General features: G+C 43.2%; 1 protein-coding gene across 1 annotated transcript; it reads right to left on the bottom strand.

Moving 5' to 3' along the window:
- Positions 1 to 14,870: 14,870 nt before the first annotated feature.
- Positions 14,871 to 70,769, bottom strand: KCNK1 (potassium two pore domain channel subfamily K member 1). Its single transcript, XM_066382240.1, has 3 exons — positions 70,321 to 70,769; positions 22,002 to 22,397; positions 14,871 to 16,070 (listed from the first exon to the last, which is right to left on the bottom strand). Exons 1-3 carry the CDS (start codon positions 70,673 to 70,675, stop codon positions 15,811 to 15,813), a joined length of 1,011 nt encoding a protein of 336 aa, XP_066238337.1. The 5' UTR covers positions 70,676 to 70,769; the 3' UTR covers positions 14,871 to 15,810.
- Positions 70,770 to 72,089: the final 1,320 nt, after the last annotated feature.

Raw genomic sequence — 72,089 nt, 5'->3', positions numbered from 1 at the left:
ATCCCGAAGTTATGGAACTCTGAGCTTATATAGGTGGCTACCATTTTCCTCTTTGGGCAGCATGGGTAAGAGTAGGTGGGGGCAGAGACAGAGATAAAGACAGAGACAGGGAGAAATAGAGAGAAGGAGAGAGAGAGAGAGAAAGAGAAAAAGAGAGAGAGAGAGAGAGAAATCTTTGGTCTGGAATGTAAACTAATATTCTCTCGGGACAGGAAGGAAAGGTCTCTACTTTTTTTATTACCCTTTTTAATGTATGCAAATGGCTCCAGAAACTTTAAAGCCCTCTGGAGCAATACATGACCTCTCACCTCCAAATCATCCTTTGCCCATGTTGCCAGTAATCTGACTGCATGAATATGAAAATGTTCATGAAGAGTTATTTTCCAACACACAAAATTGATGTGTCTTAATAGTGTAATAAATCGTATTGATTCCTTGTGATCACACCTAATTTCCAAATACCTTCATTTCTAATGTGTTAAACAACCCTGCCTTTCTACCCTTTATTTTCTTTGCTCTCTGCCCACACCATGGTTCTCTACCTATTCTGAGAGCTCAAATGCTTCTGCAGATGTGCCTCAGAAAAGTCCTGTGGAAGCTGAGATGTATAGTGAATAAAGGGTCCTCTGTCTGAACCCTAGCCTATTTCCATATCCAAATAGCTGTCGCTCTCCTGTGACCTGCTCTGTTTATGTGGTGCTTCCACGTTTTCTCCTAGGTTTTGTATGAAGAAGGGGACTCCTCTTAGCAACTGCTAATAGAACAAATTTTTAATTTTAATGAAATCCAATTCATCCATTTTTCCTCTCATAAAGCATGATTTTGACATCAATTTTAAGAATTTTTTGACTAGCCCTAGATCACAAATATTTTTTTCTAAGTGTCTCATAGTTTTATGTTTTACACTTAAGTCTGTGATTCATTTTGAGTTAGTCTTTGTATATAATATGTAAAACTTAGATCAAGATTAAGGTTCTTTTCTTTTTCCTGTGTGAGTCAATTGCTCTACTATTTGTATATGTTAAAAAGGTTATATTTTCTCCACTTTTGTCAAAACTTAGTCATATTTGTGTGGCTGTATTTCTGGTTTCTCTACTCTGTTCCATTAATTATTGTGTCTAGCCCTTGACAAGCTATAAAATAAATTTTAAATAATCAGGTCAATCGATTCTCTCTACTTTATTATTTTTCAAAATTGATTTAGCTATTCTTGCTCCTTTGCATTTCCATATACCTTTTACAATAATTTTATCTATATCTACAAAATATCACGCTTGATTTTTTATAGCAATTTGCATTAAACTTGAGTATCATTTTGAAGATAACTGACATTTTTACTGTGTTGGTTTTCCAATCCATGAACATGGTATGTCTTTTCACTTATTTGTATTGTCTTTAATTTCTTTCATCAGCTTTTGTAGTTTTTAACATATAAATCTGGTACATTATTTGTTAGATTTACATCTAAATACTTTATTTTTATTTTGAGTCAGTTATAAATGATAGAGTATTTTAAATTTTACTATCTATGTGCTTATTGTTAGTATATAGAAATACAATTGATTTTTGTATGTTTATCTTGTATCATGACTTTGCTGAACTTATTCATTAGCTTTAGAAGGTTTTTGTTATTGTGGCAAAATATGCATAACATGAAATTTACCATTTCAATCATATTTAAGTATGTGCTCAGTAGCATTAAGTACATTCTCCTTGTTTTGCAACCACCATCCTTATCCACCTCTGGAACTTTTTTGTCATCCTTAAGTGAAACTTAAGGTACCTGTTAAACAAAAACTTCCATGCTTCTCCTTCTCCCTCAGGCCCTGGTAACCACTTTCTGTCTCTATAAATTTGACCATTCCAGGTACTTAATATACATGTAATCATATAGTATTTGTCCTTTTGTATGTAGCTTATATCATTTAGAAATTATCTTTAAGCTTCATCGATGTCGTAACATGGGATGAAGAAGTTCCCTCCTATTAAAGACTGAATACTATTCTGTTGTATATGTACACCACATTTTGTTTATCCATTCTTCCATTGATAAACATTTGAATTGTTTCTGTCTTTGACTGCTGTAAAGAATGGTGTTATGAACATGGAGTACAAATACCTCTTTGAGTCCCTGGTTTCAATTCTTCTGGTATAAATCCAGAAGTGAAATTACTGGATCATTTAGAAATTCTGTTTAATTTTTTGAGGAGCTATCATACTGTTTACTACAATGACTATACCATTTTATGTTCCCACCTATAGTTCACAGGGCTACAATTTCTGCACATTTTCATCAACTCTGTTCTTTACTGCAAGGATTTTTTTGTTTGTTTTTCATAGCCATCCTAATGAGTGTGAAATAGTACATCATTGCAGTTTTATTTGCATTTCCCTAATGGTTAGTAAGTATCTATTTGTGTTTTTATTAACTGTTTGTAAATATTTTTAGGAAAATGCCTATTCAAATTCTTTACCCATTTTTTGATTGGGTGGCTGGTTTATATTGTTGAGTTGCAGTTCTTTAGGTATTCCTTATAAAATATATCACATGCAAATATTTTCTCCCATTCTCTATGTTGCCTATCCACTCTCTTTGGAGTATCCTTTGATGCACAGAAATTTTTCAGTTTGAAGTCCAATTTACCTATTTTTTCTTTTGTTGTCTGTATGTTTTGTTTTGTTTTATTTATTTTTTATTTATTTTAGAGAAGGGGGGAGAGAGGGAGGGGAGGAGCAGGAAGCTTCAACTCCCATATGTGCCTTGACTGGGAAAGCCCAGGGTTTCGAACCGGTGACCTCAGTGTTCCAGGTAGACGCTTTATCCACTGCGCCACCACAGGTCAGGCCTGTTTTGTTTTGTTTTTAAGTGAGAGGAAGGAAGATAGTGAGACAGACAGACTCCCACATGCACCCTGACTGGGACCCACTTGGCAATCTCTGTCTGGGGCTGATGCTCAAATTAACCAAGCTATCCTCAGTACTTGGTGCTGATGCTTGAACCAATTGAGTCACTGGCTATGAGAGCAGAAGAGGGAGAGAAGGGGGAGAGGGAAGGGAAGAGAAAGAGATGGTCGCTTCTTATATCTGCCCTGACCAGGGATCAACCAAGGCTCCAGGCACTAAGCCAACTGGCCAGGAATGTATGTGCTTTTGCTGTCGTATACAAGAAATAATTGTAAAATCCTATGTCATGAAGCGTTTCCTCTATTTTTTTTCTAAGAGTTTATAGTTTTGAATCTTACATTTAGGTTTTTGGTCCATTTTGAGTTAATTTTAGTATACGATGTTAAGATAAGGGTCCAACATTTTCTTTGCTTGTGGGCTCTAAAAAGTTGTTTTGTTTTTTGTTTTATTTTTATTTTTTGTAGATTCCTTAGGATTTTTATATTGACCATCATGTCATCAGGTCATCTTTAAATAGGGACAGTTTTATTTTTTCCTTTGGATATTTATTCATTCTATTTCCTTTTCTTGCTTTATTGTACCAGCTATAATGCCCAGAACTATGACTAATAAAATGGTGAAAGCAGACATTTTAACCTTGTTTCCAATTTCAGGAGGAAAGCCTTGTGTCATCATTAAGTGTACTGTTAACTGTAGGTCTTTTGTATATGTTTTTACCACAAAGTCCCTCTCTTGTGAGACCTTCTATTTTTTTTCATTTGGTTCAAGCATATTCATAATTGCATTTTATGATGACTGTTTTAATATCTTTGTCAGATCATTCTAACTCACATTTGTGTGATGTGGTGTTGCCAATTGTTTTTTTTTTAGCAAGAGAGAGAGGCAGATAGACAGAAGGGAGAGAGATGAGAAGCATCAACTAGTAGTTGTGGCACCTTAGTTGTTCACTGATTGCTTTCTCATATGTGTCTTGATTGGTGGGGGGGATAGGTCCAACTGAGCCAGTGACCCCTTGCTCAAGCCAGCGAACTTGGGCTTCAAGTCAGCAACCATGGCGTCATGTCTATGATCCCATGCTCACACCAGTGAGCCCATGCTCAAGCTGACAACCTCGGGGTTTCAAACCTGGACCCCCAGTATTTCAGGCTACACCACCACCTGGTCAGGCCTGTTGATCTTTTTCATTCAGTTTGAGGTCTTCCAGGTTGTTTGTATGAGTGTTTTCTTCAATTAAAACCCAAATAGTTTCACTTTATGTAATGAGACTACATCCTTAAACTTTCTGCTTCAGTGGGCTTTCTCCAACACAGCTTTGGTGTGGGCAGGTGAAGGGCACCGCCTGTTACTAAGAGGAGAAGTCCAGGTTTGCCATTTGTCCTCATGAGAGAAGAGGTTCACTGTTATTTCCAGAAGGGGATGGGAATTGTGACTCCTGTGGGTTTTCACTGACACCAGTGTGTAGGCAGTCTATTACAATTTGGTGGTGAGTGAAGTCCTGAGTGTCTGACAGGCTTCCTCTGACCCCAGCTAGAGAGGATGGAGTGCCTCATTGTCACCTGTGGGATGGGAGTCAGGCTCGACTGACAGCATGTGTGTGTGCGTATGTGTGTGTGTGTGTGTGTGTGTGTGTGTGTGTGTGTAGGGGGTGAGCAGGTGGGAGTGCAGCCTCCTTACTGCCCAGTGAGGAGTCCCCAGCTTCTGCTTGGCTTTGTCTGAAACCACCAATTAGGGGTATTAGGGTGCCTCGTTCTAGTCTGGTTAGAGAAGTCTATGCTTTCCACTCTGCCTGTGCTGAGGCATTTTTATACACGAACAATGAACTGTCAGAAAGAGAAATTAAGGAAACAATCCCCTTCACTATTGCAACAAAAAAATAAAGTACCTAGGAGTAGATCTAACCAAGGAGGTTAAAGACTTGTACTTAGAAAATTATAAATCATTGATAAAAGAAATCAAGGAAGACACAAACAAGTGGAAACATATACCGTGCTTATGGTTAGAAAGAATAAACATAATTAACATGTCTCTATTACCCAAAGCAATTTATAAATTCAATGCAATACCAATTAAAATACCAATGACATACTTCAAAGATATAGAACAAATATTCCAAAAATTTATATGGAACCAAAAAAGAATACAATAGCCTCAGTAATCTTGAAAAAGAAGAATAAAGTGGGTGGTATCACACTTCCTGATATCCAGTTATACTACAAGGCCACTGTACTGAAAACAGCCTGGTACTGGCATAAGAGCAGGCATATAGATCAATGGAACAGAACAGAGAACCTAAAAATAAACCCACACCTTTATGAACAATTGATATTTGACAAAGGAGGTAAGAGCATACAGTGGAGTAAAGACAGTCTCTTTAACAAATGATGTTGTGAAAACTGGACAGCTACCTGCAAAAAAATGAAACTAGACCACCAACTTACACCATTCACAAACTCAAAATGGATAAAAGGACTTAAATGTAAATCGTGAAACCATAAGTATCCTAGAAGAAAACTTAGGCAGTTAGCTCACTGACATCTATTGCAGCAATATCTTTGCTGAATTATTTCCACAGGCAAATGAAATAAAATACAGGATAAACAAATGGGACTATATCAAACTAAAAAGCTTTTGCACAGCTAAAGACAATATGAACAGAATAAAAAGACAAACTACACAATGGGAGAACATATTCGACAATACATCCGATAAGGGGTTAATAACCAAAATTTATAAAGAACTTGTAAAACTCAATACCAGGAAGACAAACAATCCAATCAAAAAATGGGCAAAAGAAATGAATAGACACTTCTCCAAAGAAGACATACAGATGGCCAATAGATAAATAAAAAAATGTTCAACATCACTAATTATTAGAGAAATGCAAATTAAAACCACAATGAGATACCACCTCACACCAGTCAGAATGGTGCTCATCAACAAAACAACACATGATATTTGTTGGTGAGGATGTGGAGAAAGGGGAACCCTCCTGCACTGCTGGTGGGAATGCAAACTTGTGTAGCCACTGTGGAAAACAGTATGGAGATTCCTCAAAAAATTAGAAATGGAACTGCCCTTTGACCCAGCCATCCCACTTACAGGAATATATCCCAAGGACACCATATCACTGAATGAAAAAAAGAAATGTACCCCCATGTTTATGGCAGCATTGTTCACAATAGCAAAGATCTGGAAACAGCCCAAGTGTCCGTCAGAGGACGAGTGGATTAAAAAGCAGTGGTACATATATACAGTGATACCTCGGTTCTCGAACGCCTTGACTTTCGACCAAATCGGTATTCGACCAGGAAATTCGAGAAAATTTTGTCTTGGAATCCGAACAAATATTTGGAACTCGAACGTCTGAGATTAGCCGAGTTGAGCCGAATGGCGTTCATTCGGCCGAGTGCGCCTTGCCTGCGTCATCAGTGTGAGTCACGCTTTGTCACGCTTTGTGGAGAGAGAGAATCACGTTTTTGTGGAGAGAGTCACGCTTTGTGGTGAGAGTCACGCTTTGTGGTGAGACTCACGCTTTGTGGAGAGACTCACGCTTTGTGCACGCTTTGTACACTGAATTTAACCCTTAGACATGGGTCCAAAGAAAGCCAGAAGTGGTAATGCAGACAAAGGTAAGCGGAAAGCTGTGAGAACAACGATTGAGCTGAAAAAAGAAATCATTGCCAAATATGAACAGGGCACACGTGTTTCAGATCTGTCTGCTGAGTATGGCATGCCAAGATCTACTATCTCAACTTTCCTTAAGAATAAAGCTGTTATAAAGGCTGCCAATGTTGCCAAAGGTGTTACATTGTTAACAAAGCAAAGGCCTCAGATAATGGAGGAAATGGAGAAGCTGCTTCTTATTTTCATTAAAGAAAAAGAGTTAGCAGGTGACAGCATCAATGAAGTCGTTATTTGTGAGAAAGCACCAGTAAATAGGCATATTTTTGGGGCTTGGAACAAATTAATCCAGTTTCCATTATTTCCTATGGGTTTCATTGTTTCGGTTCTCGAACAATTTGGTTCTCGACCGTTCTCCCGGAACGAATTATGTTCGAGAACCGAGGTATCACTGTACAATGAAATACTATGCGGCTATGAAAAAGAAGGTATTATTATCTTTTGCCACAATATGGAGGGACCTGGAAACTATTATGTTGAGTGAAATAAGCCAGGCAGAGAAAGAAAAATATCATATGACTTCATTCATTTGATGAATCCAAGGAATAATGAGAACTAAGGAACGGAATTGATACAAAGGAGGGATCAAAGGGACCAGAGGAAAAGAGAACAGAAGGAAAGGGGATGATAGGATGGGATAAACCTGAAGGGAAGGGGGGAGGGTGCTGTAGGGAGGGGGGGCAAGGGAGATGTTGAAGGGAATAGGGGGGAGGGGAGATGCATTTGGTGTGACCCTAGAATCTATGTAAACACAATACATTAAATAAAAAAAAATTTTTTTAAAGAAATGAGAAGGGAAAGCAAAGCTGGGGGGTGAGGAAAGTGACCCATCACCCAAGGCCCCTGGGAGCCTGTGGCAAAGCCTGCAAGGGATTTATTGTCTTGGGATTAACCTCATTTTAAGTCACCCTTGTCATTTTGAAAGAGTCAGAACTTTCCAGCAGGTGGTAAGATAGTCTAAATTCCATGAAAAAGACACACCATCCCAGGTTTTGAGGGAGCAAGCTCCTAAGTGGGTTTCATCCATGTTTAGGAGTCAGACTTATGGTTAATGCACTGTTTGGTCAGCAGCCAACCTGAGGGAGGCGCTGTGGGCACATCTTGAGGGAGTGCTCCAGCGGCATGAAGGACTCCCCAGCTTTTAGCATCTCCCTCCGATTAGCTTTGCACTCCCTCATAGTCACAGCACCACCTCCTCTCTTATCCAGGCATCATCTGCACCTTGTTCTTGAAAGTCCTCTCCAGGTCTTGATAATTTTGAAGAGATTCCCTCCCCACCACAGGAGGCCCCCTTTGGTTGCATCAGGAGCAGTTAAATGAAGTGGGTCTGATGGTCTTGTCCTTGCATCTCTGGGCTTCAGGAATAATCTGAAGTGACCAGAGGGTTTGGGGCGGGGACCCCTCTGTTAGCCAACAAAGTAAGGTCACAGCTTCCAGGGCCCCAGATTTGTGAGCTCCTGAAGAGTTGAGGTTACAGGATCACCTTATCTGACAGCGTGGGCAGATGCCACAGCCCTTCCAAGTCCTGCTTAAGAATGATGTGGTTCCCAGTGCTGATAGGTGGAAACTTAAACCTTCCTTTGTTACATCTGAAGGTTTTTTTTCTGGAATAAAAAAGTGATGTTTAATGTTCTTTGAATGCCTCACAGAACAGTGTCTCAGCATTCTTTTTTTTTTTTTTTGTATTTTTCTGAAGCTGGAAACGGGAAAAGACAGTCAGACAGACTCCCGCATGCGCCCGACCGGGATCCACCCGGCACGCCCACCAGGGGCAATGCTCTGCCCACCAGGGGGCGATACTCTGCCCCTCCGGGGCATCACTCTGCCGCGACCAGAGCCACTCTAGCGCCTGGGGCAGAGGCCAAGGAGCCATCCCCAGTGCCCGGGCCATCCTTGCTCCGCCATCCTTGCTCCAATGGAGCCTCGGCTGAGGGAGGGGAAGAGAGAGACAGAGAGGAAGGAGGGGGGTGGGGGGTGGAGAAGCAAATGGGCGCTTCTCCTATGTGCCCTGGCTGGGAATCGAACCCGGGTCCCCCGCACGCCAGGCCGACGCTCTACCGCTGAGCCAACTGGCCAGGGCCTAGTGTCTCAGCATTCTGAGGGAGAGGGAAGGGGAACTGTGAGGGGAAGAGATCCCTTTCCAGCAGGTGTCAGACTCTCATCAAAGCTGATAGGCTCAGAAGGCAAACATTCTCTTTGTCACACCGCAGCCTCTCATTTTTATACCTAATGTAATATTTTGAGATCTAGTTACACCAAAATAGGTATGAGTTTTTCGCCTTTATCAAAGAAAGGCTTACACTTAAATAGGTTGGTAAACTTACCCTAAGGGTATTCAATGATATTTTTCTTGTTTATTTTCCTGGGAAGACTTATTGTAAAGAGAAATATGAATGGTCCAGGGGTCATAGAGCTGCTCAGAGAAAATGAATGATGCCTGAGGTGAAGAGAACATTTGAAGGTACTTTTCATTCAGTTTCCAGGAGGTAGTTAGGTGGGAAGATTTAATAAGTCAAATTCTGTTTCTTCCGTCTTGAGATGGCCCATGTCATGGTGCTTGTAAAAGGCAGTGGCTCTTGGGCAAAATGTTCATACTCTAAACCCACCTGCTTCTGTGTGAGGATAATGATATTTCTAGACCAAGAAAGGGAAGCGTTTCCAGCCCTTCGCCTTCACAAATACAAAGTCAGATCCACTTGTCTCTGGAAACGGCTCCGACAGTACATCCAATGCGGACATAGCCAACCTGTCTCCTCCCTGGAGCTGGGCCTCCCAGTGGGGCTCTCTGCTGTCAGTGAGATCCTACATATTACAGGATGTTTGGGGAGTATCCCCAACAACTCTGGAGCCAGCCACATGCTCATCTCTAGAGTTGTTTCTTACACAACTTTTCCAGCTCAAAGTGATCTAACAGGTCCTGAATCTTCCCAGGTCCCCTCAACTCCCAATAACTGCCTTCTCCAGTATTTACCCATGCCAGTGGAGATGCTTAGTCAGGCTGACAAGCCAGAGCGCCGTCCTGGAGAGGAGGATGACTTGAAGCTCCAGGCACAGAGGCTGCCACGGGCTTTGCAGTGGCTCAACCTAGGGCGACAGGTACACAGGCCACAAGCTCCTTGCTCCTGAGGGCAGGGCCTCTCAGGGACTGTGTCAAGTGCCCATTCCTTATAGTAGTCTCCCTTTATCCAAGCTTTCAATTATCCCTGGTCACCTCTGACCAGAAAATATGAATGGGAAATTCCAGAAATAAACATTGCATAAGTTTCATTTATTTATTTTTAAATTTTATTTATTCATTTAGTGAGGAGAGAGAGAGGGAGAGAGAGAGAGAGAGAAGGTAGGGAGTAGCAGAAAGCATTAAGTCCCCTACGTGCTTTGACCAGGCAAGCCCAGGGTTTTGAACCAGCGACCTTAGCATTCCAGGTCAAAGCTTCATCCACTGCACTACCACAGGTCAGGCAACAATGTGTAAGTTTTAAATTGCACAAGTACTGTTCTAAGTAGCACAATCCTGAATCTCTCTCAGCCTGCCCAGAGGTAAGTTGTCTCTCATCTCAGCGCTGCACACCTTTATTAAGGTAGTAGCCATCTGGGTGACCAGATGGCTGTCTTGGTGTCTCGGTGCCTGTGTTCAAGTCATTTATTTCAGTCAATTGTGGCCCCAAAGTGCAAGAGTAGTTAGGATGGCAATTCAGACCCACCACAGAGAGATGAGAAAGTGCTTTGCAAAGTGAAAAGGTGAGCACAGCACAATAGATATTTTAAAAGAAAGACAAAGACCACATTTACATAACATTTATTATAGAATATTATTATAATTGTTCCATTTTATGATTGTTGTTGCCAATCTCTTACTGTGCCTAATTTATAAGTTAAGCTTTATCACATATATTTATGTACAGGAAAAAAACAACATCGAGAGGGTTTGGTACTATCTGTGGCTTCAGTCATCCACTGAGGGGCTTGGAACTTATCCTCCATAGATGAGGAACTACTTTACTGACACATAAAATTCACCAAAATGAAGTTGTTGTGTTGGCCCCTGACTGATGATAGTGGTGCTCTGGGTCAGGGATGCAGAGGCCCTCAGGGCATCAGCTGCATCCCTGCCTGGGGCAATGCCGGGTTGGATGCCCCTTGAGGTTCTTACTGTGATTGTAGAAAACTAGCAGGGGTCTTTGAGGATCAAGTTACTACTCACAGGTCCTGGAGGATTCACAGCAACCCAGGGCCACACAGCAAGGTCACAGGTAGAGAGTATGAACTTGTGGCTCTGCCTTTATTAGGGCCCAAGGGGGTGGTGTTTAGGATTAAAGGGGTTCCTCCTTTATTGCCTAACTTAGAGCATATGAGTGGGTATCAGGGCTTAGGAGGGAGCAGTGGGGTCACTCAAGTGGTCAGCTAGGTAGGTTACCAAGGGCTTTCTAAAAGAGGGAAATTAGAGGTGGCCTAATTTCTTCCAGTTGTACTCCAACTCACTGATTTGATCCTCAGCTCTATCCATCCTGTTTTTAATTCCTTCCATTGTGGTCTTCATTTCTGATATTGTATTTGTCATCTCCGATTGATTCTTTTTAAATATTTCAATATCCTTTTTTATACTTGCTATTTATTTAGGTGTTTGTAATGACTATCCATTGTTGTTCTAAGATCCCTAAGCATCCTTACAATCATTATTTTGAACTCTGCATCCGGAAGTTTGGTTATTTCCTTATCACTCAGTTCATTTCCTGGAGGTTTCTCTTGTGGTTTCATTTGGATTGCACTTCTCTGTCTTCTCATTATGTCTGTTTGGGTGTTTTCTTTGTAGAGCTGATTGAGTCTATGCTTGGTGTTGTCTGCTTTCAGTTTTCAATTGTGTTATTTCTAGGTCTTCTTGGGTTGGCATCAGCTATTATTTGTAATCCACTTTTGGATTTGGGCTGCTTTGAAGTCTTGATTTGTTTGTTTTCTTAACAGGTGATTGTCTTGTTTGCTGATCTCAGCAGGGGGCTTATTTGAAACTGTATCCAGAAATGCGTGGGTGTAACCTGAGACTCTGAAGTCCTCTTCTGCCAGTTAATCTCTCTGGGGGCGGGTTGCTTTCTCAGCTTCAGTAGGGGGTGTATCTCAGATCTCCATGGAGACCTGAGTTACTGCCCCTCCTCCCCACTTCTTGTTTTCAGCTGTGCCTTGTTGCGCTGATTGGAGCTGGAGAGATGTCTAGAGATCTGTGCCCTGGAAGCACTTTGACTTTTGTATTGTGGAAGGATCAGCCCCTCCCCCAGTTATGGCCACCTCCAGCACTGGATAAGTCAGCTTCTCAGGTCATCCCCTGCATTCCTCTGCCCCTCACTGTCAGTCTCTCTCTCTCCCCTTTCTTTTTGGAGGACAAGCCAGCCCTTTCAACCCACCTCATTCCCTGGTTGCCAGGCAAGTGGCTGTGAGCAGTATTTTCTGCTCTTTTCCTTGGAGTGAGATCCCTCTGGGCTCTCAGCCTCACCTCCCCCCACCCCCGTTCCTATAAGCAGGGGAGATTCAGGCGTTCCCTACCAGGTTTGTTGTGGCTTCTTCTTTGCTCCTTGGTTTTTGAGAGCTGTTCTTGTAGTCCAGATTTGGTTTTTCATGCTGATTGTTCATAAATTAGTTTATAACCCAGTTTGGTGGTGAGAGCTGGGAGTCTGTGCGTCTGCCTACTCTGCTGCCATCTTCAGGTCCTCGAGGTGGCCTAATTTCTTATCTGGCTGTTTTGCTAGTAGTTGTGTTAATTTTTTTTACTTGTGCCAAAAGAATTATTGTAAGTGTGCAGCACAGATGGGGAGCCCTGAGGCAGCAGCACGCCCTTCACTTTTGTAGGGTGGTGAACCAAGGCTGCGGTTCTTGCAGAACTGTGTGCACAGCCTGTGAGTCCTGAGTGAGGCCAGGGGGGCTTACTTCATCCTGTGTGCTTTATGGCCATGCTGTGACAAATACTTAAAAGCATATATAGTCACTTCTGGGTTATTTGCTGTATGTTAGAAAGCTGCTGCCCAATAGTGCATAATAGATACATGAGATTTTTAGAAAACTGTCTTTAGCAAATAATTTCATGTTTTGACTCACACAAAAAGCTTAGACATACCAAATTTTCATAAAGTGAAACTCTTGAAAAATAATACATCACTTTAGGGAAAACTTTAAATGTACTAAAGACACAAATTGAAAGTTTTACTGGGCATAGTCAAAGCAAAGGACTATTATTTCAATTTCAGCTTTCTAAGGAAGTTTTGTTTCTAAATTTGCCAAGAAATGATCCGTTTGACCATGAAACTGTCCCCAAAAGCACTACCTGCTCTCCTGACTTGAGATTATCTGTATTGATCACAGATCTCCTCAGCACCAAGGCTCTGACTGTGAATAAGAAAATAAATGTTTCATATCAGCCAGGAAGCCCTGCTCACCGATTTCTGAATAAGGGACATTTCTACAATTATCTTCCAATGCACGCTTATGCCAATTTAAAATGAACTCTTATTTAAAGCAAATATTAGCTGCTTTAGCAAGAAGCCAGTGTGCTATAACTTTAAAGGATTGAAAAGGCTTTGTGTTGACTTTATGTTATCCTAAGATCTGTTCGCACATTTGTAAATATGTCCTCATTCATTTCCCTGAAAAGCACTTTGTCGAAAGTATGGGTGTGACCATTTTCCAGTCAAGAAAGTGACACCATGTCTAAGTAATCTAATCATTACCAAAGAATTTTTTGGCTGGTCACCATATTGATCTGTTCAGAAAACTTCCCATTAGTCATCTTCTTCAACTTTTAAAAAAACAATAAAACCCCGTTTAAATCTCTTGGGGCATGATGATTGAGAAAAACCAGCCTCATAATGGAGTCATCTGGATCATTCTGTTCTGTGATTTCCTTCATCAGTTTCATGCCCTGGTCTACAGTCCTCTGACTTCTGAGAGGTTGAAAACTCTTCCCGAGATGCTGTTCTCTCCTCACCTGAGTGTATCTGTTGCTCCAGAATCTGCACACCTACCGGACATGTGGAACTTTAAACTCACACGCAGCAGCACTCCCCCTGAATGAGTATAGTTTCTGCTTCTTCTCTTGGGTTTTGAAGAACTCTGCCTAGAACATTCCTGTCCAACAGTAGCTCCTTCAGCTTATATTCTACCCATCACTCAGAACCCTTCTATAGTTTATGTTTACAGCTTTGCTGTCTCACCTCCAACCAGAGGGCCCAGAGTCTGTCCTGCTTGACACTCTTCCCTTGGGACCACAGGCAGCATCTATCCATTGGCTGATGACAGAGCCCAGGGATGATGCTCCTTCATATTAAAATGTGACAGGGTAGGAAGCAACTCTTGCTCTGATTTCTGGACCTCACCCTTCCCATTAAAAACAAGAGACCATCTGAAGGGCACTAAGGTTTAGTGGAGCCTCTACAGATTCAGAAAAGCTTTAAAGAATAATTATACCACCTTATTACTATGACATCCTGACTCACAGCGTTTCCTCAAAGTTTGTGCTTAGTTTCTAGTTCTGCGCTCCCCTCTCCTGGTAGAGATAAGCAGTGCTGGCGCACCAGTCATTTCTCCTGCAATGAGTAAAATACCACGGCATCCTCTGCAGTAACCCACTGCAGCTGTTTCCTTCCGGGCTCTGCACCATTCCATGCCTGGTGATCAACGACTTTCCAGACCCAGTCATGTCTGCCATGCACATCCTTATTCTTGAAGGTATCTCTTCCACTCCTTTACTAATTACTTGCCCTGCTGAGAGTTGTCTTTCACTGTGGGATGAGGAGAGAATGGTGCTTACTGGCAGCAGAACCCAGATTGGGAGAAACCAAAGAATATGTCTGGCATTAAACATGGAAAGGATCTGTTGACAGCTCACCATCCAGGAGCTATGGAGTGGCATGGGGGCTTTGGAGTCCAGCTAAGTCCTTCTCATGGCTCTGTTGCTGAGACAAGATGGTATTTCCTACAATAAAGAAGGGCTCTGCTGTAAGTCAGGGTGGCACGTACCAGATGCAGTGCAGGTTTCTGAGTGAGCTCCTCAAGGTACAGACCGGCTGCCTGCTTGGCTCATCTACAGGGCTTGGGTTCAAGCACCACCTCTGGGCAGCTCCGATGGGAGACGAGGCTCAGTCAGGGGGTCACTGGGCTTTAGTTATCACACAGGGTCTTTCTAACTTTCTGTCCTTAATCATCTGTCCTGTGTCCATCATTTAAATGTTGCCTTTATGATTTCTGTGAAGGAGTTCATACATGTAATCCACATGGAAGAAAACTTTTCTTGAGATATTAAAGCATAAGATTGTAACCAACTATGATGTTTATTGATTTCAGTTTATAAATTTAAAAATGCTCAGATTTGAAAGAATATCTTCATTTGGGGCATCTATGGTCATTTTCTGTGCTTTAGTACTAGGTGACTGCAAATCACAACACACTTTCATAACAAATATCTTAACCTATTTTACAAATCACAATCTACATGACTTTCAACTACCTCCAGAGAAACACACACAAACATCTCACATAGCTGATATCACAGTTATTTTAAGAGGGCAGAAATGTTTATTGCAGCAGAATACTACAGGTTTACTCTTCAGGATACCAGTCCTCTTATTTTATTGCAGCAATTCTCCATTCTTTAGTATAAAGAGAAATCAAAAGAAAATATTATCTACAATTTTGGGTTAAGAAGTTTGCTGAGATCTGGTGATCTGAACCATATGTACAGGATATAAACATATTTATATTCTATATGTACACAGTTAATGGTTACCTATTCATTATAAATAATAGGTTTAACTTAGGTTCTACAAAAATAATCATTTTGGATGGGCGCATGCAAATTTACTTATGAAAAAAAGCTCTATGCCTTTTATTTGCTTTTAAATATAGATGTTGCTATTTAGCCATCAGCTAAATGATTCAATGCAAATCCCAAAGCCCCCAATTAAAAGTATAAAATCTCCTCCTACCCACAGCAGCACACTGCTTCAACTATTCCCCTAATCGTGAAATCTAGATAATTGTTGCCTATGAATTACAGGTACCTATCCTGTTTCCTTAGACATTAGATTGTCCTCCAGAGTAAAAGCTTCCTTTGTGCCATGTTTTGTTTTTAAAATTACAAACAGTAGATATTTGGTAAAATATCATTTTGGCTTTTACATTCTCATAGAAATGAACAAAGCGAAGCATTCCCTGACTGCCAGACTCAGGGCTCAAGGATGGTCCTACTCAGTGGTCAGCGGCACCGTCGGTGTGGGCAGATGGCTGAGGGTCCATGAAGGGCTCATGCTGCTTCTGGTCCTCCTTCACACTGGCTGCCTGGTCTGTGATGGAGGAGAAGGACAACTGGTCATGCTCGATGATGTGCACCTGGTCCTCATCTTTGTCCTTTTTCACGTAGAACATTTTTCTGAACTTTTTTAGCTCGTGGAGTTCACAGAAGGTTTCCAGAATGACCAGCATGGCAATGAGGCCAAGCAGCAGGTAACCTGTGAGGAAAACAAGTATCTCAGTGGGAGGTTGTCACAGATAAACCAAGTCACAACACAAAATATCTGCTGATGAATAAGTTCATTGCCACTTCTCTAATTTTAGGAACACTTTGAATTCCACAGCTCAAAGAGGGATGACCCAGAGAAAAATGAAAAATGACTTCGACAAAATTGGATTACTCAGAATCACAAGGTATAATTTTTGAGGGAAAAAACATAGGGACGATGTGGCAGTTAGAGAGAGACGATATATTGTACCCATCCAAGATGACCTTCAAGGGGAGGCTCTCCACCACCCATTTATCATCAGTGGCTCTCAAAGAGTCAGTGACATTGTAGAAGAGCTTTGATTTATCATGAGTTCTGACAACAAAGCTGGATGCCTGAAGCACGGATGCTTCATTGTGCTGCCACAGGAGAGGACATCCAGCAGCAAAGCTGGATGAGAATTCCTTTAAGAACTGACATAGGCCCTGGTCAGTTTGCTCAGTGGTAGAGCATTGACCTGGTGTATGGAAGTCCCATATTTGATTCACAGTCAGGGCACACAGGAGAGGCGACCATCTGCTTCTACCCTCATCCCCCTTCTCTCTCTCTCTCCCTTCTCCTTCTGCATCCATGGCTCGATTGATTCAAGCACATCAGCCCTGGGCACTGAGGATGGCCCAATGGAGCCTCCACGTCAGGTGCTAAAAATAGCTCGGTTGCGAGCATGGGTCATAAATGGGCAGAGCATCAGCCCTACATGGTGTTTGCCGGGTGGATCCCCATCAGGGCAAATGTGGGAATCTGTCACTCTATCTCCACTTACTTAAAAAAAAAAAAAAAGAATTAACATAGACATTTAAAAGTAGTTCTGGGTGTGGCCAGTTACCCTTCCACTACAATCCTGCAACAAACTAAGCTTTTCATTATATGACAGTCTTATTTATTTATTTATTTATTTATTTTGAATAACTCTATTAACTTCTTACTCCAAAATAAAAGACAGCCTATTATTTCAGGTAAAGTGCTATTCTTTGGAATGTGTGATGGAAAACAAGTCATTTTAAGTCAGTTTCAACATGTTTAAAATCAGTTTTCAGAAAAAACATTTCATTCTTGAACAAAAAATGGAAACGAAAACTCTAAAGAAGAAGAAAATTCCCAATTTTATGTCTCAGTGGTAAAGTGCTGAAGGAAGACTTTCTGAAAATAAATGAACTAAGAAAGCGAGCACGGGCAGCACACCAGCAATAAGGAGGCTGTTATGCAAAGACTGTGAAGTCACACAGCCCTGGAACCTTTAAGAGTTGGCTACCAGGTGATCATTAGTACATTTAAGAAATAGCAAAGAAATTGTTAATCAAACTAATTAGCAAGTCCCTTCCTTTTCCTTTATCCGTTATTTATTCAAACTCTTGACTGCTGACAAAAATACTCATGAGGTTTCAGGCAAAGCTGTGGATTTTATCCCATCCCAGATAAGATACCTTAAGAACACTGGTTCGCTTCACCCAGCACACACACTGTACAGATTGCCTAAAAACCCTGATTCAATTGCAACAGTCTTACAATATTCTGCAAAAATTTAGTATTTTACGAGAAATTAAGGAGGTTAAACTGTTGGGCAAAGAGTATAAGACAGGGGTCCCCAAACTTTTTACACAGGGGGCCAGTTCACTGTCCCTCAGACTGTTGGAGGGCCGTACTATAAAAAAAACTATGAACAAATCCCTATGCACACTGCACATATCTTATTTTAAAGTAAAAAAACAAAACGGGAACAAATACAATATTTAAAATAAAGAACAAGTAAATTTAAATCAACAAACTGACCAGTATTTCAATGGGAACTATGCTCCTTTCACTGACCACCAATGAAAGAGGTGCCCCTTCCAGAAGTGCAGCGGGGGCCGTATAAATGACCTCAGGGGGCCGCATGTGGCCCACGGGCCGTAGTTTGGGGACCCCTGGTATAAGACAACACAAGAGAGAAATAGAGCTAACATACACAGCTTTCCTAAGTCACGAAAAAATTAAGATAAGGAGGTAACAATTTACTTAACATATGAAAAGAAAGTTGACATGCTATTTTTCTGTGCTATGAAATATACATCAAAGCACCTATGATGTCACCGTGCCCACACCATGCAGCACAAATATTGTCACATGCACCAATTCTGGTGTTGTGTGAACTTGTGAGGTCATTTGGAAAGCACTGTTTCATTATGTTCAGTGAGTCACAAAAGGCACATTCACTTCTTGGAAATACCACTTCTTCGAAAAATATAGAAGTTGAAGAGTTGTAAACACACAGAACTATTTATCATAGTTATTCATAATGCCTCCAAATTGGAAGCAATTTAAATATTTGACAATAGAGGCATGGTTAGATTATGATATAGCCATCTGGTAAAATATTGTGTGGACATTAAAATAATTATGCTCACTGGTAGAATTATGAATTCAACATTTTAACTACTTTGTAAATGTTTATTGAACTTGTATGATAGCCGGACACTTTTCAAAGCACTTAGGGTTTATGAGTGAAATGTTTGTCCTTAGGTGAGCTTGTGGTTTAATGGAAAAGCTAAAATACACGTGGTTTTGTCAGGTTCAGATGACAAGCCATGGCCCAGACAGAGCATCTGATACTGGAACATTTTAGTTGTTCATTGATTGCCTCTGTGATTTCCTGGAAGATGTAACCTGAGCTGGAGCCTTGCAAAAGTCTCATTGAGGCAGAAATAAAAACTGTATGAACATTATGATACAATTCTATACATCCTGAGAAGAGAGGAAAGGGACATGCAAAAACAGTCTCTTGAAACTGGGTTTCTAGGTTTTCCATGATACCATATTGAATTTTTTTAATTGTTTAAAAATTATAGCTTATTGGCCATCTGAAATTTAATGGCTATCTTCGACATATAAAATTCTGAAAATATTTAATATATTCTAACTTTCAAAAAAGAACCAGATGGACAATAAGATGAGCAGCTGTTTTAAGATTTTTCTGGGCCCTGGCCAGTGGCTGAGTGGATAGAGTGTTGGCCCGGCATATGGATGTCCCAGGTTTGATTCTTGGTCAGGGAACACAGGAGAAGCAACCATCTGCCTATCTCCTCCTCCCTCTCCCCCTTCTCACTCTCTTCCGCTCTGCAGCCAGTGGCTTGACTGGTTCAAGCGTCAGCCCCTGGTGCTGAAGATAGCTTGGTTGATTCAAGCATCTGCCTGAGATGGGGCTTGCTGGGTGGATCCCAGTTGGGGCACATGTGGGGGTCTATCTCCCTTCCTCTCACTTAAAAATAATATTTTTTTCTAGTAAATTAAAGAATGTGCTTGATTGTAATAGACTGCAATCCTAGTACTCGTTTTTTTTCTTTTGTGATAGAGAGAAAGAGAGGGATAGGGAGAGAGATGAGAAGCATCAACTTGTAGCTGCATCATTTTAGTTGTTCATTAATTGCTTCTCATACATGTATTGACCTGGAGGCTCCAGCCAAGCCAATGACGCCTTGCTGAAGCCAGCAACCTTGGGCTTCAATCCTGTGACCATAGTATCATGTTGATGATCCCATGCTCAAACTAGTGACCCTATGCTCAAGCTGGTGAACCTGCGCTCAAGCCAGTGACCTCAGGATTTTGAACTTGGGGCCTCAGCCTCCCAGGCTGGCACTCTATCCACTCTTACCACTGGTCAGGCCTAGTACTTTTTATCTTGAGTTTAAAATATTTAATAAGGTAGAGCACTGTTTTTAAAATTAAGAGTTGGTTTTCAAGTAAATTTTGTGTGGCACATTTTTACACTATAATTTATAATGTCTATTATGAGCAAGAAATTGATCAGTCCTTTTAAGGTGCCTGGGTAAATAACTCTCAGTAATAAGATTTTTGCATAAAGAGTTCTGAAGGGAATCACAACAAAATGAAATAGTAATGGGAAGGTGAAAAAAATGAAAATTTAATCAATGAAAAGGCAACATAGAGCCCTTCCCAGTTATGGAAGAATATCAGCCCGGTGTGTAGATGTCCTGGGTTTGTGTCGGGAGCCGATCAACAACTGCTGGCTGACAAGGTCACAGCAGGAGAAGACCCACAACTGCTGGCTGACAAGGTCACAGCAGGAGAAGACCCACAACTGCTGGCTGACAAGGTCACAGCAGAAGAAGATCAAAAACTGCTGATTGACAAAGTCACAGCAGAGAAGACCAATGGCTGCGGGGTGACAAAGTCACTGCAGTGAAGACCAATGGCTGTGGGGTGACAAAGTCACCGCAAAGGAAAGGCACAACGATACTTCCCCCTTTGACTTTTTGAATTAATCTGGCCTTATATCCCCCCTTTTCTGGGTGTGTGCTATTAATTATGGCACAGGGATAATAGTACCGTGCTTTCCCTGTAGATTCGTAGTGATTTCTTTGGAAACGAGACAGAGGGTGTGAGTTCCACAGAAAAGCCTGTAAGCCCCTTGAACTGGGCTCATAGACATAAGAGGCTGGCTATGATATCCCTCGTAAAGGGTTAAGTTTGTAGGAGAATTCCTTCTTAATCATGTTAGAAAGAATAGATTGTGACTTGTGAATGGGTAGGAGGCAGTGGCTGTGCACAGAGCACCCTTCGGCCTTCACTTAACATTTTTCCTCCCTAGCCTTTTCATGTTATAAAGTAGAGAAACATTCCTTTCTTCTTGCTTATTTGATCTGCAAATAGTGGTATATTCTGAGAAGAATAGAGTCAGAACTTAACTAGTGTTTAAATATAATAAATAAGTAATATTTGATTAGACAATAGTATCTTAGGTAAGGTATAGTAGAATGGCCCATTGTGTGGCCTAGGATGAGAGCGCAGTCGGCAAGAAAAGAATGTTTTACTAAGAGAATTGTCTTTTGACTAAAGGCAATTGCTAGGCTTTCTCAATGAGATGTTCTCATGAGATTTAAAAATGTAGGGAAATCCATGGAATGTCTTGTGTTGCTGCTGGGCTATCTTGCAAGTGCACTCTGCATATCTTTGGATGAAAGCTATTCTTAATGTTATGTTAATTTCTTTAGAGGCAAGCCTTTTAGAATCTTGTGAGAAAAAGTAGGACACTGCATAAACTCAAGGCCATTTACCTGAGCAAGCGGTGGTCCATTGTTAGTCATCTGCTAAATCTCTCTCTGCTCCTTAACTCACAACAGCAGTAAAGTTAGTTAACTATTAGTACTAATATTCTAAAAGCTTTTACTGATGTTGTTATCGCTATTCAAGTTATTTTGTATTTTGAATGATTTGCTACCTGACTTGTGACTCATAGATGTAAATTAACTGTTATCTGGAAACATGCAAACATAGTGAAACAAAAATAATAATTAACACCATGTGATTGTAACTTGGTGTGCGTGTATAAAAAGGGAGCTATACTAGCATTTGGTAGAGATGCCTGGCAGTAAATGCTAACCAGAGAATAAAGAGAAAGAAAAGAATTCGGCTCTCTCACTCCATTTTCGCTGACGCCGTCTCCTCCTGTGGGACCCCTGGATCCCCCCCGGGGCTAGACCCCGGCAGGTTTGATTCCCGGCCAGGGCACACAGGAAAAGTGCCCATCTGCTTCTCCACCCTTCCCCATCTCCTTCCTCTCTATCTTTCTCTTCCCCTTCCACAGCCAAGGCTCCATTGGAGCAAAGTTGGCCTGGGCACTGAGGATGGTCCATGGCCTCCGCCTCAGGTGCTAGAATAGCTCTGGTTGCAACGGAGCAATGCCCCAGATGGGCAGAGCATTGCCCCCTGGTGGGTATGCCAGGTGGATCCCAGTCAGGCACACGCAGGAGTGTTTCTCTGCCTCCCTGCTTCTCACTTCAGGAAAAAAAAAAGCAACAGAGGATTCTACAAATGACTATCCATTCATAGACAAGATGGAGAGCTCGGATTGCCCAACAGAGATGGAGGGCACAGAGTACTCACATGTGATTCCGATCTTATAGAGCTCTCTGAACTTCTGATTGTAGCCTTCTCCAGGAACATAATCACCCAGGCCGATGGTGCTCAGGGAAATAAAACAAAAATAAAAGGATTCCAGGAAGTTCCAGTCGTCCTCCAGGATGGAGAACACGGCCGCTGGGATAAAAAAGAAGCAGGACACGGTGACAAACCCGAGGAGCACGGCATGGACAATAGCCACCACTTGCTTGGAGAAGCCCCAACGGATGTGGAAGTAGAGGACAGGCCTGCGGGTAATGTGGATGGTGACACGCTGGACCACTGCCGTCAGGAACAGGAGGGTGAACGGAATGCCAATAACGGAGTAGACGATGCAGAAGGCCTTACCGCCATCTGACAAGGGCACTGTGTGGCCATAACCTATGAGGAGAGGGAGTAGAAAACACAGTTTAAATAACATATGCCCACTGTTCCCCTCCACTTAGAAGAGCCAGACTTCAGGTCTGATAGCTCAAAGGCTCAGTGTAACTGTTACTGAAGTAAATGCCATATGGTTAAGAAGCTGCCACTTTGAAATCTCACCAGTTCTTTCCAAAACATCATGTCTGGCTTCAAGCTCATTGTCAGGCAGAAGCAGCCGTTCTGCTGCCACGCTAAGGCCCCACAACAGAAAACTCATCATGGGACACCAACTCCTCCAGGCAGACGTACCCCTCCCATGTTGCCCCACAAGGATCCTTGTTAGAGTCCAAATGCCAGCCTACACTTATATCCAGAACAGACTACTGAGAGCATGTTTCAACAGAACAGTGTGGGACCAGGACCCAGCTGATCAGGAGACAGTGGGAGGATGAAATAGACTCAGAGAAGATGCAGCCATCAAACAAGAGGAAGAAAAATAAACCAACTCACAGTAATCAGCAATTCTTTTAAAATTTTGCTCAATTATCTGGTTAAATGGCAGATATTATAACATTTTTTTCCTTTTAGTCATTTCTGTAGATTCTAAGATTCCATCAATTCCACAAGATGAACTAAAAACACACACAATAGGGTCAGTGGTTAAAGTGTGTTTTACTTCCCACTAGATCTAGGTCACTCTCAATTCATGCCAGTCTAACAAATACCAGCCAGAGAGAACCCTGCAGGGCATAAGGCTCAACACACTGTTTAAAAAAATCTCACTAGCACTCCACCCTGAAAGGACTAACGTGTCTGAACAAGTCAGTTCAGGAAAAAGCCAACTAAATGAATCTTTTTGTAAATTGGGTTCTGCAAAAAACCCTCACATCCGTGATTACAATTAAAAAATAGTTTCAAAATATGGTTTCTAAAATACATCTGCTTAAAAAGAAATGATGGCTCAGTGAATAGAGCATTGGCCTGGTATATGGACATCCCGGGTTAGATTTCTGGTCACAGCTCACAGGAGAAGCAGCCATCTGCTTCTCCCCTATTCCCCCTTCTCTCCCTCTTCCTCTCCCATAGCCAGTGGTTCAATTGGTTCAGTGTGGCCTGGGCACTGAGGATAGCTCTAGTGGAGCACACCAGCCTCAGGCACTAAAAATAGCTTGATACTCAAACATTGGCCCCAGATAGGGTTGCCAGGTGGATTCCGGTAGGGGTGCATGTGGGAGTATGCCTCACTATCTCCCTTCCTCTCACCAAAAAAAAAAAAAAAAAAAAGAAAAAGAAAAGAAATTACTCTGTCTGAAGAACCTTTAGCTTCAGATCCCCAAATTCTCTGCTTTATCTCAATTCTTGGGGTGAGTCCAGGTCATTAAACATCTTCCTTGGTCAACATGGCAGTCAGAAGGCATGCAGGTTACAAACTAGCTACAAGGAGCCTAGGAACCTGTGGAAATCATATGCAATTTGTATATCTAACACATGTGTATTTTTCTGTGAAGAGAGAGAATACAGTGCTCAGATTATCAGAAGAGTTGAGAGCCATGGCTCTGAGCATCAGTTCCTGAATCCTTTTGGTCTTTGCAACAATCAACTGCTCCTGGAATGCTGCATGAGGTCAAGGCTGGTTCACGAGGGCAGTAGGAGTGGTGGAGGACCCAGAGAACAACAGGAGGCGTCCTCAAAGCATGCCAGATAATGTTCGCCCAAAAAAAAGCAGCAGGAGAAAGTTCAATGGCGACATTTGAGGAAAGATGTGAAAGAGGAATGAGACTGGTCAGTAAAGCAGCTACCATCACCAAAGATGGCTAATCGAAGTTGTGATTTACTCCAGCCATTAAGGAAGGGCATTCTCATGGTCAGACATATGTGGAAACAGAAGCTGAAGTGGAAGTTTATTTAACCATAACAAAGGCAGCTGGGAAGTGATTCCCAAGTTTGGTCATGAGCTGTGACTAAAGTCCCTGCAACAACAGTGCTCAGGTGGAGGCTGTGGGACAGGCTCAGCTTCAGCAGGAATTTCGTGGAAGAAACAGAAGTTTAGCTGAATCAGTGTGACTGGGTAAAAAGCCTCTAAATCCATAATTTCATAATGTTTGCTTTATAGCACTTTTAAAAATGATCTTTCCTAAGAGTGTCACACACTTATTTTTACCTAGCCCACCTCTTCTTTATGTGTTCCAATAAATTATATGACTTTGGCTCTAGTAGGAAATAAAGTAAATAAATTTCTAGTTTTAAAATATCTTAGGACATAATTTTTGCTCTCAAATGATGATAGCTCTTTTTATTAGCATGTTAATTAAACCTCCACTTACTGCAATGGTTCCTCCAAGCAACAGAGATGATCATCACAAGACTCTAGATCTCTGTCTGTAGTAATGCGTTTTTATGCCACTATTGTGTTCCCGCCAGGAGATTAAAAACCACCAATGTGTAGACAGTTTACTGAAAGCCATTTCTTCTCCTGATGTCTACACGGCTTTGTTAATAGAAAGTAAATGTAACATTTACATCTCATTTGATTTCTAGACACCTTCAGTGCTGTCACACAGAGTATCAGCATCTGTACCAGGCACAACCATTCTCTTATAGAGACGACAGCCAGGCCGCAGAGAAAACCTCAATCCTACTGAATTTTAATGAAGGGTGAATAATTTACCCAAGTTTGGTCAATTGAACCTCCAGATAAATCATAAATCAAAGCTTAAATTTTAAAATATTATAATCATATTAAAATCCATGACAATGTGTGAAGAATTTAGCAAAGTGTTAATAACACTTACTTACATATGAATTTTTCATATTCATATAATTTGGGTGCCCAAAAGACTGAGCACAACAAAGTCTACTGAAAACACAGACTCAAAAACATAGTGTCCTGAGATGACACTCCAGGTGCAAATGCTTCCAAGACCACAGTTGCTGGGTTTCCTGTGATGAAAGGTTGTGTCCTGATACTCTGCCAGTTGAGACCCAGTTTGTGTCTTTGTCGGTTTGGTTGGTCTGTACATCCCCTTGGATAAAGGAAGACACCTGTGTGGGCTTCTCTTCATCCATCAGAGGAAGTCACTAATGTGTGGCGTCTCCATATCCCTGATGCCTTCTGAGAGGTGCAGCTGCCCCTGCTGTGGCCCTGCACATATGACAGATATTCTCATTTACATCATCTAATATGATATGGTAGGTACAGCATATATATTTTCAATTAAGTTAGCTTGATACATGGTGAAAAAAAAGCTACATAAGAATGTCAACCTCTGAAATCAACCCCAGCAGAGATACTGAAATAAACTGCAATGTTTCTCTTCTGCAAACACTTTCCTTTGTAATCTGCACTTTAGCTTCCAGCTGTCTATTTCCCACTGGACTGTTAGCCCTCTGAGGGAGTGATCACACCCTTCTCTCTGACGACTTCCTGCTCAAGGCGACTGCCCTCCAACTCACAGACAGTGATAACACTTGGGCAGTATGTGACTTCAAATTCAGGACAACCAGAAACTCAGTGTGCAACAATGAATCAGCTTCAGGTCTAGTTGATTTCTTCTGCCACTTTAATGTTGAAATAAGATTCACTCTGCACCCACAATTCAATAATCAGTTAACTTCCAGACACAGTGCATACAACGGTCTTCTTATTCTCTTTTTTCAAAGACCCACACATAGATAAACTCTGCCTACTCCACCCATCCACATCCATGATAAGCAATGTACAGCTTCTGTTTGTTTACCAGAGAGAAGACCCTAGGGAGGTTTCAACTAGACCATGCAGAAATATCAGCAAAGGTTGAAATACAAGTAACAATGAGTGCATGTGACAGAGGAGGCACAGACAGCTGGAGGTACTGGAGAGAAGTTACAGGACATACAAGGGGTGTCTGCTTCTCTCAGCATCACCTTTTACTGTTCTGTTCATATATGTTCTAGACCAGGGGTCGGGAACCTTTTTGGCTGAGAAAGCCATGAACGCCACATATTTTAAAATGTAATTCCGTGAGAGCCATACAATATGTTTAACACTAAATACAAGTAAATGTGTGCATTTTATGTAAGACCAACACTTTTAAAGTACAATAAGTCTCTGAATTCTTTTTAATAACATTGTTACGCTGTTGCTAACCAATGATGAATAAAGTACTTCTTACCATTAAAATGACTTCTGGTGCTGCATGGTTTTGCTGATGGCTTTGTAGTTTGGTTGATATGTGGTGAGGTTAAGCTTCATGCAGGCGTTGAGACTTCCATCCGTTAAATGTGATCGTAGGTTGGTCTTAATGTTCTTTAGATGTGAGAAAGACTGCTCACATGCATACATAGAGCCAAACATTGTCAGTACAGAAATACTCATACGATGCAGTGTGTGGTATGTGACGGGAAGCACATTCCAAGTTTAGACAATCAACTGGTCCGTGGGTTGAAGTTTTTCATTTCTCCCCACTTGTGTTTGTCTCGCCAACTCTGCTTACTGTCGTGCAAGTCTTTCCAAATCTTCATTCAGTGACTTGAACTTATTCACCCACATGTCTGAGGCCTTCAGGTCAGCAGCTTATAGCTCAAAATCTCTGATGGAGACACTGTGGATGTAACTCTAACTCAGGTTGGCGCTGTCCACTGCACTCTCGGGTGGATGGGCGATGAACTTAAAAAGATGAGTGCGCTCATGAAATTCTCCAAAGCGTGCTTTGAATGACTGTAGGAGATTAGATGTAAAGCCCGGTAGCTGCTGGAGATCAAGATGTTGAGCAGGGTCACTTGCTGTGCATGCATCTTTAAACTCTTCCAATTTTTCAAAGTGTAGTAAATGACCTGTTTCAGTGTCAAAGATGAAGAGTTCCAGCTTGTTTTCAAATATAAACACTGCTTATTGAAGGGATAAAACAGTATTTCCAGCGCCTTGTATTTTCACATTGAGCTGGTTCAGATGTTCAGTTACGTCCACGAGATAGTAGAACTTCAGGAGCCACTCAGTGTTAGCCAACTCAGGATGCTTGACATTTTTCATTTTAAGAAAGGTCCGATTCCTCTCAGACAAGCTGCAAAACAGCTGAGCACCTTCTTCCCTCTTGACAACCAACGCACATTGTTGTGCATTAGCAGACCAGGATGATTATTACCAACTTCATCCAGCAGTGTTTTAAACTGGTGATCATTTAAAGCTTGGGCAACAATCAAGTTGACTACCTGAATGACCAGAGACATCACCTCACCAAGCTGCTTGCCACACATCTGAGCACAAAGCACCTCCTGATGTTGGATGCAGTGAAAACTTAGGATGGGTCTCTTTTCATGTTCACGAAGAAGCGCTACGAATCCTCTGTTTTTCCCCCACCATGTATGGAGTACCATCAGTACACACCAAAATAAGTTTATCCATCAGTAGATTTTCTTCTTTAGCGAACTCAGTGAAAGACTTGAATAAATCCTCCCCTCTTGATGTCTCTTTCATAGGCAAAACAGCAAGACTTTCCTCACGTAGTGTGTCACCAACAGCATACCTTGCAAACATGCTGAACTGGGATAAATGGCTTATGTCTGTTGACTCATCCAAAGCAAGAGAAAAGAATGGTGCTGCATTTATGTCCTTCACTTGTGTTGCCTCAATTTGATTTGCTATCATGATGGTATGATCTTGAACAGTCCTTGCCGACAGAGGCATGTCTTTTATTCATCTGATTATCTTGTCTTTATCAGAAAAGTCGTCAAAAAGTTCATTGGCAACATCAATCATGTATGTTCTGGTATACTCCCCATCTGTGAATGGCTTTCCATTTCTCACAATTGCTAAAGCACCAGCAAAGCTAGTCGAATTCCAGCCACCTTTTTGGGTCTAAACACAGAGTTGCTTCTGACTAGCTTGTACTCTGCACAGTAGCTCTTGACATGCTTTCTTCCTGCTGTCCCCCACTGAAATTTTGATGCAAATGTAGTATGGTGTGTGTTGAAGTGCCGCTTTATATTTGACCGTTTCATCGACGCAATTTTATCATTGCATATTAGACACACTGCAGAACGTCCTCTCTCCACAAAGGCAAATTCCTCTGTTCATTTCCACTGAAATGTACAATACTCCTCATCTTTTTTTTTCTTTTAGCCGTCTTCTTTGTCAAAAGGGTTTCTGCAATTAGCTAGCTGACTACTTGATTAAAAGGAGGGAAGTTTACTTCCTGAGCTCACAATGACCCGTGTGCCTAACGCATTATCCAATAAAAATTTGGTGTTGTCCTGGAGGACAGCTGTGACTGGCTCCAGCCACCTGCAACCACGAACATGAGCGGTAGGAAATGAATGGATTGTAATACATGAGAATGTTTTATATTTTTAAAGTTATTATATTTTTTTATTAAAGATTTGTCTGCAAGCCTGATGTAGTCATCAAAAGAGCCACATCTGGCTCACAAGCCATAGGTTCCGACCCCTGGTCGAGACACTTCCTGCTGCTTTACTCAGTCAGGGACAGTTTATTGTTAACCTCCAGAGAGGCAATGATCTTCTTAGTCAGTACACAGATGGATTCTTCACCTTGGAGGCCATTCTGAGACATGGGCCAATTAACACACTGCACTTAAAAACTAGAGGGCCCCAGCAAATGGCTTGAATGTCATGGATGGGCCTGGCCAGTTGGCTCAGTTTTAGAGCCTGGTATATGGATGTCCTGGGTTTGATACCCAGTCAGGGCACACAGAAGCAACCATCTGCTTCTCCACCCTTCTCCCTTTCCCTTCTCTCTCTTTCTTTCTCTTTTCCCCTCCTATAGCCATGGCTCAGTTGGAGCAAGTTGGACCTGGGTGCTGAGGATGACTCCAGGGCCTCACCTCAAGCGCTAAAATAGCTTGGTTGCTGAGTAACAGAGCAACTGTCCAGATGGGCAGAGCATTGCCCAGTAGGGAGCTTGCCAGATGGATCCCGGTTGGAGCACATGTAGGAGTCTATCTCTGCCTCCTCACTTCTCACTTAAGAAGAATAAAAAAAATTAAACATTAAAAATTAAATTTTTTTTAAATTAAACAAAGGAATGTCATAGATGAAGCACCCTACATTTTCTGCACTGGGAGTTTCAACTGAAATGGCAGCATGGGGAATGAACAATTAGAAGTGACAACTTACGTAAGAGGCACCTGCCATGCAGCCATTAGTCTGAGGAGACTGAGGTTGTAGAGAAGGTGCACCCAGAAGAAACAGCTTCCGCTTTTTGCTTACTGTCTGTATGTTTGAGTGTTCATTGGATTGTGAATCTTCATAACAAGGTTCAGATCCTAGAATTATTATTTCTACTTTACAAATGAAAGCACCGAGTTTCTGAGAGCATGGACAACTTGCTCAAAGTCATAAAAATAATGAGAGTCCATAATCTTTCCACTGTGCTGCCCAGATGTGTGATGTGATGCAAGGGCCAATGATGATGCAGAAGTCAGCTCAGGTCCCAGCATCGCTTCCCAGGAGTTTGTGGGGAGAAGGTGACAGTGTTGGTGATCACCAAGAGTTCCTGTGGCTCCATAGGGCTGAGTGTGAGATAAGGGGACTTGGGAGGACTGAGAAGGAGAGGGGAGGGGAGAAGAGAGGAGGAGAGGGACATCGGGCTGTGCTACTTGGTGAACACAGGTGACAGGTGAATGCAGAGCTGGGGTCATTGGACAGGTGTGAGTGAGGACAGGGGTCAGCACAAAGTCTATCAAGGGCCAGGGAATGGGCACTGGCCAGGTGAGCTCCACATCCCTGAAAGCCAGTTTGGCAGTCATGTAAATGGCAGAGTCATCAGTGAAGATGAGGCTATAGTACTGTCCTTAGTTATGACAGGAAAACATGAACTCATAGCAGATTACTGGTGATCACGGGAAAAAGGCATTCTGTGGCAATAACTACTATCAGTGACATAAGTACAGAATAAAGTGCAATAAAATTATTGTCTTCCTGTTCAACTGACTTAAATGTTGACCACTCCATGTGAAATACTGTCAGTAAACATACAATCACAGAGGCACTGGGCGAGCAAGGTCAGATAGCTGGTGGGCAGAGGACTGGTTAGATTTCAAAAAAATTATAGAAACATCAGGTCAAAATCTAAATAAATTTGTTCAATGTAAAAATTATCAATTATTCAATACATAAATACATTTTCACTGTAAAACTTCCAAACAATACTGATGAAGTTTCTCTCTGCCCACCCAACTCCTCTCCAATTCTGTCCAGAGCTCATTTATGAGTCTGCAACCAAAAGGTCCTTAAATTTTTCTAAGCATTTATATATATTACTAGAAAAACAATGGTTTGTTTTTTTATCATAAATAGTATATACTATATTATACTATTATTCTCCAACTGTTAAGTGTTCTTTGAACAATATATCTTGAGATACATAGAAATTTCTTAAATGCAGTGTTCTGTGCTCAGTAAGCACCTTTACTCATTTAACAGTCCCCCCATTGATGGACATTTAGGGACTTTCCAATTTCTCACTGGGAATAACAAGAGGTCAAAGGCAGCCCTGTTAGGTCATCGAGAACCTGGTAAGACTACGACAATGGATCACATGATTCCAGGCATTCACTTCCCACTTTGTGTGCTACACACAGTTCTACTCAAAAGAGCTTATCCCAGGAACTAAGGGTGACTCCTCTGAGGCTGGACCACCTCACACTCAGTTCCCGCAGGTGTCTGCTCAGATGGCACCCAGTCTGGCAGAAGTGACAGCGCTGTGACTTCCGAGTGAGCACTGGCCCTTCGCCCTGATCACAGGTTTTTGGGTCTTCCTGGGCGTACTTTCCTCCAGCCTCCTCACTTAAAACTGTAATAAAATACCTAAAGTTGTGTGTGTACAGTGTCTGTTTATTTAACAAAGGGTGTGCTGGCAACACAACTACTTTTTCCTCTGGCTCTCTGCACCTCAGCATATAACCCCTGACATGCCCTCAATTCCTTTTGTGTAACGATGATTCTGATTCAATGTGCAGTTTTTCACTGTTTCTTACCTGCTTATCGGGCATCTGTCATAAATTATTCCATTAAAAATATTTAATTTTCTAATTTTAATTTTAAAGGAGCAATTTGGCCAATGTAGAAATTTCTACTACAAATGTTTTCTTTCTAAGATTGGCAATTTTCAAGGTTCATTTCCTGTGAGTATAAAAAGTGCTTATTCATTTTACCTCTCAAACTAGTAATACTAATAATACTTAACTCTAACCAACCCGTGGTTTCATTTCCACACATTTCTTTTTCCCTGGAACTGTTTATTATTTAATTTTTAAAAGTCTTGAATGATCTTTTTAAGCTCTAGTTCATATGATAATGATCCTTGCTTTTATACATTTATTTTTCATATTCTTTGGACTGTTTCTCAGTCCATTCTTAAGGCGTGTGTCCCCTAGAACAAGGTCTTCTCACACCAGCCTCTGTGTAGCTTCACAAGCCAAGATCACCTATTCCACAAACTTAAATTCTGAAATAACACTGTTGAACAATTTTTTTCAAACAATCCACTGTCCTTTCTGCCATTCCTTTGAGCTGGCCAGTCCTAGGCTGACAGCCGGCTTCAGGTCCCCCTGCAGGAACTTGACTTTGTCAAGGTGCCAACAGGGCCACTCCTATTGTTCAGTTATAAATGAGTACCATTTGCGGGAAGATATTATAGTATATAGTACATAGTATAGTACAGTATATAGTACAGAAAACAGCCAAGGGCATGTTTGCTAATGGTCACAGTTATATGTACATGCTCCTATGAAAAGAACCTGGTAATGATCTTTCCCCAACTCCAAGAGCAGCTGTGATCCCTTTTGAGCGCTCATTCAATGCCCGTTAGGTTGTCAGTGGCACATAACTGTAGCACATGACCCACTACCCAATATGAGATTATAACCAAATTGCTTCACATTTTAGTACAGTTTTTCCAGAATTCCAAGTAGCCGCATTTATTGTGGTTTCCACAAGGAAGACAGTCAAAGCAAACAGGCTGATGACTGGCTAACCCGAGTAATTTCAGTGGGCTCTGGGACACAAGGGTTGTCTGGCTCCTGGCCCTGACACCCTAGGGCAGTAGGACAGTAGCTCAGATAGTGAGAGTCTGAGAAAAGCAGAGGTTGGGGCTCTGGGCTCCAAACTGGTCAGTTTATATATGAAAGGAACCCTCACAGGTGAGCCTTTTATCATCCAGGATTGACTAACCCAGGAAGGGAGTCCTTTAGGATCAGCAGGAAATCAGAAGCATCAGGATAAACAGATACACTTAATACAGACAGACAGAGAGATAGCAGAAGCCCAGCTCTGGGAAGGCACGTCAATGGGACCAAGTCTAGGGCGGTTCCAGTACCCAAACACAGAAGAACCAGGGTACTGGGTGCAGGAATGGGAGATGAGCTTGAGAGCATTTAAGAAAGCTCAGGGTGTTATAAAGTACCCAATCCACAATTCCGTGGGTTTTTGTAGAGGCACGTAGTCCAAATAAGTTTTTGAAAAGTTTTATTAAAAGAAGAAATTTATTAAATATGCCGGCAGCATATATCTTACACGGGGCAGTTCCAAAGTCCCAAAACGTGTGTCTTCTTAATATTCTAGGGCCGTGATGGCGAACCTTTTTATAAAAAGCACCCATATTTGCAGTGCCAGTCAACCTGGTCCCTCCTGCCCACTAGTGGGCATTCCAGCTTTCATGGTGGGTGGTAGCGGAGCAACCAAATGGCGCCACGATTGGCCCACCATGAAAGCTGGAACACCCACTAGTGGGCAGGAGGGACCAGGTTGACTGGCACTGCAAAAGTGGGTGGTTTTTATAAAAAGGTTCGCCATCACAGTTCTAGGGGTTGATTATATACTGTTAATTATACATGAGCAGGGAAATAACCTGACATCACGGTGTAAGCCTATACCTTTTGTTTTCTCCTATACAGGCTTGGGGAAAGGATGAAGGGAAGGAGAATGGGACACAATTCATTAGCAAATTTATAACACGTCTATAGGATTCATAAAAAACGCTTCTACATTAAAACTCACAAGGCAACACAATGGTAAAAATGTCACTTTACATACTAAAAGACATTCCTATAATTTCTAGTGTTCATTTGCTATTTCTTTGTCCAAAGATACATACATTAACTACATGCTTTCAGGAGGGGAGAGGTAGTTTCCATGGGGACAAATGCCTGTAAATGGTCCATTAGTATAAGAAAAGGTTTAATTTAATCTTTTCTCTCCCTACACCTGGCTAGCTATTCACCCATTTCCCCATAGGTATGGGGGAAGGTCAGAAAATCTAAGTCTCCTTTTTCTTTCTGCATTTACAACACAATGTCATCGGCCATCTTGATTTTATGCTAATCACACAAGTACAGAGATTATTTATAATCTCTCTGTACGCCTAGCCCTGATTAATAAAATGTTCTTTGAGCTTCCTAAAATATTAATATTAATTCTGTAGCCTTTGGTACCTTACAACACGGGAATATGGTCCACAAATAACCACAGGAAGACTTTGAACTCCTGAGATAAGAAACCTCCTTTAACTAAGAGGCTTAAAAGGCATTTTATGATTTAGGCCAAGCAGAGAGATTTTGTAAACATGATTTTTATACTTGTGTGTGATTTACACCAGCTCAAGATGGTCGGATCTATTCCTGTTTAGGAAAGGCTATTATATTGTAAATGGAGAGGTTTTTGTACTAGGTTTTGAATGGAAGGAGGAAGGAAACTCAAATCCCTCCCTTCCCCCACACCTGTGAGGAAAAAGGTAAACAGCCAGGAATGCAGGAGAGGGAAGAGAGATTAAGTAGCTCTTTCCTCTCCCCTTTCTTTCTCCTTAATGGGCGATTTAGAAACACTTATCCTCTGACATCATGTAGATCACGCCCCCTCCCATCCTGAAATCCTGATTGATGTATGTACCTCTAGACAAAGGAACCACGAGACCAGCCTCCTTGCTTGAAAAACCTGCATTTTGTAACATTTTATATGCTTTCTGGTAATCATCCCACTTGAAATCCTTTATATGTATAAAAACTTGTAAACTAAACAAGTGGGGACTAGCTTGTTAGGTTTCCAAAGGTATTTTCATTTGGCCTCTCTCCTTATCCTAAGCTAACCATTTCACTGTGGCAACAGGGATGGGGGGTAGACACTAGAAGATTTGGGGATGTCTTTTGATATGTAAAACATTTATTTATCGCTTCTGTGTTGATACATAAAATGACATTTTTTTGCTATTGTGTTACCTTATAAGTTTTAATATGTAGGAATGTTTTTTCCTTTCAATAGATCCTATAGACAAATGTTGCAAACTTGTTAGTAATTAACTATTGTGCCATGCTCCCCCAACCTGTATGTGATCATGTCTATATAACTAGCCTCAGAGCTATATTTGAGGCTGCATGATTTGGGTTAGCTATACCCCGTGTAAGTCATATGTAGCCAGCTTATTAATAAATCTCCTCCTAAAACTTCTTCTGTATCCTGCCTTGGTGTCTCTACGTAACACGCAGAATTAAGGTACACTACTTTATAACACACGCAAGCAGGGCCCTCCTCCCTTTCCTGTCCCTACTGTAGGCTGGCAAAGCCCCTGGAGCCAGGAATGACCAAAGGACATAGCTCTGACTAAAGTGGGTGGAAATCTGTTGGTGGAAATCCAGGCTAGAGAGATCTTTGTTTCCTCCTGCCTTTATTGAGACATCTTGTCTGTAGCAGAAAGGCCCTCCTGTGGTGCTGAGGCTGAGGTGGAGATGCAGGAGCTGGGGGAGGGGCGTAGGCAGGGAGGGCCACCAGGGATATTTTTTATTTGTTGAAGCTGAAAGCAATCTTAATTGGTATAGTCACTGGTATTATAATGACCAGTCTGCATGTTTCTCTAAGATGTGCTGACTCCTGATGTTCTGTCTTCATCTCTGACTCCAGAGCCCAGCACACGGTTTTGCATGGGACATGCTGATCGAGGCCCTGGACCTGACAGCACAGCCTACAAGGACAGCCAGCCACCCTAAGATGCGGTTATAGGCAGACACTAGGCAGATCTGGCGTTTTTTCTCAGCGATTTTCCAAACTACCACCTTTTTGGGAGCAATGCACAGGAGTACCTACTTAAGAGATTAAAAACATATACGTAAAATGTTACCAAATTTCCGTCCTAGGGAAATTAATTTACATGATAAGAAAGTACCTTTCAAAGCCAATTCATTTTATCATTGACACCTAATTATAATGAATTACTTCCAAGTCTGCTTTGTCTTTTCATGAACAAGAATTAGAAATATAATGAAGTCAAGCTAATCACCAGGTCAGAAGTACTTTGGGTTTCCCAACTGTCCTAGAGTGCCCAGCAGTGAGAATTCCAGTTACTCCTTATCACTCACCTGCCCATCTGCAATAAATGAGTCTCCAAGTGGCTCACAATGACACCGATATTGCACAATCGCTATTTCTTCTAAGTGTTTCCATACCTTTTCAAAACTACCGATGGTGCAAAAATGTTCTATTTTATCAGAGGACTATGTTTCCAATTTATTCAAATGTTACCAAAAACATTTAACTTTTCAAACCAGTGTCACATGGTTTTCTCTCACAGTTGCTTCCCACAAACAGGGTGGCAGGGAGGGGGTTTCAGTCTTTTTGTTTAGAGAAGAGAATTCTTAAATAAAATCTCTTTGGATATGAAGCTTACAGTCCCCTCCACAATCTTCATTTGAAAAAGGAGACTATGGAAGCAATAGCAATAACCTCTGAAAGTGCTCAATTTTTTATCAGTTTCTTTTCCATTTGTCCTCAAGCCCCAGCTCAGCAACTGTGTGCAGCAAGCATGAGGCAGGGGAGGGCCCCAGAGTGTCTCCATCAGGTAGGTTCCCATCCAGCACATGCGTGAACAGGGCCAGCATTCCGAATTACAACCAAAACCAAGCAAACCTGCAAACACCACTGTGCCAAGTTCACGAGACAACTGGTGGCCTCAACGTTGCTTTTTAAAAAACAACCGCTTAAAACGCAATCATTCTCTTTCCTAGGATATTAGTGGGAAGAGGACCAAGTATTTTACACAAACACAGAGAATATTCAATACTTTGTCAGACATCATATTCTTCGAACTTTATATTTACAGATAAATGAGGAGGCTTGATGTGAACAGGTAGGTATGTCTTACTGGAGAAACGAGTTCACCTGGCAACAGAAATGTGGGAAGGCAGCTTCTCATTTCTAGGCCCTCAAAGCAGGAATACACATTGGCTGTGAAGCTCATGCCTCTCTGACACACACATCATGCACCAAACACTTAGATGTTGCAGGTCCATCAAAGAAACATGGGGCCAGACCCACACTCCCCTTATGAAAAATACAGTTGTGGAAACAAAAAAGAGAAAATTTTAAAAAATGCAAACCAGTGTGTTATTAGGGGCCAAATAAGTGCTTTAAATGCTCTAAATAAGTAAGAAAGGTGGGATACTCTTTCTTACTTATTTAGAGCATTTAAGTTGCTCTAAATAAGAAACTTAAATGGACATTTGCTTGACAGAATCATGTAAATTCCTCCCTATCTAACTTATTTACCCTTTTTTTAAATCCCCATCTAGGTTTAGTATCACATAAACGAGAAACAGTTCCGGCACACCCACCCCTTCTCTCGGTCCATCAGGATGGGACCCAACTGTAGACCCACAGTCCCGGGTAAAGATGTACGGAGTGCAAAGATGTGGGGTAAAGACAGCTGAAGATGCTGGTCAGAGAAAGCTAATTATCATTAGGCTCATCTTTTACTTGCCCAAACAGTGAGTGGCATCACTTGTTTTGTGGACAGTTACCCAAACAATAAGATAGGACAGAGGCAGCAGGAAAAGAGAAGGTCACACAAGCTGGGTTGACTCCATACAAGCAACCACAAGCACGAATCTGCAGCTAAGCAGGGCTGTTGAGGACAGGACACTGTGGACATCATTCATTCACAGAGTGGTCAGGGATCGGAGCAGCTTAATGGCATGCGACACACATACCTTGAGGTGGCAGGAAAAGTGTATCTTCCACTTGTGTAGACGCACACCCTACCCCACAGAGCAAAACACAGGATGGACAGTTGCTTGACAGAAACACGTAAATCCCTCCCTATCTAAAAATAATACTCTCTGGCACAAGACATCTTCCTGAATGTGATTTAACTTAGTCATTAAGACCACCATGCCAAGCTGGTATATCATCACATCTGCTTGTCCCAGCTGGGTCCAGCAGCTCTGCACCTGTGCACCTGGAGGCTCAGCCAGAGGGGCCCCAGGATACCCCCTTCCCTGACCTAGCCCCACTGCCCTCAGCTCCCACCATCTATCAACACCTCACCAGGCTCTGCACTTGTGCTCTGCGGGGCTCCAGCCCCATCTGTCTTGGAAAGAGAAACATTCTCACTTCTGTATAATTTCCTGAGCTGATTATTCTTTTTTCCATTTTGGAAATTGATCAGAGGAGAGAGAAAGGCTTTTTCTTCTTTCTTAACCCATGCCTTTGTGCGACTGCTCAGAGTAGGCATCCTATGTAGTGTGGGGAGTCAGAGGCACCCAAGGTACCCTCCACTTTTGAGCATCTCAAATAAGACCCTTAGTTGGCTTTGTTCTACCATTTAGGACACACAAGCTAACAGGGTGAATAGTCAAACTATATATTTGTTAACTTTTAAAGTTGATGCCCCCTTTGGATAAGTAACACAACCAAAAGAATTCCTTCATGAGTGGGGGTCCTGCTTCTACTGGGTGCAGGGGTGGCAACTCCTTGTTTTTGTTCACAATTTAGAACACAGTCTGCCAAGCATTATTTTCTGTAATTTTTATGATAAATAATAATCATAAAATACAATACTTAGTATTCTAACTGCATATCCCTCTCCTGCCCTGCAGCCACTAAGAATCTCTGCTTCTAACAAATGCTGAGTCTATCAGCCTAACAAATAGAACCATTTAAAATGTAAAATGTTTCCTGCTCCTCAAATGACTGAATTGGATTTATTTTTAATCCAGAGTTTCCTGAAACAACATTACATTCTAATCATTCCATTGTACCAAAAAAGGCGAATTCCTATTGTGCAGGTGTTATAGCAGGTTTTATACAGATGATATCCCATCATTGTCAGACCCTGGGAAACACCCTTCCGAAAGGTCCCATTGAAGACTTGATGATTCTGTGCCAAACAGTAATTTTAATTTGAAAGAGCTGAGAGGCTTGCTGGAAAGAAACAAGGATGAACGCTGAGAGGTGGGCAGAAGTGGTGCTGAAGTGGCTCCGTGAGTGTTTCAAAGTCTTTTTGTTTCCACTTCTCCTCATTCTCATCTCGCTATGAAAATGGCGGTCAGCAGAAGAAAGCTCCGCTCAGGACACCCCCTCACCTCCACACTGTGAAATGACCCCGTGTAAGGCTGGGGGTTGTGGCCATGCAGATTCATATTAAATTCGGGCAGACAGTAAAGGAACTGTGGAGTCAGAACACTGAGCCATACCAATTTACTGGAGGCTCACAAAGGCAGGCAAGCAAAAGAAGAAAGAAAAGAAAAACCAAAGGAAAACTTGCTTTTCACAGTGGAGGGCAAGGGATCAGAAAATGAACCACACCTCGTAATGGTGGTGCAGGATCTGATCTCATCGCCTCTCAGGGGAAGCACTTATATCCTTTCAATAGTGCTGTCACGTGCTCATGCACTAATTGCACAAAGTGCTTGCAGCTGGAAAACCAGCAAGCACGCCTCACACAGCTGTTTTCCCCATACCCTGCCTTTCTCTTCTGTGCCTGAAGCTAGCTTTCAGCCAGGGCATGAGCTCCCAGCCCTACTCACTGACCCAAGGACACAGCCCAGCAAGTCTGCCTTCTTCCATGAACACTGTTACTCTCCTCTTTGTAACATAAACTAACCTTCCTGATCAGCCTCTTCCCTGACAGCTGTTGCCCATTTTTCTGTTCCTTTCTTTTACAGCAGTTTTAGGTTCACAGCAAAACTGAGGAAGGTACAGAAATTTCCCACATACCTCCAGCCCCCACACATGCACACTGTCAACATCTCCCACCAGATGGTCCATTCGTCACAAGTACATGGACCTACAGTAACTCATCATCACCCAGAGTCTATACTTTACATTCGGGTTCATTCTTGGTGTTGAACAATCTATGGGTTTAGACAAATGTACACACACATGAATCCATCATTACCACATCAAAAAGTAGCTTCACTGCCTAAAAATCCTTTCTCATTTCCCCCACCCCAGAACCCCAAAGGAATTCCATTTTAAAGAGTTTGCCTAAACAGCGAACAGGTTGGACCACAGAACCACTTACATTTAAACACTCTTCCTTTGGAGCTAGACCAGGGGGTAGAAGCCTTGAGGAACAACGACACTTATAATATGTCCATTTAACTTGTCAAAGAAACAATTCTTCCTACTGTACTTTAAAGTCCATCTGGACAGAACAGTCACTGCTTACCCAGATGTCTCAGCTGGCCACACCACAAACTGAGAAACGGCATCAGGCATCCGTCTGCTCTCAAGAGAGGATACTGATTTCTGTTAATCAATTTGAAGAAAGTGTAAGTACAGAGTCATCAGCATTAGCAAAGGTTTCCAAGTGACCCCAGTCGGAGGCACTTAATAAAGTTAAAGTCACCACATGCAGGGCATTGAGTGGCCATCACTGATGCCCGGCCCTCAAACATGGGTGACTTTCTTCAAGAGCTTCCCAGGGGTGTCAGGGCCCCATAAGCCCCTCCCCTAACTGCTTCTGCTTAAACTAGACTCTGGCCTCAATGCCACATCTGCACTATTGTGGTGATTAAAGCTTGCCCTGCTGCTCTCTACATGACTGTTTCAACAACCAAAGGGAGTACTTGTTAGCAGAGGCAGATTAAGGTTGGTTGAGGTTCTGGGTGAAGAAGATTGGGCTCCTTAAAAAAAGAAGAGACACAGAAAAATAAAAATACATGTTAACCATATTTTTAAATAAATAAAAAATATTATGTACTATTAATGTTAAAATTGCACATACATAACCAAACTTGGAGTCATTAGAAAAAAGTGTAAAGTTAGGGATTTGTGGAGCCCTTCAGAAGTTGGGGCCCAGGGCACACGCCTGGTGTTACCACCATTAAATCCGCCTCTGATTGTTAGTAAGAGCACTTAAAATATTGAAAACCAGGGGGCAGCAAGATGGCGATGGAGTAGTACCAACTTCCACCTTCCAGAACCAAAATGGAATATATACAACTTAATTTTAAGAACCATCATCTGGAAAAACCAACTTTGGACTAAATGAAGAGGACTCTTTAACCAAGGAACACTGAAGAAGCCACACTGAGACTGATAGGAAAAGCGGAAACATGGAAAGGGCTGCCCAGCTCCTGGGAGCGAACAGCAGCCTAGACAGACTCCCATGGCGGGAAGTGAGTTAGTGGAGACGGGAGGGTCCCGAGTCCCAGAAACAAAACCCCAGCCTGCAGCCCCAGACACTAGAAGAAGCATATAAACAGTATTTAGATACAAAACAAGCCAGGATACTGTTAGTGAGAAAGAGACAGATTTCTCAGACCCAGGATTCTCCTTAAAGGGACCGAGCAGGAAACCTCTTTCACACCACTCACCCGGGATTCTGGGGGATGGAGAGAGATAAGAGGACCAGAATAGCAGGGACAGATAAAAGGACTGGAGTAGCAGGAAGAGTGTAATCTAGGAGGCCCAGGGAAAAACACTTTGAGGGGCAGCCACCCTAACCCCTGGGCTGAGTCACCCCCCCCAAATCTAAAGTGAGTATTTCCCCTGGAACCAGCAATACCAGCAAAGAGAAGAAGGACACCAGCCAAACAAGCTATCCTGCGGCGCTCAGAGCAGAGTTGCTTGGAAGGAGGGAGCATTCAGGAATACAGTATTGAGCATTCAGGAATACAGTATTGAGTGCTAGGGTCTGCAGAGCCCCCACCCACACTGCTAAGGTCTCGCCAGAGGGCAGGTAGTGGCAGTGGCGGAATGCGGAAGCGCAGTCCAGTCCGCGGGGGCAGAAACAGGCCAGCCACGACTGAGGGCCAGCATGAGCTCAGTCTTACCTGGCAGGGGTGGAAGGGGAACACAAAAGCGGTCCAGCCCGGCTGCAGGACCAGGCAAGCAAGAGCAGTACTGCCTGCAATCCTGCCCGCAGGGGAAAGGCAAAAGCCTGGGAACTGCAGAGACCGGTGCTCAGTACTGACACACAGCCCTGCCCGCCCCATGGAGCAAGAGCTTGCGGCCGGATGCGCAAGCACAGATCAACCCGTGGGGGCAGAGCGAAAGCCCGGGAATAAGCGGAGACCTGCAGTTAAGCATAGGTGCGCAGCCCTGACTGCAGTGACAAGGCTTGCAGCCCCGGGCATGATGCGCAGCCTCATCCTTGGCGGCAGGGTGAAGGCTGAGGCCAGCTGGGAATTGTAGACCAGTAAATGTGAACACAGCACCTCCCGTGGAGGAGAGGCGGAAACCACAGTGACAGTGGACAGCTACACTGGGCCAGTGCCAGCAATGCCCATACCAAATGCTCAAGAAAGTGGCAGAGGGGGTGGAGGCCAGCAGACTGACCACACCTAGGGAATACAGAGGCCACACCCACTGGACTCCAGTGGCCACACCCTTCTTATACACAGACAAAGTGGGAAGGCAGAGAAATGCAACCCAAATGAATCAAGAGAAATTTCCAAAAAAGGACTTGAATGAGTCAGATATAACCAAATTAGTGGATGCACAGTTTAAAATAATGATTGTTAGGATGCTCAAAGATCTTAGAACACCTAAATAAAGAGATAGCAAGTATAAAAAAGGACATTGAAATAATAAAAAAGAATCAGTCAGAAATGACAAATACAATATCAGAAATGAAGACCACAATAGAAGGAATTAAAAGCAGGATGGATGAAGCTGAGGATCGAATCAGCGAGTTAGAGAACAAGATAAACGAAGGCACAGAGGCAGAGCGGCAAAAAGAAAAGAAGTTCAGAAAGTCCGAGGAAATTTTAAGATAGCTCTGTGACAACATGAAGAGAAATAACATCTGCATCATAGGGGTTCCTAAAGGAGAAGAGAAAGAACAAGAGATAGAGACTTTGTTCAGCAAATCATAGCTGAAAACTTCCCTAAATTGATGCAGGGAAAAGTCACACAAGTTCAAGAAGCACAAAGAATTCCATTAAAAAGAAACCTAAAGAAATCTACACCAAGACGCATCATAATTAAAACACCAAAGCTAAGAGATAAAGAGAAAATATTAAAAGCTGCTAGAGAAAAAAGGCTATCACCTATAAAGGAGCCCTCATAAAGATGACATCCAACTTCTCAACAGAAACACTTGAGGCTGGAAGGGAATGGCAAGAAATATTCAAAGTAATGCAGAACAAGAGCCTACAACCAAGACTACTTTATCCAGCAAGGCTGTCATTTAAAATTGAAGGAGAAATAAAAAGCTTCCCAAACAATAAAACACTCAAGGAATTCATTACAACCAAACCACTACATAAGGTCACTACATAATGATAAAGGAAGCAATCCAACAGGAAGATATAACCATTATAAATATCTACGCACCTAATATAGGAGCACCTAAATATATAAAGCAGACTTTGATGGATATGAAGGGCGAGATCAACAGCAATACTATAGTAGTAGGGGATTTCAATACCCCACTAACATCACTGGTTAGATCCTCAAGAAAGAAAATTAACAAAGAAACAGCAGACTTAAAGGACACACTAGATCAGGGTTTGGGAACCTATGGCTTGCGAACCAGATGTGCCTCTTTTGATGGTTGCATCTGGCTCACAGACAAATCTTTAAGAAAAAATATAATAACATTAAAAATATAAAACATTCTGGCCCTGGCCGGTTGGCTCAGTGGTAGAGCGTCAGCCTGGCGTGCAGAAGTCCCGGGTTTGATTCCCAGCCAGGGCACACAGGAGAAGTGCCCATCTGCTTCTCCACCCCTCCCCCTCTCCTTCCTCTCTGTCTCTCTCTTCCCCTCCTGCAGCGAGGCTCCATTGGAGCAAAGATGGCCCGGGCGCTGGGGATGGCTCCTTGGCCTCTGCCCCAGGCGCTAGAGTGGCTCTGGTCGCAACAGAGCGACGCCCCGGAGGGGCAGAGCATTGCCCCCTGGTGGGCAGAGCGTCACCCCCTGGTGGGTGTGGCGGGTGGATCCCGGTCGGGCGCATGCGGGAGTCTGTCTGACTGTCTCTCCCCATTTTCAGCTTCAGAAAAATACAAAATAAATAAATAAATGAATAAAACATTCTCATGTATTAAAATCCATTCATTTCCTACTGCTCATGTTCATGGTTGCAGGTGGCTGGAGCCAATAACAGTTGTCCTCTGGGACAACACAAAATTTTTATTGGATAATGTGTAACGTACATGGGTCATTGTATGGCTCTCACAGAATTATATTTTAAAATATGTGGCGTTCATGGCTCTCTCAGCCATAAAGTTTCCTGACCCTGCGCTAGACCAACAGGATTTAATAGATATCTTCAGAACCTTTCAAAGCAGCAGAACATACATTGTTTTCAAGTGCTCATGGAACATTCTCTAGGATAGACCACATGTTAGGGCACAAAAGTGGTCTCAACAAATTTAAGAAGATTGAAATCATATCAAGTATTTTCTCTGATCACAATGGCATGAAACTAGAAATCAACCACAACAGAAAAACTGAAAAATACTCAAATACTTGAAAATTAAATAGCATGTTATTAAATAACGAATGGGTTAACAATGAGATCAAGGAAGAAATAAAAAAATTCCTAGAAACGAATGATAATGAGCATACAACAACTCAAAATTTATGGGACAAAGCAAAAGCAATACTGAGAGGGACGTTCATAGCATTACAGGTTTACCTTAAGAAGCTAGAAAAAGCTCAAATAAACAACTTGACCCTGCATCTAAAAGAACTAGAAAAAGAATAGCAAGTAAAGCCCAGAGGTAGTAGAAGGCAGGAAATAATAAAGATCAAAGTGGAAATAAATGACATAGAGGCTAAAGAAACAATACAGAGGATCAATGAAACTAGGAGCTGGTTCTTTGAAAAGGTAAACAAGATTGATGAACCTTTAACTAGACTAACCAAGAAAAAAAGAGAGAAGATTCAAATAAATAAAATTAGAAATGAGAGTGGAGAAATAACAACGGACACAACAGAAATACAAAGGATTGTAAGAAAATACTATGAAGAACTATATCTCAAAAAATTAAACATCCTAGATGAAATGGACAAATTCCTTGAAACATATAATCTTTTAAAAATTAATCTGGAAGAATCAGAAAACCTAAACAGACTGATTACAACAAATGAGATCGAAACAGTTATCAAAAAACTCCCAACAAACAAAAATCCTGGGCCTGATAGCTTCACAAGTGAATTCTACCAAATATTCAAAGAACTAACTCCTGTCCTTCTCAAGCTATTTCAAAAAATTCAATTGAAGGAAGACTTCCAACCTCCTTTTATGAGGTGAGCATAATTCTGATTCCAAAACCAGGAAAAGACAACACAAAGAAAAAAATTATAGGCCAATATACCTGATGAATTTAGATGCTAAAATCCTCAACAAAATATTAGCAAACCAGATCCAACAATATATGAAAAAATCATACACCATGATCAAGTGGGATTTATTCTTGGGAGGCAAGGCTGGTACAAATATTTGCAAATCAATCAATGTGATTCAACAAATAAACAAAAGGAAGGAGAAAAAACACATGATAATTTCAATAGATGCAGAAAAAGCATTTGATAAAATCCACACCCATTTATGATCAAAACTCTCAGCACAGTGGAAATACAGGGAACATACCTCAACATGATAAAGCCCATCTATGACAAACCCACAGCCAACATCATACTCAATGGGCGAAAATTGAAAGCAATCCCCTTTAGATCAGGAACAAGGCCACTCTTATTCAACATAATTCTGGGAGTCCTAGCCACAGCAATCAGACAAGAAGAAGAAACAAAAGGCATCCAAATTGGAAAAATAGAAGTTAAACTATCTTTATCTGCAGATGATATGATACTGTACATAGAAAACTCTATAAAGTCTCAGTCAAAAAACTACTGGACCTGATAAATGAACTCAGCAAGGTGGCAGAATATAAAATTAATACTCAGAAATCAGAAGTATTTTTATAATTTTTTCTGTTCTTTTTTTTAAAATTTTTTTATTTTATTTATTCATTTTTAGAGAGGAGAGAGACAGAGGGGAGAGAGATAGAGAGAGAGAAGGGGGGAGGAGCTGGAAGCATCAACTCCCATATGTGCCTTGACCAGGCAGGCCCAGGGTTTTGAACCGGCGACCTCAGCATTTCCAGGTCGACGCTTTATCCACTGCGCCACCACAGGTCAGGCAGAGGTATTTTTATACACCAACAATGAACTGTCAGAAAAAGAAATTAAGGAAACAATCTCCTTCTCTACTGCAACCAAAAAAATAAAGTACCTAGGAATAAATTTAACCAAAGAGATTAATGACTTGTACTTGGAAAATTATAAAACATTGATAAAAGAAATCAAGGAAGATACAAACAAGTGGAAACATATACCATGTTCATGGTTAGGAAGAATAAACATCATTAAAATATCTATATTACCCAAAGCAATTTATAAATGCAATGCAATACCAATTGAAATACCAATGACATACTTCAAAGGTATAGAAAAAATATTCCAAAAATTTATATGGAACCAAAAAAGAACACGAATAGCCTCAGCAATCTTGAAAAGAAAGAATAAAGTGGGAGGTATCACACTTCCTGATATCAAGTTATACTACAAGGCCATTGTACTCAAAACAGCCTGGTACTGGCATAAGAACAGGCATATCGATCAATGGAACAGAACAGAGAACCCAGAAATAAACCCACAGCTTTATGGACAACTGATATTTCACAAAGGAAGTAAGAGCATACAATGGAGTAAAGACAGCTTCTTCAACAAATGGTGTTGGGAAAATTGGACAGCTACCTGCAAAAAAATAAAACTAGACAAGCAACTTACACCATTCACAAAAAATAAACTCAAAATGAATAAAAGACTTAAATGTAAGCCGTGAAACCATAAACATCTTAGAAGAAAACATAAGCAGTAAGCTCTCCAACATCTCTCGTAGCAATATATTTGTTGATTTATCTCCATGGGCAAGTGAAATAAAAGACAGAATAAAAAAATGGCACTATATCAAACTAAAAAGCTTTTGCACAGGCAAAGACAATAAGAACAGAATAAAAAGACAAGCTACACAGTACGAGAACATATTTGACAATACGTCTGATACGGGGTTAATAACCAACATTTATAAAGAACTTGTAAAACTCAACACCAGGAAGATAAACAATCCAATCAATAAAATGGGCAAAAGAAATAAATAGACACTTTTCCAAAGAGGACATACAGATGGCCAATAGGCATATGAAAAAATGCTCAACATCACTAATCATTAGAGAAATGCAAATTAAAACCACAATGAGATATCACCTCACACCATTCAGACTGGCACTCATCAAAAAAACAACAACACAGAATAAGTGTTGACTAGGATGTGGAGAAAAGGGAACCCTCCTGCACTGTTGGTGGGAATGCAGACTGGTGCAGGCACTGTGGAAAATAGTATGGAGATTCCTCAAAAAATTAAAAATGGAACTGGCTTTTGACCCAGCTATCCCACTTTTAGGAATATACCCCAAGAAAACCATAGTACTGTTTCAAGAGGAGCAATGTAACCCCATGTTTATGGCAGCATTGTTCACAATAGCGAAGATCTGGAAACGGCCCAAGTGTCCATCAGTGGTTGAGTGGATTAAACAGCTGTGGTACATATATATAATGGAATTCTATGGGGCCATTAAAAAGAAGGAAATCTTACCTTTTGTGACAACATGGATGGACATGGAAACTATTATATTAAGTAAAATAAGGCAGGCAGAAAAAGAGAAATATCATATGACCTCACTCATTTGAGGAATCCAATGAACAGTGTGAACTGAGGTACGGAATTGAGACAGAGGAGAGATCAAAGGGACCAAAGGAAAAGCGGACAGAGGGAAAGGGGATGATAGGATGAGATAAACCTGAAGGGAAGGGGGAAGGCGCTATAAGGAGGGAGGCAAGGGAAATGTTGAAGGGAATATGGGTGGGGATGCATTCAGGGCAACACTAGAATCTATGAAAACACAGTAAATTAAAATCAATAAAAAAATTGAAAACCAGTATCAAAATGTAAATATTCTTATTGCATGTATATAGCTTTTATTGTCCCTTTCTTATCTATTCATTGTGGTTGCTAAACACCTGCCTTCACAATTTCTTTTGCCCAGCAGCACACAAGTAACAAATCAAAGGAACTATTGTTTTGCTGGACCAATGGCTGCTCTCACTGCCCCCACCCACTACATTAACAGCTAAAATGAATTTCCTGGCACCAATTATTAATGAGGCCAAAAGCCGCTTTCTTGGATCATAAGTTTTAAAGTACCCCACCTTTCAAATCTTTTCCCCAACTCCAAACAAATATTATCTCTCCCAAAACAAAACATGGAATTTTAAACACTGGTAACTACCAAAACTTGTGTCCTTTCAGACTGTCCCAAAACACTAAGTGAATTTAATATTTTACAGGGCATTATTTCAGATTTAGACAAATAAGCACCACAATTTTATAATTCTATAGTATAGAGGAAGATCAAATAGGACTTTGAATTCCATCTTGAAGTCAAATATTCTTAGGTTCAAAAATATTATTAAATTCCTTAGAAAAACAAACCGGTTTAATGGGCTATGTGGGGCAGCTGTGTTAGGCTTGCTCTCTGGTATACCAGCTGCAAGCACTTTGCTTGATTAGTGCATAAGCACCTGGCAGAGGCACATGTGTATAGTCTATCTAAGGCTATGGGTGCTTGCACTTGAGAGATGGGGGACTACGGATGCTCGCGGATTGCCTGCCCACCACTGTTAGGGGCCATTTTGCTGTTTGTCTGCCTGATAGGCAGTTTCCCTTGACTGTGTGCTTGTCCGCAGTTGTGAGACTTTATTAAATGGAATGGCCCAATACTTTTTGGTTCCACAGTTTTTCTACCATCTGCCTGAATCCAGTGTGGATGTGCCTGGCCTCGGGAACTGGCATTACATCTGGCGCAGTGGGTAGGATTTGGAACAGATTGGTATGGAGCCATCAACACCCTTGAGGAGTGGGGTAGAAGAGTGGTCACTGTTCTCCAGTGTATAGTTCCCAGTGGCTGTCCTTTTGGGGGCCGTAGGTTGGGTGATTTTTACAGCCCTGTGAGAAGATACCAAATGCTTTGTGCAAGAGGTGGCCTGAGGTGAAAAGCTACACAGTGAGCTGCAGACCGAGTGGCAACAACATCACCAGCTGGAACGGTCATTGGAGAAAGAGCTACAGATCCAAGAATTGCAAGTTAGACTGCATACTGAGTGCCAACGATGGTGTGAACTGGATGGAGCAAGCGCTGGAGAAGAAGGCCAACCAGGTTCTAGAGTTGCATTGTGAGGTGCAGGCTGAACACCAATGGCACCTGGAACTGGAGCAGTCTCTGGACAAAGAGTTATGGGTTTGCAAGTTGCAGTTTGCCCTGGAAGCTGAATGTTGGCAGTGATGGCTGTTGGAGAAACAACTGTGGGTTCAGGAACTCGAGAGTCAGCTTCAGGCCGAGAGCCAGCAGCCACAGAAGCCAAAGTGGGCATGGAAGATGGAGCTGCATTCCTGTCAGCAGAGTGGCTCTGAGTTGGCAGGAGCAGGCATTTCCAACTCTTCCTACTGTGTGCTTGTCCTTAGCCCCCTGCCATCCATAGACAACTCAGAGTGCAGCCAGTGTTTGCCAAGAAGGTAAAGACCCAGCAGCCAAGAGTCCCTCAGGGGCAGCCACAGCCTCCTCCCCAGGTAGTGGAGCACCCTGTGGTCTGGCCCTACACCTGGACAGAGTTGATGGAGTTGGGGGTGAAACTCAGGCAGAAAGCCACTGAGCCCCTGGCAGCCTGCTTGGTGTGGCTGCAGGACATAGGGGGTGGATGGCATCATGGTATCCGGAACAGACCATAAGGCTGTGAGGGCTGCTGCCCATTCTGCTCTCAAGATTAACAAGAGAAGCGAGAGAAACGGGCCTATGAAAGTTACCAGAACACAGATGTGGGTAGATTTGATTGCGGACGGGGCAGATAGAGAGAAACTAAACAGCAAGCCTAATAGAGACTTGTTGGAGCTTTGGCAGCAGCTTGAGTCAGAACAGAGGTTCCAGCTGTTGAAAAAGCAGAGGAAGTGGGTGGCCCCGGCGTCTACCAGAAAAATGGCTGGCATTCAGGTTACAGGATCCCCAAGACCCACTGTCCCAGTTTGAGCAGGGGGAAGGAGAGGGACCTGTCCAACAGGAATGGGCAGGGTGGCCAGAGGCCCCATGTAAAATTGGCAATCCACTGGTTCCTGTTTAATGTGCAGCAGATGTTGGCATTAGAAGGTAATAGGTGCTTTTTTTTTTTTTTTTTTTTTTTTTTTTTTTACAGCAGCAGCAGCTAAGAGAACTGTGAAAGTGACACAGGCCTTGAATGTGTCTGACCCCACCAGGCCCTGTGAGCTTGTTGAGGGGTTTGGATGGGGCTTGTGGCAACAGACAGTACACTACGGAAAGTTGCTGAAGTCTGTTGATAAAGAGCTGTATGGTTAGTTGCTATAATGGATGGGCTGTCTATTGTGGACTGATTCTTGGACTGTGACCAGAGGGGGGCACTGACTCCCTTGATGGATGGACACATCACTCATGGACAGTACTATGAGAGACCCTGGGGGGAGGCGAAGCACCTGTGGAGGCCCTCCTGCACTGGTTTACATCCAGTTGCAGCGATGCACCATGGACACAGCCCTGGATTATACAGGCCCTCCTACCTACTGTGGAGCAGGGAGTTAGAGGTGGGCCTCCAGGTGACACCCTGGGCAAAGTGTTCAGGGAGACATTGTGAAGGGCACCTTTCTAATTATTGTAATTATTATGTAACTTTTGCTGTTGCTGTAGTCTCTGTTTCCTGTCCTGTAGATTGTGAAGCGAGCAACCCTAAAGATGTGGAATGTGGGGCAGCTGGTATACCAGCTGCAAGCACTTTGCTTGATTAGTGCATAAGCACCTGGCAGAGGCACGTGTGTGTGGCCTATATAAGTCTATGGGTGCTTGCACTCGAGAGAGATGGCGGATTGCTGATGCGCGGATTTTCTTCCTGCCACTGTGAGGGGCCATTTTGCTGTTTCTTTGCGTGAGAGGTGGTTTCCCCTGCCTGTGTGTTTGTCTGCCACTGTGAGACTTTATTAAATGGAATGGCCCAACCCTTTCCAGCTCTGCAACTTTTTTACTATCTGCCTGAATCCAATGTGGGCCTGCCTGGCCTTGGGCTCTAGCATTATAGGCTATCAACATTTCACAAGTATATTATGTTAATACAGCTTATTTTTAACATATTGACCTATATGAAAAATGTCCTGGGGAAGAGCCCTATAAAAAATATTCTAATAGGTTTTTGTCTTAAAATTTATTAATTTTTTTAAGTGAAAGGAAGGGAGATTATGAAACAGACTTCCACATGCACCCCAACTGGGATCCACCCAGCAACCCCTATCTGGGGATGATGCTTGAATTAATTGAGTTATTCTCAATGCCTGGGGCCAATACTCAAACCAATCAAGCCACTGGCTATGAGACAGAAAGAGAGAAGGGGGAGAAACAGATGGTCGCTTCTCATGTGTGCCCTGACTGGAGATTGAACCTGGGACGTCTGTACACCGGGCCAATGATCTATCCACTGAGCAAACCATCCAGGGCCAGGTAGATTTCTAAAGGTCACAAAATGAACAGAATTGTTTGCAGCTTCCTCCCCACCCTGTTTCTCCAGGATCTCACTGCTGTTGTCATATGATTCACTTATTAGTCATCAATTCAGCTTTCTCTGAAATGACCTACTGAAGCAGACCAAGTAAATAGGAACTAATCTGGCCTTTGTAAGGGCCAAGGAGGAAGCTCTGATAAAAAGCTACACATAGAAAAAGTTTCAAAACATTTCTGAGAACACAGAGTATGACCTCCCAGCTCACCCCTTTAAGGGAAAAGACTGTGTCAGAGATGAGAAGCTCCTGAAAACTCAATTCTGAGAGCTGTGCTGCAGAGGAGCTGAGGAAGAAGACACGCTGCAGGACATGGAAGGCCTGGGTGCAGGTGGCAAGGTGACAGGTGCACCCTGGCTCCTCTGAGAGGCAAACAGAGTGTGGCCACCGCCTCCAGATGAGCTTATGGACAGCAGAGGCACCGAATTCAGTGAAGGACAAAAAAGTCATACCCGGTATGCAGTCACAGCATGCGGTCAGCAAGCAGGAGGAACTACTGGAATTACAAAACCAAATGGCTCTGTGAAGTCTGAGCAGTGAGCAAGGGACAGAGCACTGTCAGGACAGTCTGCAGTAGCATGTGCTAGGTCCCCCAGGGACTGCTGGCAGCTAAAGAAGAAAAGATCAATTCCAGTACTGGACCCTTGAGGCCTCAAGTCCATTAATTGACCTTACCACCCTACCTGGCCAAAATTACTAATAAAATCTCCTCTTTGATACAATTGATAGGGGAGCCCAAAAGTGAGAAATTTGGCTTCAGCAATAGTAGCTTTTTATTAGTAATGGATAGGAGATATGTGAGGATTAGGAAATAGTTAATCTGCTTGCTATTCTCTTAATGGCTCCCTGGCCTTTACTCTGAAATGTAGGGTAAAGTTTACCTTTGTAGAAATGTAGGGAAAAGCTTACATTGGGGAGGGATGTGACAATTAGGGGTTTAAATAACAATAGTTGTTTATAAAAACCTAGTCACAGGATTTACTGTGAAAAGTTAAGGCCTATAAACTAATTAAAAACTTAGTTCACCAATCTCTAACCTTTACTTTGTTTCCTAAGAGGTAGATGTTTTCACAGAGGTAGATGGTCCCAGAGGCATCAGGTCTCAGCTCTTCCTGAGAGACACCTGCCTCCCCAGCTACCCTGGCTGCCTTGAAGATTTACCAAAGACACCATATAGGACCATGCCAACTGAGCCTGTGCTATATCTATATCAGAAGAACTTAAAAAGGAGATGTTCCTGCAACTGAGCCCCTACCTCTTGCACATTGTTACATGACTAACTGCAAGAACTTTTCCCTTTTTTTTCTTTTGCCCCTTACACCATTACTAACAGTCCCTGAACCCTATAAAAACTGGGAGCCCCAGGAAAGTGTTAAGACAGATTTGTGGATGGATGTCCCATCTTCTCAGGCTACCAGTTTCTTTGACTAAAGACACTCATACGCCACTTAGTCCCTGGTTTGTATTGATTGGCTGAGTGTGACGGGCAGCCTGAACCCAGCTCGTTCTGTAACACAATCAAGAAATTTGGTTGTTTGCATGTGAAGACTTTGCTTCAAAGTACAGCTGCTATTTTCAGAGGAAAAAAAGTAAAAAACAGGGCAACTATGTCCATGTAAAAGTGAATTCATGCAGAACACATCATGAAAGAAATCGTGAACTCACGCAGCGGCCTACAGGGGAGGAGAGAGCACTCCCCACGCTGAGTGGACAGAACATATACTGACCCATGCTAAGAAGCTCTTCAGCCAAATGTCCCACTCCTACTAGGCAGAACACACAGCAGGCACGACAGCACAGGGGGAACCAGAGGTGAGGGGGCCTCTGTCATGGTGTCTTGGGCAAACACTGGTTTGTGCTGCTGAAGGTGGCTTTTGGGTCCAGGGATAGGTTGAGCTATGACACCTCTGCAGGGACAAGGATAGCAGTGCCCTCTGCCAGAACCAAGGAGACCAAACTAGAAGACAGCCAGTCACTGAAGTTGCTGGAGGACATTACCCTCTCTGCCTCTGCACCAAACAGAAACAGAGGAACGCCTGCTGGAGAAAAGGCAGAGCCTGCCAGCAGCAATGAGATCAGACAGGACATGTGAGAAGGGCAAGGTGCCTGGGACACGGTTAGAGTTCAGCCCCCTCTCACAGGTGATGGATGTGTGGGGGCTTGAAGACCTTGACAATGACAGCCTTGCTGTGTTCCCCAGACAGCCACTTGTGAAAACATGAGAAGTACTCAGAGGAGACTGGGTGACTTCACTGCACCCTTGGACACAAAGAGAATGGCTTTCAAAACTGCCATGTAAACAAGCCAGGGGGAATCCACTTGTGAAAACATGAGAAGTACTCAGAGGGGAGTGGGTGACTTCACTGCACCTTTGGACAGAGAGAGTGGTTTTCAAAACTGCTGTGTAAACAAGCCAGGGGGAATTCTATGAACTTCCTGGTGAGCTCGTGTACTGCACACTCATTTCAAGGGTTCAGGGCACAGCCAGAGTTACTTCTGTCTGCTTTCAAGCTGATACAGTTGGGCTTAAAATCCTATCATTAAGGAGAATCATAATAAGCCGGGACTAAATAAACTCGCGTTCAGAGCCCTGGTGCTCTTCCTTCTCTCTAACAGACACATATCCCATATCCTGTGGGTGGTATTCACATGAGGACCCCTGCTATTGGTCATAACCCACCACTTGGGGGCAAAGAGAAGCCTTCTGATCATCAAGACCAGTGGTCAGCAAACTGCGGCTTGTGAGCCACGTGCGGCTCTTTGGCCCCTTGAGTGTGGCTCTTCCACAAAATACCACATGTGGGCACTACCTCAATAAGGAATGTACCTACCTATATAGTTTAAGTTTAAAAGATTTGGCTCTCAAAAGAAATTTCAATTGTTGTACTGTTGATATTTGGCTCTGTTGACTAATAAGTTTGCCGGCCACTGATTCAAGACCATATCAGTGGTTAGAGTTACTGATTACCTGCAGAGGTGTAAATAAAACAGACTGGATAATGCTGATTCTCCGGTAGAGGAAATGAAAGCGGTTTTCCTTTTCAAGAAAGCATATTAGAATGGAAGTGAGAGTGACATTATTAGAGGGCTAATATTCTGTTTACTCAAATTGTTTTAAATAAGTCTTTTATAAGTGCCAAAGCTCTGCATCTCCTGTGTTGCCAGGGGACTACGCACCAATTTTTTGTGTGCTCTAAGGGGCACATGGCCAAGGAGGGGGCCTGGAGTGGGAAAGCATGTCTGACAGTGAGATGCACCAGAGTGGATGGATCCTCAGAGGTTAGACGGCTGGTCTTGGAGAGAATAAAAAATCACCCCTTCTTTGCTTTTCAAACATTCCACCTACTGGTGTACCTCTCAGACTTGCCTATGAACCTGGGCTAAAAGAACAACCTGTGCACATGTGGGTTCAGTATGCACCTCACTTGTTGAGTTCAGTTTTTGAATAATGCAGCAAGAAGGAAATGGACACTCTGCAAGTGTGATCATGTGTATGGTTTAAAACTATGTATCCATCTGATGAGGGAGAAACCAGCATAACATTATACATTTAAAGATTTACACTAAGTGGTGCATTTTCCTCAAAGCTTTATGAGTTTTCAGACAAGGAGTTCTGCTACCTGGCTTCCTATACAGCAAGAACACACCTGTGACACCGGGGGCCCTTAAGCAAAAATGAAAATGTGAAGAGATGAAAGAGCAGCCAGAAATCCTCAATCTGAGTCCGATGCACTAAGAAATGACTTTGAACATTACAAAATACTAAGAATTATATTTATAACACCTATGTTTCTTTTAAAGGCAAAAACTTCATTATGTTACTATTTGGCCACTCAGGAACTGAGTTGAAGTTAAGATTTTAGTACTTCAAAAAGAATTTATTTAAAGCCTGTATAGTATCTAATACTATAAACAGGATCTAGGGCAGGGGTCGGGAACCTTTTTGGCTGAGAGAGCCATGAACGCCACATATTTTAAAATGTAATTCTGTGAGATCCATACAATATGTTTAACACTAAATAAAAGTAAATGTGTGCATTTTATGTAAGACCAACACTTTTAAAGTACAATAAGTCTCTGAATTCTTTTCAATAACATTGTTATACTGTTGCTAACCAACGATGAATAAAGTACTTCTTACTATTAATGTGACTTCTGGTGCTGCATGGTTTTGCTGATGGCTTTGTAGTCTGGTTGATATGTGGTGAGGTTAAGCTTCATGTAGGTGTTGAGAATTCCATCCATTAAATGTGATCATAGGTTGGTCTTAATGTTCTTTAGATGTGAGAAAGACTGCTCACATGCATACGTAGAGCCAAACATTGTCAGTACAGCAATACTCACACACTGCAGTGTGTGGTATGTAATGGGAAGCGCATTCCAAGTTTTGAGAATCAGCTGGTCCGTGGGTTAAAGTTTTTCATTTCTCCCCACTTGTGTTTGTCTCGCCAACTCTGCTTGCTGTCGTGCAAGTCTTTCGAAATCTTCATTCAGTGACTTGAACTTATTCACCCACATGTCTGAGGCCTTCAGGTCAGCAGCTTATAGCTCAAAATCTCTGATGGAGACACGGGGGATATAACTCAGGTCAGCGCTGTCCACTGCACACTTGTGTGGATGGGTGATGAACTTAAAAAGATGAGTGCAGCCCTGGCTGGTTGGCTCAGTGGTAGAGCATTGGCCTGGCATGCAGGAGTCCCAGGTTCGATTCCTGGCCAGGGCACACAGGAGAAACGCCCATCTGCTTCTCCACCCCTCCCCCTCTCCTTCCTCTCTGTCTCTCTCTTCCCCTTCCGCAGCCAAGGCTCCATTGGAGCAAAGTTGGCCCGGGTGCTGAGGATGGCTCTATGGCCTCTGCCTCAGGCGCTAGAATGGCTCTGGTTGCAACAGAGAGATGCCTCAGATGGGCAGAGCATTGCCCCCTGGTGGGCATGCCGGGTGGATCCCGGTTGGGCGCATGTGGGAGTCTGTCTGCCTCCCTGTTTCCAACTTCATAAAAATACAAAAAAAAAAAAAAAATGAGTGTGCTCATGAAATTCTCCAAAGCGAGCTTTGAATAACTGCAGGAGATTAGATGTGCAGCCCACTAGCTGCTGGAGATCAAGATGTTGAGTAGGGTCACTTGCTGTGCATGCATCTTTAAACTCTCCCAGTTTTTCAAAGTGTAGTAAACAACCTGTTTTGTCTGCAATAAAGAGTTCCAGCTTGTTTTCAAATGCAAACGCTGCTTGTTGAAGGGATAAGACTATTTCCAATGCCTTGCATCTTCACATTGAGCTGGTTCAGATGTTCAGTCATGTCCACGAGATAGTAGAACTTCAGGAGCCACTCAGTGTTAGCTAACTCAGGATGCTCGATGTTTTTCATTTCAAGAAAAGTCCGGATTCCGCTCAGACAAGCCATGAAACGGCTGAGCACCTTCCCTCTTGACAACCAACACACATTGCTGTGCAGAAGCAGACCAGGATAATTATTACCAACTTCATCCAGCAGTGTTTTAAACTGGTGACCATTTAAAGCTCGGGCAACAATCAAGTTGACCACCCAAATGACCAGCGACATCACCTCACCAAGCTGCTTGCCACACATCTGAGCACAAAGCGCCCCTGATGTAGGATGCAGTAAAAACTTGGGATTGGTCTCTTTTCATGTTCACGAAGAAGCGCTACGAATCCTCTGTTTTTCCCCACCATGCACAGAGCACCATCAGTACACACCAAAATAAGTTTATCCATCAGTAGATTTTCTTCTTTAGCGAACTCAGTGAAAGACTTGAATAAATCCTCCCCTCTTGATGTCTCTTTCATAGGCAAAACAGCAAGACTTTCCTCACGTAGTGTGTCACCAACAGCATACCTTGCAAACACGCTGAACTGGGATAAATGGCTTATGTCTGTTGACTCATCCAAAGTGAGAGAAAAGTATGGTGCTTCATTTATGTCCTTCACTTGTGTTGCCTCAATTTGATTTGCCTTCATGATGGTATGACCGTAAACAGTTTTTGCTGACAGAGGCATGTCTTTTATTCGTTTGATTATCTTGTCTTTATCCGAAAAGTCATCAAAAAGTTCATTGGCAACATCAAGCATGAATGTTTTGGCATACTTCCCATCTGTGAATGGCTTTCTGTTTCTCACAATTGCTAAAGCACCAGCAAAGCTAGTCGAATTCCAGTCACCTTGTTGGGTCCAAACACAGAGTTGCTTCTGACTAGCTTGTACTCTGCACAGTTTCTCTTGACATGCTTTCTTCCTGCCGTCCCCCGCTAGATATTTCGATGCAAATGTAGTATGGCGTGTGTTGAAGTGCCGCTTTATATTTGACCGTTTCATCGACGCAATTTTATCATTGCATATTAGACACACTGCAGAACGTCCTCTCTCCACAAAGGCAAATTCCTCTGTTCATTTCCACTGAAATGTACAATACTCCTCATCTTTTTTTTTCTTTTAGCCGTCTTCTTTGTCAAAAGGGTTTCTGCAATTAGCTAGATGACTACTTGATTAAAAGGAGGGAAGTTTACTTCCTGAGCTCACAACGACCCGTGTGCCTAACGCATTATCCAATAAAAATTTGGAGTTGTCCTGGAGGACAGCTGTGACTGGCTCCAGTCACCCGCAACCATGAACATGAGCAGTAGGAAATGAATGGATTGTAATACATGAGAGCGTTTTATATTTTTAACATTATTATTTTTTTTATTGAAGATTTGTCTGTGAGCTAGATGCAGCCATCAAAAGAGCCACATATGGCTCGCGAGCCATAGGTTGCCGACCCCTGATCTAGGGAATGGCTATTCTACTTAGAACTTTGCAAAACCATTTCTTTTCTTTTCTTTTTTATTAAGTGAGAGGTAAGGAGGCAGAGACAAACTCTCGCATGCACCCTGGGCTGGGATCCATCCAGCAAGCCCCTACCAGGTGATGGTGTGCCCAGCTGGGCTGCAGCTCTATTGCTTGGCAACTGTACTATTTTAATGCCTGAGGCCAAGACCATGGGGCCATCCTCAGTGCCCGGAGCCACCCCTCCAATTGTTAGAGCTATGGCTGTGGGAGGAGAAGAGAGAGGAGAGGAAGGGGTGGAGAAGCAGATGGTTGCTTCTCCTGTGTGCCCTGTCTGGGAATCAAACCCAGGACTTCCACAAGCTGGGCCGATGCTCTACCGCTGAGCCAACTGGCCAGGGCCACAAAAGCATTTCAGAAGGCCCATCTGATACATTAATAATTAGGAATGCTTATAATTGCACCCTTCAGGGATGACCGTTCAGCACCTCATGGTTGAATCCCTGAGAATTTGGGATGAGGGACTCAGCTCCCCAGATCCTCCATCTCTGCCCCCAGCAGCATACCCGAAAGCTGGGGTCTGCCCACCCACACCTGCATGAGGAAGTGGAGGAGCACAGGCCTGAGCTCGATCCTGTATTTGCTCCCTGCCACATACACTCCTGTGCGCAGCAACAACTTGGCTACTCACCCAGGCCTCAGGGTTCAGACTGTGGCACTTGGTATGTTAGCCCAGTGGACCATCCCGGTCCCCCTGTGCCCCAGGGCCTAGGAGGTCCCATTGACATCCACTCCATACTCTGCCTATGGTCTTCCCACAGTTCCCTGCCCCACCCTGTGGCTCTGTTGGCACATCCAGGTCCTTTCTTCTTCAGAACAGGACGCCTTGTGCCTGAGTGACTGAACAAACCTTAGAGCCACAGGACAACTCCAGCGTTCTGTGTTTTGAGCCATTCTGCAGTCCAGGCTTCTGGTCACATTGCAGGTTCCCTACTGCTGACAGAGTCAAGTGCAACCCGCACTTCCTACACTCAGGCCCTTTACCTCCACCTCCAGGCCTCCTTATCAGCCACTTCTTACCAGGCAGCTCTCAGCTCTGGAAGGCTGCTATCACACAACTTCTTGAAGGCCAGGTGTGTTCCTCCTCTGGCACCTGAACTGTGCATTTGTCCTCATTTCTATGTGCCCCACACCTTACCCATGTTGCTCGTTTGTTCTGTCACCTCCTCTGTGAAGCTTCTCTGAACACTTCAGCCAAAGGGTCACCCCCTCAAAATCCTACAGGTGTCACCAGTGCCACACGATTCAGCAGCTGGGATCTATACCCCATACAGCTCTACATGACTTCTGTGGTTAGTTTAGTCTCCTAGGCTGGGCTCCTAGGCTGAACTGCAAGTGGTCTATGGTTAGTGATTATCCCTTTACAGTATGGGTCCCCTCCTGTGGGGCCCAGAGCAGGTAAGTACTCAGCAAACAGTACAAAGACCTGTACTCACAGAATGTTAGAGCCGCAGTAGGGTTCTGTCCAGCCCTGTCATTGTACAGATAAAACGTCTGAGCTTTAGAGAAACTACCAAAGCATTTTTGTGACACTGACTTGCCTGAGGGGAGCTTGGGGCCTCCCAGTCCCCAGGTGACTCTGTCCCACCTTACAGCCCCTACACTTTTCCCTCACGCCCTCCCTGAATTTATTTTTTAAAGTTCCTTTCAAAACACTATGAAAGCAACTTTTATTTAGTCTATGTAGGGTGATTCAGTATATCTGAAAGTAAACATTCTCCATAAAAATAATTCACAATTCTCACTTTTCACTTAGTCGGCTGTATTTTTAAATACTTATTCAGTCTGATATCACTGATGACAATCGCCTTTAGCAACTCCATCTGCTGGGCTGGTGAAGGAAAAGTCATTCCTCCCATGGTGATGGGGGGACACCACCATTGGCTGGCCCTGTGTGGAGGCTGGGACACTGAGGAGGGACTGACCAGGATAGATACCCCCACCAGCCCTGGTCACATAGCGCAGGCTTGCCAGGGTGGGAACCACCCACACAGATCAACACACGAAACTTAGCGTGAGTGAATCAGAGAGGAGGTCTCCACATGCACATGCAGATGCCAAAAGTGTTTCTGTGGCCCATTCAGATGACCTTCACAGACTCAAGGTGCTCAGCCAGCGCTGCTAAAAAATGCAGGTTTAGGTCATGCTCCACAGCTCCTACAGAAGTGTGCAGATGTTTAGGTAGTTTGGGTCCTGTTTGTTCTTTCCATTTTTGCTGGTTGCATTTATAAGCATACGATGCAGGATTGTAAGACAGGTTCAGGGACAGACTGTTGCCCACACACAGCATCCTCCTAGGACTGTGTAGGGCTCCTCTGCACCCTCTTGCCGTGGGCATCTGTGCATCTATTTGGCCATGGGCGGGGGGCTGTGTGGCTGAAGTGGCTTGTGCCACAGCACTGGGAATGCGCAGGGCATGCTGGGGAGCTGTCCCTGCTCAGAATTGCTCAATGTGGCCCTCTGACACGGAGGCAGCTCAGGAGTGCCCTCTCTAGCTTCTTTAATTAACTTAATCCACCTAACCACAGTCTTTAAATAATTGAGTGCCTAGGAACCAGTGTTCAAATACTTAAAGAATTTTAGTTACAAGAATATCTTAACCTTTTAATTCTAGTTTCAGAAATTTGCAATACCTCCTGTTATTCACAACCTGAGGTGACATAAAAAATATAGCATTTAAGAGGAGGAGGCTTAGATCATCGGGGATGAGCAGGGAGCCATAGTATTCAAATGGCATCATTTGGTAATTCATGGTAATTCAGCAACCTTCAATAAACACAGAAGGAAAGAAAATTACTCAGGTGGTTATCAGAGTCACATGATAATTTTCCCATCTGTTACAAATGGTAAGTGTTTCTATTTGAAGCTAATAGATTCTTAAAATGCTTAGATTTCTTATGGGAAAAAAATTATGTTTTTATTTACATCCTAGAAATAGAAACAATCTAGATTGACTCCCTGCACACTTTAATGTTAGTTGCTCCTAAAAAATATATTTATTGCTGTGCTGTTTTTTGGACCATATATATTGTACATTTTATAATAAACTGTATAAAATACTAAATTTTTTATTGTTCAATTTAGGAACATGTGAAGCAAATCCTCCTGCTCCCCTTTCACTCCCCCAGCCTGTTTTCCACAGGCCTTTCATAATAATAAATTAGAAAACAATATGGTGTGAGTAGGTGGTGGCGCAGTGGATAGAGTGTCGACCTGGGTTGCTGAGGACCCAGGTTTAAAACCCCAAGATCGCTGGCTTGAGTGCAGGCTCTCCACCTTAAGCATGGAGTCATAGGCTTGAGCAAGGGATCATAGACATGACCCTATGAAGTTCACTGGCTTGAGCCCAAAGGTCACTGGCTTGAGCTCAAGGTCACTGGCTTAAGCCTCCTAGTCAAGGTACGTTTATGAGAAGCAATCAGTGACAACCAAAAGTGCTGCAACTACAAGTTGATGTTTCTCATCTCATCTCTCTCCCTTCCTGTCTGTCTGTTACTGTCTCTACCTCTGTTTCTGTCTCTGCCTCCCATTCTCTCTGATGCACATGCTAAAATGAAAAAAACAAAAACAAAAAAAAACAATGATAGTTTAGATGTTCTTTTTTAGACCAGAAGTTGAAGTAGTTGAAATTCTTGTTAACTGTGTTCATCAAATGGCAACTGAGCCCGTAGAATTCCTACTCTCATCCTGGAATAGCTTTTCCCTCTTCTCCACTTATGGACTATGTCTCCTTCCACCAAGTGCAGGCATCACCCCTCTGCCACCTTAGGCCTCTGCAGTCAGACAGATGACACATGTGATGTAACCTGAAATCAGATCACACTGTCAGCACCCTCATGACATCACAGTATGTAAGCCTGCCTTGTGTAGATCCTGGAGCACCCAGAGGAACCTCAAATTTAACTGGCCCACGACCATCAGCTCACTTGAGACCCTGTGCCCCAAACTGCTTCTTCCCTGGCCCTCCCTCTGTCTCCACACTGCCAGGGGCTCACACTGCCTGGGGGCCATTCTTGCCTACTATTTTTCTCACACCTCACATCTACTCTATCCACAAATCCTATTGGTTCTTCTACCAACATATCTGCGATCTGGCCACTGTCACCACCTACTTCACCATCCTGCTCCATGGCACCAACAGGCCTTGTCTGGGTTACTGTAACAGCACCCTTTTAGGGCTTTTGCTTCTTCCCTTTTCCTCCAACACCAGCCAGCATGAACCTGTTAGAACCGGTCAGTTCGTACCACCCCCGTGCTCAGACTCTCCCATGTTTCCCCCTCACTCAGAGAAAAGCCAAGTGCTTTGCAGTGGCCTGTGACACCCTTCACACCTGCTCCTTCACTCCTCCTTGACTTCATAACTCCCCCTCATTCTTAGCTCCAGACACAACGGGTTTCTGCTGTACCTCCAAAACGGGGACTTTGTTCTAGAACATAGGCCCCAGACAGTAGAATGCCAACTTTTCAGTAATGATTTTTAAAATTTCCTTGTCAAAGACCACAATCCTGGACCCCTCCACACCCTAAGCACACACTCATTGAATAGATGCTTCATACCTTCTTGTCCCTCTTTGCTACAGGACGTTTCTCCTTAGCAATTATCCCCAAATAGTGTCCTGTGCGTTTTATTTAGTTACCATGTTTACTGTACCTCCCTCGCTCTACTAGATGGATATACGTCGAAGAAGACAAGATCCCTAAGTGCTAGCGCATTATCAGGTGGAACTAATGCTCAGTAAACACTTGCTGGAGACTGCAGGCTTTTATTTCACAAGGTTAGTCAACCTTAGCCACAGTAGCCAATGCAAACAGAATCTGATCTGGGATCAAGGACATAGTCACCAATTAAAAACCACTATCCATGTCTAACATCTCTCAACCAATCTCTTTAATGTAAGAATTGACTGTTTTACAGATTCAAGAAAGGAAAGTAGCAGACAAGCACTCTGGTCTGATTCATGCTCAGGGAGAGAACCATGGCCTCCCTCGGTATCCCCATTTCGCCCATTACCCCTTCTTCAATCTGACCTCAGGTTGGGGTACTATCCTGCAGTGACAGAGCAGCCACCAGCACTGAGGTCAAGGAATCCTCCCAGAATGATCAAAAAAAGAGCACAAACTAAGTCCAGGAGATAAAACCATCAAGGAAGTCAATACCCCAAAGACACCTGCTTTGCAATGGAGACAACCTTCCTCTCCCGCCAGTAACAGCAGTGTGAACACAGCACAGTCAATGGACAAATCTTACTGAATGAGTATTTCATGGAGTTGGCTACAACTGGGATTGGTTGACACCCCTTAAGAATCAATTCTCAATTCTAGCACAGTGCACTCCAACTATACCAGAGAGCTCGTGAGCTCTGTCCCTGAAACAAACCTGTAGTAAGTTGACCTAAGAGATCACATTGTTATGTGTGCAAACAATTGAACATCAACAATTTCACATGCTTCAACCCCACAGTCCAAGAAGCAGTGCTACCCAACAACTGGCTCTCAAAGGCACTCGATTTACTACCAGGTTACTAGAAAAATCAAAGCTTGTATTCTCGACCAGGCTAATAGATATGTCATAAAAGCAAATGCTTGATTTCTTTCTATAGTAATTTATAATAGTAACAGTATGCCATAAAATAGGCATAGATAACAGCAAAGTTATAATTTTGATAAAATACCTTCTAAGTACTAAAAAACTGATGTTTAATAGACAGGTATGAGCTCATAAATTAAACACTAATTTCTACTCTCTTTGACTATTCACAGACAATTATTATAATTTGAGGACACCAATTATTATACTATTTCAAGCATATGAAAGTGTTCGTCATAACTGTAAAGACCTAAAAAATTCTGTTTCTTGTATTCCTATATTTGTTTTTCTTGTTTGTGCTTATATAACTATAAAACATAAATAACTGAGTACTTCTGTATTAGTTTGCTAGAGCAGCCATGAGGAAGCACCACAGACTGGGTGAGCCAATCAAAAGAAATTCATTTTCTCACAGTTCTGGATTCTGAAGTCCAAAACCAAGGTGTCAGTAGGTTCAATTTCTTTAGGAACCTCTCTCCTTCACTTGCCAATGGCTACCTTCTCATTGTGTGCTCATCGTAATTTCCCTAGTGACTCTATTTCTTTACAGTCCTGTTTTAAAGTAATTATGTTAGGACTTCAACATAGGAATTCTGGGGAGACACAATTCAGCCCACAACCACCTCCTACACCATGATCCCATGCAAAGCTCAAGCTCTTAACTTGGGAACCAGATCAAATCAAGGCCATGTCACTTCTACCTCTGTGGCCCAGGCAGAGAAGTTGCTCAACCTGCACTTCAGAGTCAGACTCTGTGGAGCGAGGACAGTGACATCCTCCCTCATTAATCCTTTGTAACACACATACACATTACCCAGCACACGAAAGTGCTGTTTGTTTTTTAAAATATCATTTTATTTTTCTGATTTTTAAAGTTATTTGTCTTTTCATTATCTTTTTTTCAGTTACATCTATCTGCAGCTTCCTTCTTCAATCTGTGAGGGGCATCAGAACTCCTAATTACACTCTTTACAATTAAATGTAAGAGCTCACAACTGAGACCCAAGGCTGTCCTGAAAATCAAGAGCGTAAACTTCAGGTCTCTCTTCTGACTGATTGAGTTTGTGTGAGTGTTTTTGGTAGAATTTCTTTTCTCACTGTCATTTCTGTTCCAGAGATATTATTTACTGCACATTTCAGATAAGGTAATACCAATGTGAAGCTTAGGTTTGACACCATTAAAAGGGGGGGGGGGGGGACAGCGTCATCTATCTGACCTGAAACTAGTGACGTCTTATAATAAACATGCACTTATTTTGGACGTGGGTGGAAGCACATAGTTTGAATGTTGCACACCCCTTGTAAAGAAGCAGGAGGACATTTGAGACACTAAACAGTCTCACAGAACATTTTCCAAAAGGAAGTAAAACAGAACCCCTCTTGCTCTAAGCTCCTTCCAAATGTCATTCTAAAGCAGGGGTCAACCAACCTTTTTCTGTAAAGGGAGAGAGAGACAGTATTCTAGGGGTTCTGGCCACACAGTTTCTGTCACAACTACTTAACCTTGCCACTGGAGCAGGAAAGCAACCAAAAATGATACGTAAGTTAACGGGTGTGGCTGTGCACCAATGACATTTTGTCATGGACCCTGAAATCTGGTTTTCATACAATTTTAACATAATAGAAAATATTATTTTTCTTTTGACATTTTTTTCCCAGCCATTGGAAATTATAAAAACCATCCTTAGCTCAGGCTGCATAAAAACTGGTGGTGGGCTGGCTTCGGCCAGGAGCACAGTTTACCCACCCCATTCTAGTTGAAGCTCAATAAATATTTGTTATTGGTAAGAATGTATTTCTCCTACTGAAAATAATTTAAAACCAAGAATCAATCCAGCATCTCCATTACCACTTCCTACCCTCTCCAACGTGGTAGGAGTGCCCAGCCTGACTAAGTCAAAGCCAGTGTAAAGCAAGCTAAATTAAGTTCCTTTCCTGAGCACTCTAAATAATAGTTTCAAAACATCTCTTCATAAACATGAACAAAGCTGCATCTTGACAAAAGGCACCATGCATTCAAGTGACAGAAACAGCGACCTAGGTGTTCGGTGGACCTTCTACATCTACAGAGCAGCAAAAGACAGTGGCAGCTTCCTGTTCAAAATCATACAAAAACTGCATTTTACCCAGTATCCTTCACCATGATGTAGTCTTGCTTAGGGGGATGAATAAAAAAGTGGACAGTAAAATGACATGACTGTTCTTAATAATGAATAGGATCACCGACATTTTATATGGCTACTAAAAGTAACTTTAATTAAAATTACTTCTTACTTCCCAAGTGTCACCTAGACATTATTTCCTTAATCCTTGAAGAAAATCACACTACAAAAGTGACGTGGGGCCCTGGATGGTTGGCTCAGCAGTAGAGCGTCGGCCTAGCCTGCGGAGGACCCAGGTTCAATTCCCGGCCAGGGCACACAGGAGAAGCGCCCATTTGCTTCTCCACCCCTCCGCCGCGCTTTCCTCTCTGTCTCTCTCTTCCCCTCCCGCAGCCAAGGCTCCATTGGAGCAAAGATGGCCCGGGGCGCTGGGGATGGCTCTGTGGCCTCTGCCTCAGGCGCTAGAGTGGCTCTGGTCGCAACATGGCGACGCCCAGGATGGGCAGAGCATCGCCCCCTGGTGGGCAGAGCGTCGCCCCCTGGTGGGCGTACCGGGTGGATCCCGGTCGGGCGCATGCGGGAGTCTGTCTGACTGTCTCTCCCTGTTTCCAGCTTCAGAAAAATGAAAAAAAAAAAACAAAAAACAAAAGTGACGTGGCCCTGGACAGTGGCTCAGTGGATAGAGTGTTGTCTGGCATATGGCTATTCCAGGTTCAATCCCCAGTCAGAGCACACATGAGATGTGACCATCTGCTTCTCTCCATTCTCTTTCTCTTCCCCTTTGCATCCAGTCTCAGTTGATTTGAAAATCAGTTCCAGATGGGGGTTGATGGGCGGATCCCAGTCCGGGTGCATGCGGGAATCTATCTCCCCTCCTCTTACTTAAATAAATAAATGAATAAAATAAAAGTGACATGGAAAATACTTCAGTTCATAACACCTTTTATTTTTACACAGCACCTCCCTCTGAAAAAGTCAGAGTGGGCTGGGCTGCACATTCTCCTAATGCCATCATCAAGAAGAAATAGGGATGCCAGACCAGGCGGTGGCACAGTGGATGGAGCGTGGGACTGGGATGCGGAGGACCCAGTTTCAATACCCTGAGGTCACCAGCTTGAGCGCAGGATCATCTGGTTTGAGCAAAACTCACCAGCTTGGACCCAAAGTTGCTGCTTGAGCAAGGGGTTACTCAGTCTGCTGATGGCCCACGGTCAAGGCACATATGAGAAAGCAATCAATGAACAACTAAGGTGTTGCAACGAAAAACTGATGATTGATGCTTCTCATCTCTCTCCATTCCTGTCTGTCTGTCCCTATCTATCCCTCTCTCTGACTCTTGCTCTGTCTCTGTAAAAAAAAAAAAAGAAAAAAAAGAAGAAATAGGGAGATATTAAATTTTTGCTAGAAATAATTCAGCGTCCTTGGCAGAGCAGAGAAGGAAGAGAACATCGCTGAATTACCAACCTAAGACTTCTTTCAAATATACCATGAAGACTACCACATTCCTTTCCAGATAATATATTTTTAGAAATGAAATGCATTTTCTTTACTCTAAAAATCAGCTAATCTGCTGCCACAAAATAGTGTTTTGATACTATACAGAACATCAAGTGAGTAACAGGTCAGTACAAAACCAGTTGAAGAGTATGTACTTCTTGGGTTGAGAAATTTCTAAGAGAATGCATTCATGCTTCTGTATAACACTGGTGACCTCCAAGGACAGCACCTTTGTAATGCTCACTCTTTCTGTTCTGGGCAAGATAAGGGTTGACCGTACTGATTGAGTGACAATTATCTCAGAGGATTTGCCATCAATACAGCTAAGAGTTTACACACACACACACTCACACACAAACACAACTACAGCATGTTTAATATTTTCTTGAAAGAGAAGCATGAACTCTAAGTTTCAGTTCATTTGTGTTATCTGGTACCTTTCCAGATAATATATTTTTAGAAATGAAATGCATTTTCTTTACTCTAAAAATCAGCTCATCCGCTGCCACAAAATAGTGTTTTGATACTATACGGAACATCAAGTGAGTAACAGGTCAATACAAAACCAGTTGAAGAGTATGTTTGATACGGAATAGATTCTAAATTCTGTTAGAATTCTATTTGATTCTAAGTATTTATTCATTTTGGAGGGAAGAGAGAGAGAGAGAGAGAGAGAGAGAGAGAGATATGAAAGGGGGGATGAGAGGAAAGCATCAACTCCCATATGTGCCTTTACTGGGCAAGCCTAGGGTTTCAAAATGGTGACCTCAGTATTCCAGGATGATGCCTTATCCACTGTGCCACCACAGGTCAGGCTAGACCTCTATTTGAATTAGCAAATTTGCCAGGCATGTGGTGGTGCAGTGGATAAAGCATCGACCAGAATGCAGAGATTGCCAGTTCGAAACTCTGGGCTTGCATGGTCAGGCACATATGAGAAGCAACTATTACAAGATAAAGTTTTCTACCTCCTTCTCTCTCTTCTTTCTAAAATCAATCAATAAAAAATATTTTAAAAATTAGCAAATTCAACTCTATTCTATCAATGACAAAAATTCCTCGATTTGCTAATTTTCCAAACCAAGAGGCACCGTTTTCATCTAGTTCATCCTTAAATGCCCCTTGCACTGATTTCTGCACTAATTTCCTAAATGAACTCTTGTTTTGCATGAATACAGACTTTCTCAGGCACTACAATGCACTCTGAATACCAATACCATCCACGCTTTTTTTTTAAACAGAGCTGCAGTTAAAAAGAAAAAAAGGAATAAGAGGAAATCTAGAAAATAATTCTCCCTTCAAGATGTAAACCAGTAGTTTTGACATTTAATTAGGAGTGTATGGTGTTGAGATTATACATGAACTGCACCAGTGAAGAGAAGAAATCCCACCCAGGAACAGCAGATATATTTTCCTTGTAATCTTATTCCAGTTCTATCTTTAAAATACCATTTAAAGAGTACTAAAAATTATCATAATTCTTCACAATGTTTACTCAAAACTGTGAACCAGCAGAAACACTTCTGCAAGAGAATGGATGATTCACAGTTTAGCACAAACATACCCAAAGGACAGGCAGGGGGACTGGAGTGATGGGGACCAGAGGTGGTACAGACCATGGAAGCAGGACTGGTAGCAGGAAAACCAAAGAGTCACCTCTCAAAGCTATAAAGTAAGATAACAGTTCTGCCTCTTTTAGGGCTACCTTTAACACTGCTCTAAAAATATCACAATACAAGCTAGACTTCTGATTTATTTCAGGATAAATGAACATCATTCAGTCATTCATCCCAGACTTCTGCATCATTGTTTTACAGAATCAGGGGATAATGAACTAGCATTCATTACCAGCTAATTACCAGTCAGCTGGGGTGAGCCCAAGGGTATTAAACAAATAAACCCTAGGAGGTGGAAAGAGGTGGAGTGAAGGAAAAGTTGAAATACAAAGTTGATTCTTCCATCAAGGAAAAGGGGGCGGGGTATAAAGAGTTCCTGGCAGGGAGATCACAAGGCCCAAATTCCAGGACTTCTCTGGTAGCTAGGAAGTGTGCAACCTTGTGCAAGCCAAAATGGATCGCCCACAGATCTAATCTCCTCCACAAAAATGATGGGACTGCGCTGAACACTCTTTGAGACACTTTCCAGGGTCCACAGAGCAACTTATGTAGAATATCTCCAAGCATGTGTACGTGCCTCACGTAGCTGATGGGAACACCCAGCCTTCATTCATCTCGTCTGTCACAGTAACGCTGCCCTGGGGCACCCGGCGGGCTGGCAGGGTCACCCCGGACTCATCTCCTCGTGCTAGGTGAGTAGGCGAGAGAAAAGCCCTTCTAGTTTAAGGGTGAAAACACGCTAAAGTTGAAAAACTGCTTAATCAGGGTGCCCCATTTTGCCAGATCTATGGCATTCCCTCACCCCTCCTCCTACTCAGAAAGAAAGCAGACCGACCTGTGCGCTCAGAGGTCACTGGCAAGGAGCAGAATGATGTCACTCAGTTGCCCCTAAAACCGTACCCAAGGCAGAAAAGAGCCAAAATGCCGGTGTATCATCAAATGGGAAGGCACCCTCCGCAAGGTGACCCTTCAACGCGTTCTCCTCCGACTGTGCAGCCTGGGCCCGTGGGATGGGTCAGGAGTAAGGTGCGCGCACATGCAACGCGGAGTTTCCAGCATCCCCGGGCCTCGCCGCACCGTGCCCGAGACGCTGTGGATTCCAACGGGACGGCTGGGTACCCAGAAAAAGGGCACAGCCCATGAAGCCCCTCTAATCACCCAGGCCGAAGGCTTTAGAGACCCCTTCCCAAAAATTACGGGCGGCAACAACCAAGTCATGTTCTCAGGCCACCTCGCGGACTTCCGGCTCCACGGAGCCCGCCCTTGGCGCGTGTCCAGTGGAGGCGTCCGGGAGGGGCCGGCAGCCGGGCTGGAAGGGCCAGGGTGGCCGCGGTGGGGGTCAGGGAGGAGGGTCAGGGTGGCCGCGGGGAAGGGGGTTGGTAGGGTGGCCACAGTGGCCTGGGGGGACATCGGCTCCTACCAGTGGTGGAGAGCACGGTGCTGGCGAAGAAGAGCGCGGAGGTGAAGTCCCAGTTCCAGTTTCCCGAGGCGTTGCTGAGCACCGACACGCCGTAGTTGCTGGCTTCCAGCACGCGGCCCAGGAACTGCTCGAGCTGCGGCTCCGAAAGGCACTCGTGCTCTTCCAGGAAGCGCCGCTTCAGCTTGCGCAGCTCCTGGCGCAGCAGGTCCTCGTAGGGCAGCTCCACTGACGAGAAGACCACGGCGCCGAAAACCAGGTAGAGCAGGTAGCCGAGCACCAGGAAGCCGAAGCACCAGGCCGAACGGTGCCGCTCCACCAGGCGCACGCACGAGCTGCCGGCCAGGGACTGCAGCATCTTCCCGCCGCCGGAGCCCAAGCCGGAGCCGCGCCGCACGCCGGCCCAGCGGCTCTGCGCAGCCACCACCCCCCCCCCCCCCCCCCCCCCCCCCCCCCCCCCCCGCCATGCCCGCCGCGCCCGCCGCTCCCTCCCCGCCGCTCCCCCCCCCCCCCCCCCCCCCCCCCCCTCCGCAGCACCCGCGCTGCCTGCGATTGGCTCGCTCTGGGTTTTCTTCCTTCTTTTCCAGCTTCCTTTAGTATTCACAGCTGCGATGATGTGGCGCTGACGTTATCCCGGCTCAGGTAACCCTAGAGTCCCTGGGGACCGCGCACATACTTGGCCAGATCGCTGGGCTGGGAGGGTGGCCCCGCTGCAGGCTCCTCCTGTTCCCGCTGGTTCAGTAACCGAACTCGAGCGGCCCCGCTGCGGGTGTGACCGTGCGTGTACGGGCCGCGTGTGTATTTGTGTGTGTGTGTCCACGCTCATGTGTGTGTCTATGTGAATGTGCACACAAGTGTGTGAAACTGAGAGTGTTCCTGTGTTTGTGTGTGTGTATACACGCTTAAAGAGAGTGTGTTTGTGCACACGCTGTTGTTCATACTTCTGAGCTAGGTGCTACCTGTCCAACCCTTGGTCCCAGGTACACCGGCTTTCCCACTGACTTCCTCCTCAAAGTCAGTATTGTTAAATAGCACTGGGGCACTTTCCCTTCTGTCTCATTGGCCCAAAGGTTAAGGAGTGTTGTACCAACCAAGATGGGAATGATTCCAGTCTCAGGCACTTTGGCGTCTTGCCAGAACTCTCCTCTTACTCTCCTGCTCCTTCCAAAAGGGACCTGAGAGTAAAGGCTAGTTCTGGAAAAGTCCTGTTTCTGAGCTCTAAGTCTTTGAAACATGAAGAGTGAAAAAGGCCCATGCCTGACCTGTGGTGGCACAGTGGATAAAGCGTCGACCTGGAAATGCTGAGGTCGCTGGTTCGAAACCCTGGGCTAGCCTGGTCAAGGCACATATGGGAGTTGATGATTCTAGCTCCTCCCCCTTCTCTCTCTCTGTCTCTCCTCTCTCTCTCTCTCCTCTCTAAAAAATGAATAAATAAATAAAAATAAAAAAATAAAAAAGGCCCCAGCATGATAACTACCAGAAGAAACTGAGCTTTACCAAGTGGGGTGTTTTTTTTTTAAGGGGAGGAGGGTCAGTGAGCCACTTTATTGTGGGTGACAGTGAAAATTGGTGCATCTTTTGTGGAAAGCCAATCTAACAATATGTTTCAATAGCCTGGAAAGAGTTTATATACTCTGTGTGATACGTCCTAAGAAAAAGTCATCAGAGAGACACAGGCTCAGATTTATAAACAAGACTCTTCATAAACAATATATATGTATATTACACATGTAAAATATACATGCGTGTATTATATATACATACATATGTAT

Source organism: Saccopteryx leptura, chromosome 1 (genome assembly GCF_036850995.1).
Source record: "Saccopteryx leptura isolate mSacLep1 chromosome 1, mSacLep1_pri_phased_curated, whole genome shotgun sequence".
Taxonomy (NCBI): domain Eukaryota; kingdom Metazoa; phylum Chordata; class Mammalia; order Chiroptera; family Emballonuridae; genus Saccopteryx; species Saccopteryx leptura.
This window is presented reverse-complemented; position numbering and strand designations above follow the sequence as displayed.

Coding starts and splice junctions, on each gene's coding strand:
- KCNK1 (XM_066382240.1), bottom strand. CDS start 70,675: ATGCTGCAGTCCCTGGCCGGCAGCTCGTGCGTGCGCCTGGTGGAGCGG. Junction 22,398..70,320: donor CACCGTGCTCTCCACCACTG/GTAGGAGCCGAT, acceptor CTCTCCTCATAG/GTTATGGCCACACAGTGCCC. Junction 16,071..22,001: donor CTATAAGATCGGAATCACAT/GTGAGTACTCTG, acceptor TTTTCCTCACAG/GTTACCTGCTGCTTGGCCTC.